The 72,089-nt window shown below is 34.8% G+C and overlaps 4 protein-coding genes across 7 annotated transcripts; 3 read left to right on the top strand and 1 right to left on the bottom strand.

Annotated features, from left to right (window-relative positions):
- Positions 1–575: 575 nt before the first annotated feature.
- On the top strand, positions 576–7,962 carry LOC113073666 (tRNA (adenine(58)-N(1))-methyltransferase non-catalytic subunit TRM6-like). Its single transcript, XM_026246492.1, has 11 exons — positions 576–847; positions 1,326–1,456; positions 1,543–1,652; positions 3,075–3,166; positions 3,253–3,336; positions 4,130–4,254; positions 4,531–4,856; positions 5,717–5,802; positions 6,094–6,196; positions 6,450–6,536; positions 7,233–7,962. Exons 1-11 carry the CDS (start codon positions 738–740, stop codon positions 7,395–7,397), a joined length of 1,419 nt encoding a protein of 472 aa, XP_026102277.1. The 5' UTR covers positions 576–737; the 3' UTR covers positions 7,398–7,962.
- A 148-nt stretch (positions 7,963–8,110) lies between these two features.
- Positions 8,111–11,979, bottom strand: LOC113073665 (trichohyalin-like). 2 transcript variants are annotated; one of them, XM_026246489.1, is made up of 5 exons: positions 11,802–11,979; positions 11,536–11,582; positions 11,351–11,444; positions 9,256–10,949; positions 8,111–8,276 (listed from the first exon to the last, which is right to left on the bottom strand). In XM_026246489.1, exons 1-5 carry the CDS (start codon positions 11,845–11,847, stop codon positions 8,223–8,225), a joined length of 1,935 nt encoding a protein of 644 aa, XP_026102274.1. In that variant the 5' UTR covers positions 11,848–11,979; the 3' UTR covers positions 8,111–8,222. The 2 variants fall into 2 exon arrangements, with proteins under 2 accessions (XP_026102274.1, XP_026102275.1); XM_026246490.1 differs by having other exon boundaries at positions 9,256–10,937.
- Positions 11,980–24,779: 12,800 nt separating this feature from the next.
- Positions 24,780–48,627, top strand: LOC113073668 (glycerophosphocholine phosphodiesterase GPCPD1-like). Its single transcript, XM_026246493.1, has 21 exons — positions 24,780–24,995; positions 25,616–25,703; positions 27,282–27,372; positions 27,467–27,551; positions 28,803–28,878; positions 30,453–30,494; positions 33,868–33,991; positions 34,296–34,521; positions 34,667–34,871; positions 35,373–35,380; positions 35,634–35,764; positions 36,334–36,388; positions 36,484–36,576; positions 36,814–36,891; positions 36,985–37,024; positions 37,505–37,563; positions 37,739–37,804; positions 37,896–38,032; positions 38,899–39,034; positions 39,171–39,331; positions 47,749–48,627. Exons 2-21 carry the CDS (start codon positions 25,655–25,657, stop codon positions 47,930–47,932), a joined length of 2,046 nt encoding a protein of 681 aa, XP_026102278.1. The 5' UTR covers positions 24,780–24,995; positions 25,616–25,654; the 3' UTR covers positions 47,933–48,627.
- Positions 48,628–49,402: 775 nt separating this feature from the next.
- LOC113073663 (beta-soluble NSF attachment protein) lies at positions 49,403–57,821 on the top strand. Of its 3 annotated transcripts, none has more exons than XM_026246487.1 (11): positions 49,403–49,611; positions 52,109–52,188; positions 52,442–52,558; positions 53,341–53,387; positions 53,756–53,833; positions 54,639–54,694; positions 54,846–54,930; positions 55,023–55,127; positions 55,217–55,285; positions 55,954–56,004; positions 56,578–57,821. In XM_026246487.1, exons 2-11 carry the CDS (start codon positions 52,140–52,142, stop codon positions 56,677–56,679), a joined length of 759 nt encoding a protein of 252 aa, XP_026102272.1. In that variant the 5' UTR covers positions 49,403–49,611; positions 52,109–52,139; the 3' UTR covers positions 56,680–57,821. The 3 variants fall into 3 exon arrangements, with proteins under 3 accessions (XP_026102272.1, XP_026102271.1, XP_026102273.1); XM_026246486.1 differs by lacking the exon at positions 49,403–49,611 and adding an exon at positions 50,687–50,903; XM_026246488.1 differs by lacking the exons at positions 49,403–49,611; positions 53,341–53,387 and having other exon boundaries at positions 52,139–52,188.
- The last annotated feature ends 14,268 nt before the right edge of the window (positions 57,822–72,089 follow it).

Here is a 72,089-nt window from a genome sequence, read left to right as displayed (position 1 = left end):
AATGTCTACTCAGTTTTTATTAATTTATTTAATAAAATGACTTTTTGTTGTTGTCTATTTATTGAGGTACTTAAATGAAAATAAGAAGTAAGGAAAAGTACTTCTTCATGATTTTAGTTTTAGTTAAAACTGTAGTCACACGTGCCTGAATATGATTTTTTTAAAATAATAAATCAGACATAAATGTAACCTTTATTTTTGAATAATAGGACCGAATGGGATATAACTGTATTATACATAAATAATATACGTGTAATATACCACTTTTACGTTGGAAGTACTCATATTTTAGTAACGATTGCCATAATAGGTCATATCATATTTTTTTTTACTCATATAAATGAAGTACAGTGGCAGTACCGACATTACATCACGTGATAATTTCCAGATAAACATGGTTATGTTTTTTTGTTGATATAAACTTAATGTGAAGTTCATTCATTCCAATAAATAAGAGATTAAACACATGTTAATTTTAACTGACTAAAATCGACATGATCTGTCATGTACTAGTCTTCCTGACTGACTGGTGCTCCGCAAATAAAATCAGCGCTCGATTAACTGGCCTTTCGCAACAGGAAGTGATAGAACACACGTGGGGAAAGAAACATCTCTTATGTGAAATTACTGATCCATTTGCAGTCATAGACATTACCACTTTTGCGTTGTGTTAGTTAAAGTGTGAACTAGTTTCTAAATATCCTCCGGTCGATATTTATCCAAGTCGATCGCAGTAAATGGCAGAGTGTGAAAATGACAGTGATGTAGAGAGCAGAATCAGTTACAGAGACTATGTTGTCCTGAAGAGAGGGGATGTCTTCAAATCAGTGCAGGTCGAAAATAAAAAGTGAGTCAAACAAATAAAACTGGAATTAAATCTGATTTTATGAGTTTAATTTAGAGGAGTTGGGGTTTTGTATACAATGGGATCTACAAGCTCTGTTCTGGGATGCAAAAGCTGATTTAGATTTGTACATGAAAGGTTTATGACTTTAAAAAAAATACTAATATGTAAATCAAACAAGAAACAAGCAATATTTCTGTATCTGCAAAAAGAGAACAAATATTAAGACTTAATGTCAATTTTAATACTAAACTTTTCACTCAAATTGTTCTGAAAGAAATATTGTTTTCAGTAGTCTTGCCCAGTGTATATTTTAAAGGCAAACACTGTAAAACAACTATTAATGTACTGAGTGATTAGTAGTAATATCTGTTAAATGTGATAATTCATAGAACAAATTCTAATATTCACATTTGACTCCTGTTAAGTGCTTGTGCTCGCCTCATTTGCTTTGGTTTGACTCGTGTATTTTGTCTTTCAGGAAAGTGGTCTTTGAGAAGCAGTGGTTCTTCTTGGACAATGCGGTCGGGCAGCTGTTCGGGACCAGGTTTGAAATCGAAGCCGGAGGTTCACTCAAACTCAAAGCAGCTAAACACTCCGGAGACTCCTTGGGTAATGATGCTGTGGATTTATGTTGTTATCTGTGTATAAGTTTATTTTCTTTCTGCTGAGACGATCTAATGTTTCTACTGTCACAGATTCTAAGGAAGCAGGCCAGGATAACAGACATATTGTGGATGATGGCAGTTCTCAGAAACTGACTAGAGATGATATTGAAACTCTGAAAGAGCAAGGGCTGAAGGGTCAGGTATGTACCTGAGGAAAGTTTTCTAGGGATGCATGTTAACCAAAACCATTCTAGAGCTAGATTTTCTATTTTCTAGTCCCTAGTCTCGTATTCTATGGGTTCTATATATATATATATATATATATATATGTATATATATATATATATATATATATATATATATATATATATATATATATATATATATATATATATATATATATATATATAGGTATGTGTGTATATATATATATATATAGGTATGTGTGTATATATATATATATATAGGTATGTGTGTATATATATATATATAGGTATGTGTGTATATATATATATATAGGTATGTGTGTATATATATATATATATAGGTATGTGTATATATATATATATATATAGGTATGTGTATATATATATATATATAGGTATGTGTATAGATAGATAGATAGATAGATAGATAGATAGATAGATAGATAGAGTTTTCTTGTGGAATTGTAGAAATATTTTATTTCTTATTGTCTTTACTTATTTACAGTGTTTGAAATAACGGCGTTTAAAAGAACGGCGTTAGGTAACTATGTTATTTTTTTAGTAACGGGGTAATCTAACTAATTACTTTTCCCGTCGTTACAACACCGTTGACGTTACTGAAAGTTAAATGCGGTGCGTTACTATGCATTGATTTAATAAACTAAACAATCCGAACGCACCCCAGGCTCACACATCGAGTGTGGAGGTGGGTTAATAACGAGATAAGCGATTACGATTGGCTAAGGCAGATCATGTGTTTCATGGTAGCCAATCAGAGCCAGTGTTTTTACACACATGCCGGCACACGCGGAAACACACACACACACACACACAACAGCTACACAGAGATTCGCAGCAGAGATGGCGAGTCAGGAACAATCCGATGAAAAGTTGGCATTTTCAAGGTGAAGATATAAGCACTACTTCAAATTCCTTGTGGTCATAGGCAAGAACGTGCATGTAATGTGTACATGCAATGTGTGACACGCATCTACAAAGCTAGTGGCCAAAAACACCCTTTCTTACAAAGATAATACTTGAAGAGCAGGATAAAACTCTTGCTGTCTGTTGACGTGCAATAAATATTGAAAGTTATGTACGAACACCTGTCTGTTCTACTCATTTTAACTGACTTGTGAAAACTGCAAAAAAATAAATACAAATTCTCTGACATATAGCAACTTTTTTTTTTCTTCTTTTTTTTACAGTAACGCAAATAGTTACTTTCCCTGGTAACGAGTTACTTTTATTATAGAGTAATTCAGTTACTAACTCAGTTACTTTTTGGAACAAGTAGTGAGTAACTATAACTAATTACTTTTTTAACAGCAGGCTGGGAAAGTTGTGCTGTTATTCATGAAGGTGTTTATGTGTTCGTATGAGGTTACAAATAGTGTCCTTTCATGTGTGTTAAAGGAGATTGTTCAGCAGCTCATAGACAACAGTACAACATTCAAGGGCAAAACTGAATTTGCTCAAGAGAAATACATCAAGAAGAAAAAGAAAAAGTGAGTTTAAACCATTGTTATTATTTATTTGAGCAATAACATGGAAAATATAAATCTTATGAAGTACATTGCTTTTATGTGTACAGGTACGAGAGTGAAATATCAATCCTGAAACCCTCCACTCGACTCCTTGCCATGATGTACCACGGCAGAGAACCAGGGAAAATATGGCATGTGAACTTAAAGAAATACTTCAGTCATTTACATTACATAATTGATGCGTTAAATTAAATAATATATATTTTAGTACAGGTTTTATTTGGCATCCAAACCCCTTTGAAAAATTTACTGGAAGAATTAGGTTGATATTTTGCCAAGTTATAAACATATTTGCATTGTCACCTTTCTCCAGTGTTTTTTATTATTATTATTATTTTTTAAGTATTATTTATATGCAGTATAAATAGTGTGTGTGTATATATATATATATATATATATATATATATATATATATATATATATATATATATAAAATATAAATAGTATGTATTAATAATTTGCATATTTTTTTTCAGTTTCCATTCTGTTTATTTAATTTGTATGTGCTTTTGACATTTTTAGTTTATTATTATTATTATTATTAATTTATTAGTTTGTTTTATATAAATGAATATTTTTAGCTATCAGTTTTTATATATATCAGTTTTTCAATTTTTATTTCTATTTTATCATTTTATTATTTTATATTTAATTTAAGTTAGCATTAACAACAATGTGATTCTCTGATGTTGGTTAATGGTCAAATCACATGCACAAAAAACACTATATATATATATATATATATATATATATATATATATATATATATATATATATATATATATATATATATATATATATATATATATATATATATATATTAATTTTTTTTTTTTTTTTACATTAATGTGATTTCCCAGTTTTCGAAAACCTGTACATTTGAAAGCATTTATACTCTATTGTCAATATTTGTGTCTATTTTAGTCACCTACGGTATGACACATTGGCTCAGATTTTGACTCTGGGTAACATCCACGCTGGCAGTAAAATCCTTGTTTTTGAGACCTGCGCTGGACTTGTGTTGGGCTCGGTGATGGAGCGAATGGGAGGTAATCACACTTTACTTCAATGGATCGTTCACCCCATAATGAAAATTGTGTCATATTTAACCACCCTCAAGTTGCTCCAAACCTGTATGAGTTTCTGTCTTCTGTTGAACATAAAAAACTGTTTTGAAGAATATGGGTAACCAAACAGTTGGTGACTTCCATAATATGACAAAAAATAGTAGGGACCATCAACTGTTTAGTTACCCTTATTTATAAAATCTTGTATTAGGCAGCCACCCTTACACTGCTGAAGATCCAGATGTTTCTGTTTCTCAGGTTTTGGCTCAGTGATTCAGATGTATCCCGGTGGAGGCCCAACGAGAGCCGGCATGGAGAGCTTTGGCTTTCCGTCGCACTTCCATGAGACGCTGCATGAGTTCCCGTTATGCAAAGTTAACGCTCTGCTGGCGGGAACCCTGGATCTGTCAGAGAAGGACGCCGAGTCTGAGGTCAGTGGCAGCGGGAACGGTCAATCTGAGTCCACTCAGGAAACCTCAGCTGTGTCTGAGGAGAAGAACTCAGAACCTCAGAGCATGGAGGTCAGCATCGACCCGCAAGAGGAAATGAGGAGAGAGGAGAGAGAAAGACTGCGAGAAAAGAAGGTAAGATTTTTCTCATTATTAATAGAATAATAGAATAGAATCTTGGAAACTTTTTCCATGCCTTCATCATTTACCTGCTTTTGCTTTATTGTCGTCTAAGACCAAACCTTTTTAAAAATCCATTTTAAAATAATAAATATAATTGAAATAGTTCTAAATATTAGATAGAACTTTTTTAATATAATTATATGATAATTAAAAAAAAGCTATATATATAATGAAAGACTTAAACTTTCCATTGTAAAATATGAATTTGATTTAAATACATTTAATAATAATTATTACTTTCAAAAGTTGCTGATTTAAACAAAAAGCAAAAATAAACACAAACTATTTAAAAATGTATTACATTTGTTCCAAGACCAAAATGTCCCTTTTAAAATAACAGTATAATTTAAATCATTTTAAATATATGTCATAATTTAAACAAATCTAAATAAACACAATAAAATAAATGTCAAAATGCATTGTATTTGATCCAAGCCCAGACCTTTCCATTTTAAAATATTAACGTGATTTAAATTAATTAAAATATAAATATTTTAATAATTTTAACAAACAACTGAATAAACAAACGAAGAAAAAAAAGTATTTTTTTTATTCTGTACCCAAATTACAACTGTTTCTCTGTTGTGGTGTAATTTTTTTCAATGATTTATCAATTTGCCGTTTTGATAGTTTTCAAAATTCTACATCGTTACCAAGGAGACAAAAGATTAAAAGAAGAGCACCTAGAGGTGAAATGTGTGAGCGTTTGTGCGATGCATTCTCAATGGGAAACTAGTCATGGTGGGAAAAGTGTCTTTTAAGAGTTTTTCTTAAATGTCACACACATTTAATTGATCTTTCTAACCTTACAGGCTCAAGAGAAAAAGGTGAAGATGGAGGAGAAGAGGAAGAAGTTAGCTTCAGCTGCAGCTCTATTAGAGGGCAGAAATGCAGATGGGTATGTTTTGTGTTGTAAAAGAAATAATAAATGCGCTTTCTTTTATAAAGCAACAAGATTATTTTGAACTGTATTGTCCAACCCTAAATGCATTTAAAACTTGTAAACATTTTAAATCTCTTACTAGTCCATAACATGATTTCAATATGATTTCAAAAGAGGGAAATGTGATGTATGGTGATATTGATGAGTCCAGTCCTGTCATTGATTTTTAAGCTGTTTTGTAAGCAGTCCTCCAGTGATTCACCTAGTTAATATGGGCAAGCTGACTGAAAGGTTTGTTTGTTTCAGGTTGGTGATAGCTAGTCGCTTCCACCCCTGTCCTGTGTTAATGTGTCTGCTGAAGTTCATCGCTCCATCACGACCGTTCGTAGTCTACTGCCAGTACAGAGAGGTAAAACGGATTGGTTTGGAAAGTGCTGTTATAGAGGCGGTTCTTCCAAACTTGTTATTTAGCAAAATGTGGAAATGTCTGGTATTTTGCATGTATTTTGCCACTTTTTGTCAAATTCCCAGAAGGCCTAAAAAGTACATTACCATAAAAGCAGAGTGTACCATTGCTTTAAAAAGATTTGTATATTCAGTTTGAGTCAAGTGTTTTAATAAGGTCTTTCTGCAATATTTACTGTCTGATCTCTTTTGGACAGCCACTGATTGAGTGTTACACAAAACTCAGGGAACAAGGAGGAGCAATCAGTCTCAGGTTAACAGATTCCTGGCTCAGGCATTACCAGGTAATTCTTTACTTCATCCTATACACACAGAGTTGTTTTTGCTCTAATCCCAGACTTTTTATTATTAATCTTTTTATTTACACTACACACTGTGCAAAATCTTGAGGTCAGTACTTTTTTTTTTTTTTTAAGAAAGGAATGAATACTTTTATTCTTCAAGGATGCATCAAATTGATGATTAAATGCTGTTTTTTGTTTTTTTAACTTTATATTAATCCTGAAAAAAATGCATGACCATTTCTGCTAAAATATTAGGCAGCACAACCTTTTTAAACATTGATATATCATTAATAATAAATGTCACTTGAGCAGCAAATCAGCATATTAGAATGATTTCTAAAGGCTTATGTGACACTGAAGACTGGAGTAATGATGCTGGAAATTCAGCTTTGTATCACCGGAATAAATTTTTGACATTTTGATATTTATTAAAATAATTTTTAATACATTTAAAAAAAATTGCTGTGTTTTGATCAAATAAATGCAGCCTTGGTAAACATAAATAATAATAAAAATTTGCATTGGCATGGTTGTATATGTGTAAACCTTTTTTTGTTGCATTTCCAGCAAAAACAGATACATTTCGATGTAATTACTGTTATATTAGATGAGTCATGCTGTGAATTAAGATTTTGATCTTACCACCCACCCCTAAAAGGCTTTGACTTGGTATTCACTTCTGTGTCATTGTTTCAGGTGCTGCCCAATCGGACTCATCCAGTGCTGCTCATGAGTGGAGGTGGAGGGTATCTCCTGTCAGGAACCACGGTCGCTGCAGATGCTGCCAAAGCTAGGAATCAGCACAAATCAGAGGAGCCTGTTGCCAAGAGGCTGAAACTGGATGAGATTAGTTCTGCCTAGGCAATTAGTTTAGTTTAACTTAAGTGAGGAAAAAAAACCAAATCAGCGTTGGACTCACACATTCAGCCAGTGCTTTATTCTCTTTATGAGTTGCACAGCTTTATTATTCAAAGTCTGTTATCTACTGTGTTTTTTTTATTTTAATAGATTTGCATTTAAGAGCTAAATAAATGTTCTCATCCTTATTTATTTTTATTTTTTTTTAGCAAGATGTGGAGGAAGGAAATATGCTGCTTTTTCGGCATCCTCTGCACTTGGCGAATAACCAAGTTTTGCTTACAAAATGCATCATTGCACAAGTAGACTGTGTATATATATATCTGTTTTTAATCATTTTCAAAAGGTTTCCCGCATTAAAACACAAATAATAAATGCATTAATCGGCTTTGGTCCCATAATTACACATTTTATTAAACACAAACAATCATGTAAGCAGAGGCTCTGTTGAAGGCCATAAAGAACAACAGAAATGTTTCAACACTGTGTTTTTTTTCACAGTTGTAAAGTAGCATGCTCTAAAATGCAGACAAATTTGCAGTCAATAGTACATGATCATTTTGTTTTTTTCATGTTATTTTAGAATGTAATAAAGAGAAAAATGATGCACATAACATCATCAAGCTTTTTTTTCTTCCTTTTATAGACTGTCTTGCTTCTAAGACTCTCACGTTAAACATTGATATACACAATAACAAAAGTCTAATGCAGTTGTAATAGGGTACAACATATAGTAATGCATTCATCTAAAGCAGCCCAAGTAAGCACACATGGCAAATCAAATCAGGCAGCGTAAGAAGATGATGTTTCAGCGGATCCTAGGAATGATTAAGTTGCCTCCTTCTGTTGATCCACAGAGGCCAGTTTCTCAAGTTCTTTTAACTGAAAGAAAAGAACAAGAATTAAGTGATTCTTAAAAACAATTGCCTTAATCAGTCCCCAGAGTTGTTTTGTGCTGTTTTTGCCATTGTTGCAGTCTGGCATAAATTGGGTTGTTTCTTTATGATTGATAGAAATTTGGTTGCTCTAGTCAATTAAATATCCTGTTTCCACATTCCCAGTTGGAAAGTCATAGAGAAGTACCTTTAGTTATTCAGTATCCCTGTCATGAAGAGGAATGATGCTCTTAGCCTATCCCTCTACACCCTTAAGTAAATGCAATATTACTTTGTAGTTTGCATGTATATCAGATAACTCTGATGTCCTTGTAATAGCACAACATTTGGCTTAAGTAGTCATCTGAGAGTTGATAGGAGGTTGTTAACGCTTTTTGGTGCAGCTAGAGTTTAATGGTCTGAAGAACTGAAAGGAGAATTACAGTCTACCCACGTCCACTCAGTCAACTTATCCATGTTGTAGTCTAGCAAGCAGAGATACAGAAAAGTTCCCTGAAGCGGAAAAAATATGGCCTTGTTTTTCAAGAACTCCATGAAGCAAATCTTGACTGTGTTAATGTTGTTTGTTGCTTCCAATACATCCCTGTCTAGTAATAATCGACTTTGGTTAGCGAATGCTTTCTTTATTCAAATTTGTAATTTAACATGTAGACTTTAGGGCTCAGTGGGGCCATTTGTTAAATTGGGATTGTGAAACCTAGTGCAATTGACAGCGTATTTCCAACCTCCTACAACACATCCACCTGTGATTTTTAAACAATCCTCAGGTGTATTTCCATTCCCAAAAATTCCCTAACAGTGCTGATTATGAATATCTCTTATCTGACACACCCGTTCAGGACCTGGTGTCTCTACAAACAAGTTTATGAGTTGAATTAGAATAAGGAGACCCCAAAAATATGTGTGTTGTCAGACAAAATGTTCAAAAACTGTGTGTACGGTCAATAGGACACATCGGACCATACCTCATCTGGTGTAATTAGCTTCTGTTGGGGGACACCCTCTTCCTCCTGAGTAAGTATGCCTCTTTTGTACCGGAGAGTCTCGGCGAGGTCCTCTAGTTTATGGTAGGGGTGCTGGTCAGTGCTCTCACCCACATTATGGCCTCTTTTGTACCAGGCTGGATGATAGTATTCTCTGTTAATCCATGGGGAACGCTTCTCATAGACGTCACCTTTGTTAAGGAGACGTTCCTGTAACTCATTCTTCTTTTTTGTTAGGTACCTCAATGCAGCATCTCTGTCCTGCTTCTCCTCTGCTGAACTCTGGTGTCCTTTCTTCAGCTCATCTTCTTCCTCTTGGGTGGTTAATGGATGCCTCTTTTCATTAAGCTCGTGGGCAATTTCCTGTTTTTCCTCTTTAGGTGAATGGTGCTTGAAGGCGGCATCTGTTGAGTCATGGAGACTCTGAGTCTTCTCTGAGATGGGTTCATTTTCGTCCTCAGACTCTATGGAGTCGCCACGCTTGTGATGAAGCTTCTTGTGATGATATCTGTGTGTGGGCTTCCAGATCCTTTTGTCCATTTCCTCACTCTCCTCTGAGTCCTCATTCCTTTTTTCCAGGGGTCTTTCCTCATAATCCTCTTCAGATGAGTCCCGTTTGTGGTGTTTCTTATGGTGGTATCTATGGGTGGGTTTCCAGTATCGCTTTGCGATATCCTCATCTACCTCTTCTGATTCTTCAGATCTCTTTTCCTGGGAGTTTAAGTCCTCATTAAGTTGCTCATTCTGCAGGTGTTTATTTGGCTTGATGTGCCCCTCATCCCATTGACTCCTTTTTTGGCTGTAGCTTGGGAAGTCTTCTTGACTTCTATCATAGTCTGGTTCTTCAAAATCCTCATTCTCATTGCGTTTGTGGTGCTTTTTCTTGTGGTGGTATCTATGTGATGGCTTCCAGGTCCGCTTCTCTCTTTCCTCACTCTCCTCATCCTCTTCTTCTCCATCCCCATGGTTTCTTTTGTGGGTGTAAATTGGGAAATCTTCTTGGCTTCTATCATAGTCCGGCTCTTCACGTTTTTCTCTGCTGGTCAGAAGATGACTCCTTTTATATTCATATACAGGAAATTCCTCTTGGCTGCGCTCCTCATCAGGATTATCCCGTTTGTAGAGGACGGAAAAATATCTTTTTTGGGGAAATTCTTCTTGGCTTCTCTCATCATCAGGATCTTCTCTTTTATGCTTGTTGCCTCTTTTATAGAAACTTGGGAACTCTTCCTGACTTCGTTCATCATCCAGTTCATCACGTTTTTCTTTGATTCTTCTTTTCATAAAACTTGGAAACTCTTCCTGGCTTCGTTCATCATCCAGTTCATCACGTTTTTCTTCCATTCTTCTTTTCATAAAACTTGGAAACTCTTCCTGGCTACGTTCATTCTCCATTTCCTCACGGCTGTCTTTGATTCTTCTTTTAACAAAACTTGGGATCTCTTTCTGGCTACGTTCATTCTCCATTTCCTCACGGCTGTTTTTGATTCTTCTTTTAACAAAACTTGGGAACTCTTCCTGGCTGCGTTCGTCATCCAGCTCCTCCCGTTTGTCAGCTTTGAGAAGATCCTCTATGAGTTTCTCCTCCTTGACTGTAGACTCTCCTCTTAGTTTTTTAAGCTCCTCTTGAGCTGGTTTTAGAGTGTCTTCCTCCTTTTTCACAACTAAGGAATGACCTTATCCAAGATTCATGGAGAGATAAAAAAAATGGACACAAAACACTCATGCAAATGATTCGTAGTCATAACTCATTTTCACTCCATTGCTTATACATGGCATGAATACATCCAATTATTATTCCACAGTCTTAGAGTGAAACCACTGACCCATAACAGTCTCATCCACCTCGCACAATGTATTGAGGTTAGAAACTGCATGTGACGATAATATTGTCTGACTGTTCTCACGTTATATGTCCAAAGGATAAATTTAATGAATTTAGACGTAAGATCAAACAGAGTTATGCTAAAAATAACCTCGATACAAATTCTCCATTTGAGTTCATTTACTTATAAATCAAATGTTCTCCTCAATAACACAATAAAGTAACACAGTGGGAAAGTGCAAAGTAACATACCTGATGTAAGGATGTTTTTGCATTCTGGATCCAGCGGAGTATCATCACTCTTATACAGCGCCTTTGAAAGGATGTGAACTAAACACTGGGTAAGCTGAAATTAAAATATATACTTTAACCAAAAGGAGTACAACAATAAATGGATTGGTTATTTTTCTCTTATAGACATAGAAGCTACAGCATACCAGGTCCTCTCTTTGGCTCTGCTGTTCAACTGGTTTGGACCCTCCATCTGGGATAGTAAAAGCCTTGAATTATATTTGTGCAAATCGCAATGCAAAAGCTTATTCATCTCGATATCACCAATTATCCGTACGTTTTACTCGTGCAAAGGCCGCTTAAAGAAAATTTCCATCGTGATGTAGCCCTACTATTTGTTCCGCAGCAAACTGTCTTGTCGCTGACCGTGGTGCTGAAATCATTTATTCAATTAGTATTTGTGTACACTTACCTGCAGCGAAGAAAGCAACGAAGCAGACTAAAGCTGCAAACTTCATGATGCACACAGATGTTTTCGACTCTTGATGTTATCCGAAACTGATTTTGCCTGTACAGTCTCAAACAGCAGAGAGGACCTCCGATTCGCGTGCTGCAGAAAGGAGCGCGCGCTGCGTCTGTTTTGAGCTCGCGGTGGGACACGCAGGGTCTGAGCTCGTGAGTTGCTTACGTCACGACTAAAGTGAATCCTTAATGAGACCCCAGCACCCCCGCTTTAATGATTAAAAAAATCACTCTAGCCTAGGCATGGCATTGAAAAGTAGGCTGTCATGTTTATTTACATTTTTCTATTTATATTCAGCTGTGTCATCTAGCCCAGGAGTTTGTGTTGAATTACATAAAATCGACCTTTCAGTAATTGGTGATATTTCAGGACATTGATCTTGTGTATTTAGTTACAAGAAAAAAAGATACGTTTACGCATTTAGCAGACGCTTTTATCCAAAGCGACTTACAGGGCATTTAGGCTATACATTTGTGTGCTCGGGGATTGAACCCATGACCTTTTGCGCTGTTAACGCAATGCTCTACCACTAAACCATCGCCTTAATAATGACATTAAATCCCTTTGAGATCCTGCAGCGCAATATTATTAATTTAATTAATTGTTCGTCGTATATCTAAATAATGATAGCCTAATTGTAAATTATCGTACATAATAAGAAACAATCTCCTTAGAAATCGAACAGAATGTTATGCAACTCTCGACGCCCACTTTATTTATAGACGGGCGGATCTAGAAAAATATTGATGGGGTGGCGGGAAGGGGGCAGGAATTTTTGAGGGGTGGCAACATATGGAAGACGTATATATACTGAATTTAGTCACAGTTATCACAGTTTGATGATAAATATATGTGCACACTACAAAAGGACACAGGCTCTCATTTACAAACTTAATCTCATGCAATCAATGTCTTGCATTTGAAACAGTTATAACAAACATTACAAACGTATAAGGAATAAGTGACCATACTCCATAAGCACCACCACACTCACTAATGCATGCAGTATGCATCAACATGTAATTAAGAGCATTATAAAAGGTTCAGTGTTATCAATATGTCAATTTATCATAAGTAACACAAGATTTTAACAGCCAATGACATTTCCAGCTGGGGAGACTCAACTGATTTTCTACTGTTTAGTGTTAATCATCATCTAACTCAACCAGTCAAGAGCTACATTTAGCCTTAGATGTTATATGAATATGGTCTCTGACTCTGACTCTGAAGCATAGCTGACAATAATAATAAATAAATAAACATTATAGGCACAAAAACAAATGTGTTTTTGAAAAATATGGTGTTATTGTTTTGGCAAGCTTAAATTAAAACTTCTATGAAAACTTATTTGATATTCCTTTAAAATAATGTTTTAGTATATCTTTTTTTTAAAGTACATTTTACTAAGCAATTTCTTACATAATTTCTTTGAGTTAGACCAAACTTTTATTTTGGTGGATTGTAACCACAGTTTCTGCGTTTTTTAATTAACTATTATTATTAGCTAATAGGAAGTATAGCATACTCTACTGTGCAATAGTACTATATTTCTGTTTGAATTTCTTCAAGTTATACCGAAATTTTATTTTGACAGGTTGTCGTAAAGACATTGCCGTTTCTGTCAGTCTGTGTATACGATACAAATGAATGACGATAGTTTTATCAAATGAAATGGTGAAATCCTCTCATAGCGCACTGACGTACACATGTGTAGCATACATCATGCATCAATATAGTGAAGAGCTGAAAACACCACGCGTGCTTCTGTGTGTATGTGTGTGTGTGTGTGTGTTTGTAGAGAACATTCCCAGAGACGTGTATAACAACACCTTAAGGGTTCCCATAAGCAGGATTTATTGTTGTGCCCCCTTCCTCAAATATGATGATGGAAAAAAAAAACTACTATAGGGGTGAAAAAATAACTTTAATCAAATAAAAAACTAAATGAATAAATTGTATAATTTACAAATCACAATTGTAGCTCTTGACATTTACCTGTGGCTATAACTTTATTATGACTCTAATTTATTTTATAGATATGCACGTTTTTTTTGTTGAAGAAATTCTAAATCCTGTGTCATCTATAGCAAAAAGGTGGCCAAAAATGAAAGATTAAGTGAATATTTGAATTAAATGTTTGGTCAGTAGCCTAAACAAGGATTTGATTGTCCTGTAAGTGTAACAGCAATCACATGAAATTTGTAATAACATGTAAATAGCTTATTTTGTATTTGCCTACATTATGTATTTTAACAGTGTTATTATTAACCAATCATTATTGCCTCATAATTTTTTTATATAATGCATTTTAAGCCATTTTAAAGGATAATGATGGCTTAGGTCTGTTTTTATAGCAACAACAACAACAAACAAAAAAATATTACAGTATATTAATATTTTGTAAATTATTAGAGTTTGGGGATCGCAAATCATTTGAATCAGTTCGGGAGTTCGGAGCGGGTTCGCGAATCATTTGAGTCAGTTTGGGGATTGCAAAAGATTTGAATCAGTTCGGGAGTTCGGAGCGGGTTCGCGAATCATTTGAGTCAGTTTGGGGATCGCGAATCATTTGAATCAGTTCGGGAGTTCGTAACGGGATCGCGAATCATTTGAGTCAGTTATGGGGATCGCGAATCATTTGAGTCAATTTGGGAGTTCGTAGCGGGACCGCGAATCATTTGAGTCAGTTTTTGGGATCGCGAATCATTTGAGTCAATTTGGGAGTTCGGAGCGGGATCGCGAATCATTTGAATCATTTCGAGAGTTCGGAGCGGCTTCGCGGATCATTTGAATCAATTCGAGAGTTTGGAGCAGGTTCGCGAATCATTTGAGTCAGTTCTGGAGTATGGAGCGGGATCGCGAATCTTTTGAATCAGTTCGGGAGTTCGTAGCGGTTTCGCGGATCATTTGAGTCGGTTCGGAAGTTCAAAGCGGGTTCGCGAATCATTTGAGTCAGTTTGGGGATCGCAAATCATTTGAATCCGTTCGGGAGTTCGTAGCGGGTTCGCGAATCATTTGAGTCAGTTTGGGGATCGCAAATCATTTGAATCAGTTTGGGAGTTCCGAGCGGGATCACGAATCACGAAAGATTCGCTCGTAAATTTTCAAATTGGCCATAACCTTTAATTCGTTGCTCCCAACTGGGGTGGCAGCAGGGGTGGCAAGGCTTTCTTTTAATGTGTCATCTGTCACCCTATGCCACCCCGGTAGATCCGCCCCTGTTTATAGATGGTGTGTGTCATGAGGGAATTGTGAAAATACAAACTCATTTTTGGTTTCAGTAGAAGGATTGCTCCTGGGATGCTGTGGTTGCTTTGGTAACGGGACCGTCACGGGGCAGTCGAAGTTTTGAAATGTTAAAAAGAAGCTTTAATTTATCATCCACACAAGCAGAACAAGGAAAGGGCCACATTTTAGTCTGTCAAACCCCGACAGGGAATCTAGTGGCGATGTTTTCTGGCTCACGCACGAGAAGTAAAGGTAATTTGGCATTAAATGTTCATGTGAGAAAATTCAATTAAGTAACTGACAGTAGGTAAAATATATTGTTACCCTCAAAAATGCACATTTTAGTCTTCTAACTCCTCCAAAAGTGATGTTTCATTCTATCTGACAAAATGTCTAATTTGTTTCAGAGTAATATTTTTGTAACCCATAAGGGTTACAGGGTGCAAAAAAATGTCATATCATCACTTTAGTCTGTTTACATATTCACGTTTAAAGTGCGTCTTTCGTTTTCTAAATGTTTCTTTAAGATGTTTGGTGTTGACTTAGAGTTTAGTCATTAGTTACATTTATTACAGTACAGCTGTTATTATTAAGTGTCAGAACTTGTCCACTTGTCAGAAGTGACTCAGATAATGACTGCTTGTATGATATATACATACATACATATATATATATATATATATATATACATAATTTCAGTTTAATGTTTAAACTAAACATTTTCTTAAGAATCAAAAACTCAAAAGTGTTTCTAATAAAACTCAACTAGTTGCTTGGCATTGCATTTGACAAATTAGATATCTGTCTGAGCTATGATACTATCAGGCGGACTCTGAGAAGCACTGATAAATGTATTTTAATTAAAGACAGCATAATGAGTCTCATGAATAAATAAGTGATACTTACATAGCCAATGGATTTCAACATGCACTATTGTTTTATGTTAGAAACCGGAACACGAAGCAAGTAATGTCTGTAGCATCCCAGTATTTATCGTATTTATTGTCACCTCTCTCCCTCCCTGGGGAAATCCGAATCTCTGGCACGCATAGAAAATAAAAAACACAACATATCCATCATGCTTGTGAAGCTCGAATGCAATCAATTATACAGGCATCTTTCCTCTACAGCCGAAATCCCTGCTCATAATTTATTCAGACAAAAAAGCATGAAGCTTTTGGAGTCATATGTAGACACGATAAACAGGGAGGATAAGATGCAGGGTGCAAAGTGAAGGATACCTAGTGCATACCAGCAGATTTACTAATTGAGTTGAGCTCAGATGGGTCCCCCGAATATTGTCAGGTTTGTTTGGATTTAATCAAAGACATTTGCATGCAGGAACAAAAGACAGTGGCAGGCAGAAGATTCTTGGCTTCAAACTTCTCCATTTTTTTATTTCTTTTTTACATCCTTTGCATCATAAAACAAGCTATATTGCTGAATTAATATTCAATATTGTCTGTGGTCTGAGGCTGGGTGGTAGTCTATTGTGTGACAGCTCCCTCATGAAACTCCAATGCGCTTTGACAGCATATACACCACATATATGTCAGACATTATATGTCACATCCTTTAAAACAATATGGCACAGGAGAAGCTCCTGTTTTGTCCTAAATAAATACAAATTATGAAAATATTGTACATACACTCAAATGCTATATGTGCATTACTTTTTGTATGTAGTTTTGTGTATTTTTGCGACTTCAGAATTAACTGTAGTAATTACAGCGTTCAGCTGTAGATGTGCATTTGTTGCTGCCATAAATTAAATTAAAATTAAATTTATGCATTTAGCAGACGCTTTTATTCAAAGCAACTTACAGTGCATTCAGGCTATCAATTTTTACATATCATGTGTTCCCGGGGAATCGAACCCCCAACCTTGCGCTTGCTTGCTTGCTTGATTGCTTGCTCTACCAGTTGAGCTACAGGAGCAGATATAATACATGTAAAAGATAGCATTCTCTATTTGTTTGTTTTAACTCATTTAATATTTAAGAACAGAACAGCTAACTGCCACAGGTAAGAGTTATTCATTGATTTACAATATCAAATAGTAGCCTATATTTTATATGCCAACATGGCACCCTCAGGCTTTATTTATATTTGAGACACAAATCATTTTCTTCTTGTGGGTGTCTGGTCTACATCAGATGGATATCCAACAAACAAAACAGGGAGAAATTATGTAAAAGGAGCCGTGAGCACAATAGGTCTTTGAGCAGGTTTAGAGAGTCCAGGTGTTTTTACAGGGTAAATGGTGCAACAACAAAAAAGACCTGTGTGCAGTCTGTTATAGTACAAGCACTGCTGCAGGTGTGCAGAGAAAGCACTGCTCTTTTGTGCATTAACTGATGAGAAGCTGCTGAAACCTGCTCTGTGATCATCTGGGACTGAATCAACTCTTTTATCCCATAACACACAAATATAGCATCCTTTTTAACATGGATCAGGACCTCATCAGATATCCCTGCCAGAACAAACCCTGATGTATTTTATTACATCAGCGTAACAGCAATCAATTACTATACATTTAAGAGGTGATTTTGACTTTTCTTACTGTACAAGGTTACTATAATTTTCAGTGTTTTTAAAGAAGTGTGCTGTATGCTAATGCTTACCTAGGCTGGCTTTTATTTAGCACGAATAAAGTAAAACAATAATATACATTATAAGTAATATTATTGCAATTTAAAATACTTGCTTTCTACTTGAAAGTATTTTAACGTGATCAAAGCTGAATTTTCGGCATTATTACTCCAGTCTTCAGTGTCGTGTGATCCTTCAGAAATCATAATAATAGTATGTCGATTTGCTGCTCAAGAAATTATGGGAACCAAGACACGGGTTCTGTGACAAATAGAAAGTTCAAAAGAACACCATTAATTTGAAAATTGTATTTATTATTAAAAAAATAATAATTTAAAGTAGTATTTCAATTGATCATGCAGGCAAGTGTGTTTATTAATAAATGTACCACAGCATCTGATCTGAGAAATACATACAGTAAGCAGATATACAGTGGCAAAGTGAGACAGACAGGTGCCGAAAGACTGCAAACATCTGCACTTTTCCGGCCTTGAGTCCTGTTCTCATTATCAAAGCCCCTGGGAGGAATATGTGTGAGAGCTGAAGCATTCAGACAGACTAGATAATGCTGACTACAATAGAGAAACTGAAGTAGACAGTAGAACTGCTTGGTAGAAAAGTTATTTTCCCTTGAACTCGCTTTAAATTTTATCCAAGATGCAGGCAGCAGTTTTTTTCACTGCAAACTTACTTTGGTGCAGTACATGAGCATCCAGAGAGAAATAGTGTGTGAAGGTTTAATTAAATACACATTTTGACACTTGACACGTGGGAACAAAAGTGGCAACATTACAATAAAGAGGGTTTTTCATTAAGAAGGAACTTCTTATCTCAGAAAAAAATATTTTTTTTAGATAGTTTTGGATCAGTCATATACAGTGGGGGAAATAAATGCTGCCAAAACAAGTAAATTATACATATAGAAACAACATTTGTATGCTATAATGTATCTAAATTGTACTGTCAGAATATCCAGAAATCTTTAAAAAGTTATAGTATCTTTTACTTTTTCAGCAGAGATGACTAAGTGCCAATCCGTCACTAAAACTGAATCTTTGATATTTTTATTCAGGTATTAGATTATTATGCACAGCAGACAGGATTTTATCAGCAAACTGACAATGCAATAATAGTGCAGTAAAGTACTTTATGCAGTAAAATGCTAAATATCTTTGCTCAACTTCTTTCAGTTGATTTTCTATATTTTTAATATTCATGTAATCAACAAATACATACAGTATGTGAATAACATTTTTCTGTGTCAATTGTAATTTTAGTAATATTGCTGTGTTCTGTCATTTTTATATTTTTTAATTTTTCAGTTTTAATTATTTAAGTACATCAAGTTTCTAAATGAAGATGTGAAATGTTGCCTGGACAACTAGCTGAAGTAGATTGAGTGTTTTTATGCCAGATTTTATTTTAGAAGTATTTTAATTTGGTCACACTAGAAATCTGCAAACATGCAGCAACAGAAACAGTTGCAATCCATTCTGCAGAACCATGCGAAAATAACTCTGTATTTTAAAAACATTTCATAATCTCGGCCTCCAGTCTTTCAGATAATCTGATTGATTCAGGACTCGAGGGAGAGGGTGATGAAATGAAAGATGCTGATAAGAAATAGCAGCCAATTAAGTGACTTAATCCCATCCTTCCAAAAGTTTCTACGTCAAAAATGACCTACTGATCCTCTTTCATTCATCAATTACCCTCCGAGGTCACGCTTGTCAGCTGATCGCAGCCCCAGTGCCCTATCTGAAATCAATCAGACATCACTGATTACCTCTGCTGTCCAGATCCAGATGAGAACCCGCAGTGGCAGATGTGTTGAACTGAGATCTGACATTTGAACACTGTGCACCAGACTGATGCCTTGTGTCTCCAGGTTACAGACGTGATCTCCCATTTGGATAATATGATCTGAGTGTGTTATAAACATCAGCCTGGTGTTCCAGCATGACCTCCGGCATTCGATGCGGTGTGAAACTAAATGAAGAGAAAAGTGTATGTAAGACTGCACCGTTCTTGACTTATGGGCAAAGATCCTTCAAAGATGAACGTTAAAGAAGTTGACCCAATGCTGCCCTTTAGCTATTTGTACATCGTCTCTGGTAGAAAAAAAAGGACAAGAATTCAGACTGACAACAGTAATGTGAATGACTGCTTTCATCAGGTGAACATCATAGCTTTGCAAGTTTACTAAAACTAATACAACTCTTTAGTACATTGCCATTTTTAAAACAATATACACAACTGTTCAAATGCATTAAATTGAAAGACATTTACACAATTATTTAATGTTACAAAATAAAATAAAAAGCGTCAAAGTGACAAAAGTGGGCACATTACAATATAGAGAGATTTTCATTAAGAAGAAACTCCTTATCTCAGGAAAAGATGCAGTTAAGGATCAGCAGAGGGGAAAATGAATGCTGAAAATGTATATATATGTATATATGCCACTATATTAAATACCAAGATCTAAAAAGTACTGTCAGAATATCCAGAAATCTTTAAAAAGTCTTTATAGGTCAGTATCTTGGAGTTTTTCTTTTTCAGCAGAGATGACTAAGGGCCAATCCATCAATAAAATTGAATCTTTGGTATTTTTATTCAGGTGATAATTGTGCATGAACAGACAGGATGCTATCAGCAAATGCAATTGCAATATGCAATTTATCTGCCATAATAAGTGTATTTATGCTTTAAAATGCTAAATATCTTTGCTCAACTCTCTCATTTTCATGAAGACATCTAAAGCCCGATATTCAATTATAACATAGCGCCGCCTGCTGGCGACAGTATATGTCACCCTTTACTTGAACATACCAAGTTCAATGTGCACTAAGCTTCTCATGTTTGGTAAGAGTCTTGGCCTGAAGACATCTACATGCCAATATTCAGTAATAGTCATAGTGCTACCAGCTGGCAGCAGGAAGTTTGGCACATTTAAATGACTGTGACATAGGCCTATTGATCCTACATTGACCACTTTAAATGCATATTGCTCACCGTTCGCTGTTTTCCTAAAGCCACCGGGTGGTGGTGAGCCCGAGTGTGAGGACCCTTACATAGCTGCTTCCAGCTTTAATTATATACATTTTCCATATTTCTGAAAGTCTGTTATTTCATAGATGTTACAGTAAATTATTATTATTATTATTATAAAGTTACAAAGTTGCTGTATAACTGCAATAACCCAGGAAAGAAACTTTGATAAAGTTGGCCGTTCAACTAGTGTCTTGAAAGTTTGCTCTGTTTCAAGTTGAAACAGAGCAAAATTAAGACTGAAACAAGCCCTCTGGCTTGTCCTTGTTATTCAATTACATGAATAGCAGTCTAATTCTAATTCAGTGAACAGTCTACATCAGTTAGTCTTAAAAATGCCAATGGGAGCATTCAGAGTGAATCACACCACTTGTTCATGTAAATGAATGTGAACTGCATTTAATCAGATCTCTGATTTTCTGATTTCGATAGCTTTTTGCATTGTGGATATTCTTTGTGTGTGGGACATACAACAAAAAGTGCAAGGGATGAACAAAGCATGTTTCTGTTGTTTGTGGTTTTCTGTGTGTGTATGGACTTACAGTTGGGTTTATTTATTCACATGCATAATTTGAAGCCTCCACTGCTTGCCCCTCTCAAAATAATTGAAATGCGAAGGTCACATATAAAGGCTTGTCATCAATGTCTAGTGTCTGATGTGCAAATGAATCAAACCACATGCAGCCCCGAAGTGCAAATGGCCTCTGTGTGATGTCAGATCCATTATAATGGCATCTGATCTACTTTAAAACACTTATGCTGTTCACACTGGCAGCGTTTCTCTTTATTAATGATGGTGTCATTATGCATGGCAGGCCATCTGCTGGTACAATACAAACTGAGTTTGATTGAGGGTTAGAAAGTAATTAATTTTACTTTATTTTTAACATAAATAGCAAGAAACACACACACACACACATACACATATATGTAGGCCTATATATATATATATATATATATATATATATATATATATATATATATATATATATATATATATATATACGTTTATATTTTTTTATCATATCATAAAAGTCTATTATACCCTTTGATATTGTTGATTTTATCTAATACAAGTTGGAGATGATCAAACTTGGAGAATTGCTTTAGAAGCGAGATGCTTTATTGGTTCATTTGTGGAGAGCTGGAATATAAAATGTCACAACATCCGAAAGACTTTTACTTGTGTCAGCTTCTACTTCTACTTTTTCAATATCTTTCTAAATCTGATGGTTCGCAAAATGAGGATCTATGCATTTCTCTGCAAATATACAAAAGAGCAAATGAGCTTTATTAGAATTGCTTAAAATGGTTGTTGTTCCTGTTACGTGCAACACTCTCAACATTACAGACCTTGGTGAAGAAACCACAAAAGAGACAACTTTTTAAAACTGATAGTCTGCTTACTCTGCTACCTACAGGATAGGACTTATTGGGCTGAGATGTGGCAGATCAAACACCTTTTTTTCTGAAATATTCAGGTGGTTTTCAGCTCTTCCTACAGGGACGGCTCAAGTGAATTCTGATGCCCTGAATTAATGATCACAGTATCTGCTCAAACTGCTATGAAACTCCACTGAACTCTGAATACATTAGAGGTACTTTGGTTTAAAGACTACAAACCACGATTTTTCATCTGCACACTCACCATCTCTAGGAAAAAGATGAATGAATGTTGCAAACAGAAATGGACAGGCTACACTGAAGCATGTGAATTGAGTGGCATATACCCATCGCTCCACTAGGTGGCGCTGTTCCTTCTACAATCTCAAATCTTATTAAAAAATTATTTTGGTTTTTTCTTTATATCAGGACTACAACCACCTCTTAGAATTGTGTAAATACAGACAGAAGCTTATGTTTACCAAGACTGCAAATATTTAATGTAAAAATACAGTATAATATTGTTTAATATTATTACAATTTAAAATTACTGTTGAATTTTTAAATATATTTTAAAATGTAATTTATCCCTGTGATGAAAAGCTGAATTTTCAGCATCATTACTGCAGTCTGAAGTGTCACTCTAAATCAACTGCTTGTTGAATAAAAGTATTAATTTATTTAAAATAAAATCTTACTGAAAGGTATAGTGTATATAGTATGAAACAAAGTATTTCTATTTCTTGAAAAATATTTAGCTTCTTGTAATTGAATAGCTAATTTACTTAAATAAGAGACAGATCTTGCACTGTTTAAAGTAGAAAACTATAAAATAGAATAAAACATTAATGTGTAAAAGTAATTACATAAATGGATAAAAATCAAATTAGATTTTTAAAAACAAACTAACAACAAAATTCAAATTATATTAGTTATAGGCCTAGTTCTGATTTAAAGAGAAATATTTAATAATAGTTTTTGATTCCTCAATATTACTTTTTGAATAGAGGCAAAAAAAAAATATATGCACTTCTGTTAAAGTTTCTGTGTATTAAACGTTTTTTAACAATTTTTGTATTAACAATGTCTCCATTATCGTTTCATCTGAACTTTCTAAACATTTCAATTACACACACGCATGCTATTCTCTAAAAGTTTCTTTGTATTAAAAGGCTTATTCAGACAGAAAAAAACCCTCAATCACATTTCCCAGCATATTTCCAAAAGAAGTATTGAAACGTTGAAAAGAAGAACTCAGCGTTCTTTATCACACAAAGAGGTTGTCCAGAGTTCTCACTTCTTCTCCTTTCTTGAAAAATACAAGTTCGAAAATAACCAAGAAAACATCATTTGTACTAATCGCATTCTGAATAGCTTCATTATAATTCTTTTCTTTTGTATGCATTTTGGGGTGAATTGACACTGTACTAATTCAACATTTAAAGATGTTCTAGGCACACACTTTGTTCATTATCTGTCTATTATCTCATACACAGGGCAAATAGTGGGAGGGTGAAAACATGGTATAAGAGAGAAAGAGACTGACTCATTAAATATTTATAATCCTGCGGTCTCATCCATTCCATTGTGCTTACCCTGCATTCACCATTTTGAGAGCAATAGCCCTCTTTTCAAAAGACCAATTGTATTTTATCTCTCAATGGCTCATGCATGAAACAGGAAGAGCTACCGGGGACAGCAAACATCCATCATAAAGAAATCAAGGACACAGCAAAAGTAATTTATGACTGAAGATATGGTTTATCTTTTGCATTGCATGAATTCATGACATGATGTTCTGAACTTTCATTTCTATTACTCTGTTTTCACATAAACTTTTTCTTAAACATGCATGTGTCTGACTGACCTCTGTTATGCAACTCAGAGTTCCAGACTGTGTTCTTTCCTTAGGCACGTCATTATGCAACCAGCTCTGTTGAAAGAGGGGCGACTGGGAAAGTCTCATTTTACAAGTTACAAGGTTCATCTGACCTATCTATCCTTTTCAATTTCACACACACACACACACACACACACACACACACACACACACACACACACACACACACACACACACACACACACACACGCACACACACACACCCTCACTATTACATTTTAATTTGAAAATATAACTTGCCCTGTTTCTTTGAGTAAAATAACTTTATCTGGTTAATTTATTGATTGGTTCACCAGCTATAAAATGAATTATTCTCAATATATATATATCATTATTTCCCTATATATTGTATGGTGATCACTGAACCCTTCCAGAGAGCTATAGAAGTATCAGTGTTTTCAAGTTTAATGATCATACGCCCAAATGGATGGCAGTTAATTTATTTTCCTGCAAGGATTACTCTCAACATAAAAATACTATAGCAGAAACACTGTATTATAAAGCAATTAATATACTTATCAAGAAGAGCCTACCATCGTTAAAATCGCCGATGTCATTTAATGTCATGAATTGAGTTCAGCTAAAACGGGAAAAATATATAAAAAATGGCTGTTTATTAATTTATTTAATATTAATCTCTTTATTACCATAGACTGTAAACTCCACTCAACGCGTACGTCAAGGAAGAAGCCTCGCCCATCGAACGTCAATCATTTCTTCCACCAATCACATGCTTGCCAACGCTATTTTAAATATTTTATTATTATTATTTATTTTATTTTTTTCAACCAGCACATGGATACACATAACTGATATACGTAATAACTGTAAGCCTAATACCTTGACAAATTTCTTTTAAGAAATAGTTCACTGTTAACAGTGCCGCATCACCGGGCTCCCAGAGATCCGCGTGCGTGTAAACATGGGCACGTCAGCGAGGGATTAACGTTTCCCAGTACTGGAGAATGGATATTTGTTTTTAAACTCAGGTAATTGTCATGTTATCATGCTTTAAATTACTGTATCGACTGAATTAGACACTGAATGTACGCTAAACATTTCGGTTTACGCTACCCATGTGCACGTTTTCGCTCCGCCAAAAAAAAAGTAATAAAAAATAGGCTGCGTCTCAAAACCTAGTGAGGTCCCTGTCTAGGAAGCGTTTTTAAAAAAGTAACGATGTTTTGTATGTAACATTAGGCAGTTTAACGTGCTATGCTTGAGCTACACTCTCGGATACCGGGTGTTGTTGTTGACAGTAACCGGCTGCAGCCGGTTCAGACCGTGTTGATTTTTGCTTCCTCCACTCAAACAGTTGAGCTTCATCAAACGTGGTGAAAGCTTCTGTTCAGCTCTCAAGATCGTGTTTAGATTCAAGGATCTGCCATAACATCATTTCACTCTCTAATATTGCACCCAGCAGTATTAGAAAATATGTGTGTTGATGTTTAGGGCGTGTTCAAATACATTTATAATGTAACGGATTCTAAAAGTGCACAGCAGTTCTACAGTCAGGCAAGTATCAGACCACAAATCAGCTGATGCTGTTAACTTGGCTTAGATTTGTTTTGCATCGGGGATCAGATGTGTTTCTTTCCCTCTGTGCTAGGTCACTTCGTTCTCTTCTCCATCTGCCTGAGTGTCAGTCATGGACAGCACTAAAGTCACTCTGACAGTCAGAGGGACCACAGCAGTCGGTAAGAGGAATTATGAAATATTAACATTGTGTGTAACTAATAATAAGTCATTAACAAATATTGTATTATCAGTGACACTTTAGAATAATGTTAATGCTAGATAACATGATCTAAGCAAGAACAAACCTTCTACAACATTTATTATTCTTAGTTGGTGTTAATTTCAACATTTACTAATGCATTATTCAAATAAAAAGTTGTGCTTGTTAACATTAGTTAATGCATTCAATGTGAATAAGCATGAACTAACAATGAAAAACTTCAGTTTCATTAACTAACATTAACAAAGATGAATAAATACAGTCATATATTGTTCATTGTTTTTTCATTTTAATTAATAAATTAAATAACGTTAATTAATGGACCATTATTCTAAAGTGTTACCGTATTATCAATCAGAAGTTCAATGGTGAAATATGTATTCATATCTTTTGACATAAGGTTATCTCTTAGCCACTTAATACTAATTGTGTAATTTTAAAAGTTCTTATTAATAAAAAACAATGAACACAGTATAATTAAAATAATGTAAATGTGACATTTTGGAATTGTTGCAGTGTGTTAGGGAATATCTGACCAAAATGCTATATATATTTCTGGATGATATAATTTAAAGAAGTTGCTACATTGATGCTTTATTCGTAAAACTGAGAACATCCCGTTGAACTTGAGTAAAATAATGACAATTTCAGATTTCTTAGTCACTTGGTTTGTATGCTGTTTAAAACTTGGTCAACTCAGTTTTACCGTGTTTTATGGTTATAGTTATTAAAGTCGATTGTTTGATGTGATTTAAATCGTTATATAATGCAATGTAATAATGTAATTATGATATAAATTCAAGTTATTCTGTTATAAATTACATTTTATTATTTTAGCAGACATGCTTATCCACAGAGTAATAGGTTTTTATAAAGTGTTGTTATAAAGCATTTATAAAATGTTAACAATTGAAATGTAATATTTGGTTGAATAAAGTAACGTTTAGTTAGTAATAAGTGTTTCTAAGCAAATGTTAACTTCAAGATAGATCATTAATCATTTTTGCATTTTTAACAAATGCCGACATTTATCAAAGTAATTTTATTTCTTTATGAATTATTATTATTATACTTATTCAGAATCAGAAATATATTAATGGACATTTTAAAAAACATTAATCCTCGAATAACTTAATTTTTTAAAACATATATTAAATTGAATTATTAAATTATTACCTTTTGGTATTATTATTGATTTAAATGTATATTTTTGTATTTCGGTTGTTAAGATCAAATTGTTAAATTATGTTAAACAATGTATTGAAATTATATTGTAAGCATAATACTGCTGATTTTGCTATAGATGTGGCATTTAATTGAAATAAATACAATTATTTAATAATGATCTAAATAATGTTATTAAAGAAACGTATTACAAAGAATACAACCTGTGTCTGTTTATCTTATGGCAAATGTTGACATATGATACTTAAAGTGTTGAAAAGAATGTAATATTTCTTCTGTATCACCTGGAGACACATTCGTTTGCTTAGCACAAAGGAGAGAAATGAACTACCATATTTTGTTTTTTTATCAGGTGAGGTGATTGCAGTGGTTGGCAGCTGTGAAACCCTGGGCAGCTGGTGTCATCAAAGAGCCGTGACCCTACATCCAGCAGAGGAGGATGGGTACAAGTGCAATGCCATTTTATGTTTGCCTTCCAGCACAAACTTAGTTACCCATGACCAACATATTTGTCTTATGTGTCTGGTCTCACCCCAGCACCCTGTGGAGAGCAAGCATTCAGGTTCCTAAAGGGGGTGAAACCAAATATCGCTATTTCAAGGGATTCATTTTGGAATCTAAGGTGAGATTTTCTTTTCCTCGTAAACAAGTAGAAGTAGATGTGATTCCTGGAAGGTTCACACACATTAAGGACTAATGATGGATTGATTACCCAACACCTTTAAAGGGCAGTCTCGTATATTTATTTTTAGATGTTGTTGTTTATAATTCTGTTCATAACTGGTTCATTTGTAGTCCATTCACATAGAACAGATTCAGAAACATGAGACGTTGAATGAGGAAAAAGCAGTAGGAGCTGTTTTTATTTTTTCGAAGTTGAACTTCTTGAACCTGAGCACTGTGTTTTTAGAACGCAGTGTCATTCGAGACGCCCAAAGAGACATGATCAGAGTCAGTCAGACATGTCGTTCTAGCTTGTGTTTAGACATGTTTATATAGAAAAACAATGGAAAAAGCTGCACATTGAGATCTAAAAATCTGTTCTGTGTGAACGGCCTCTTAAAGGCATATCAGAATTTATGCAGTATCTATTGTTTGTGATATACTTTTGTGATTTTCTTGAATATGTCCAGCTGTTTTATTATACATGCATGACTAGATTTTCTTTAGCGAGTTCTTTCACATGTGGGATGTGTGGGTTATGTCTTTTTCAAACATTCCTCTAGGGCTTTCTTTTAATCATCTTTATTTTTTAGGGTACAAGGAATTAACTGTAATATTCTTTAAGTTGCTGAAATCCTTCTGTGTGAGTGTGTTTGTGTGGGATTTCCAGGTCATTCTTCTCACAGAAGTTAATCTCATTTTAGCTGAACACCACTCAGTTCTGGGTAGTTTTTGTTTTTCGTGAAGAATGACATTTTCTGGAACAGGTTTCCTGCAAGCCCTTTCCTAACATGCTGTGTATTTCATAACTTTAGCTGTTATCTCACGGCCAGAAATATTCTTTTAGAATTTATAGTGGAAATATTTCACCAAGAATTAAGGTATTCATGATTAGGGAAGTATTAGCAGAAATGTAATCTCATTTTAAGGGGGTAAGTACAAGGATTTAAAAAGTTTATTTATTTATTTATTTATTTTTTTACATATAAATAACCTGGAGATCTCTAGTTAAACACTTTGAAAAATGCCAATGTGTTTCTTCTGACTAATCAGTCCACTTTTCAGATGTCAACCAACTGGCTGGCTGGCAGAAAGTGGTGACTATATCTCATATTCTTTTTTCGGGAGTGAGACTTTGGTTCGAATGGCCAAAGTGGGCTTTGTTTTTCCTAAATCTGTCCATAATCTTAACCCCCATTTGGAATTACAGAATGCAGGTGGGCCATGTCAAGTCATAGTCAGTAGATGGGAGACCCATCAGCTGCCACGCTCATTGAGTCCCTCAGGTATCTGATCCCAGAATAGTCCATACATTTGAGTGTATCATGCAACCCGTAGACCCCTTCCTTCATTCTGATTACATTCAGATCAGTTTGTCACGTTTAACTCTAGGTGTATGTTATCAATACATGCTGTCTTCAGCTTTTTAAAGACAACATGAAACATTCCCAACACATTTCAAGTTTGAAATATATATGATGTTTTTCAACATTAATGAAACTAGTGGAAAGTAATGTTATGTGGACTTGATTTGACCTCTCAGAACGCTGGATCTTAGAATGGACATGATTGTTGTTGGTTAATATTATTTTCCCCTGCCCGCATTATTTTCTTGAGAAAATGCATCATGCACATTAAGACCAGCAACATTTATTTTTCAAAGTAAATAACCCTATTTACTATATAAATAACTACATAAAGTCTTATTGTGCATGCATTATTGATGCATGTTCTAAAGAAATGGTAAATTTAGATTTCATGTTGTCTTTAATGTTGATTTTAGTGTCATTTGTCACGGACAAATGTAATGTCAGTAAAAGCCACTTAAGGGAATCTAATGGAACTTAATTATTAGAAACCATAACATTTAGTAGGCTATTACTCCTCATAGACAAACAGAACAAAGCAGTTTTCACTGGTGCATTCTTGGTTTGACAAGCAATGCTTTTTTTTTTTTTTTTTTTTGCCATCCCCTAACTTAGCCACTTTAAAATTTTGAGTTCAGTTATTTTAAAAAAGTTTTTTGTTTTTAAATAATTGCATTCATTTTTAATTGTTGATTTTTTACATTAGAAACTACATTTCTTTTTTTATTTTAAATCACATTATTTGCATGCACGTTGCACAACACATGTTTTTTGAATAATTCTATTAATAATTTTGAGTTAATCTTTATATTTAAACCATGTAAAGAACACATGCATTAAATACTCCTTTATTTACAAGCACAACACCATTTTTTTCTTTTGAAGGTTTTTTTTTTTTTTTGTTAAATAACTGCTAATATTATCTTGAGTTGATTTTAAATGCACACTTGCATTTAACACTTCTTTATTTACATATACAACCCACCCTTAACACATGCATTAAGCACACTATGCAAAATAATATATTTTAAGGGCATCTATACTTTTTTATTTTAGTTTTTGCTAGACAGGGTCCATCATTTTAATCAGTTAACTGTTTGCTCCAGATGTGTTATGTTCTATGTTCCTTACAAGTTTCTCAGCATTTTTTTGTGTTTGTGTTGCCACAAAAAATTTTGCTTGCATGGTAACACTTGCTGAATTATGCATTCTGATTATTGTTTATTAACTTTTGGCAACCAAGTAATAATCCCTTTTAAATTATCTCTAGTGTTACTCTTAAATTATATAATATACAGGCTACAAACGTGAAGAGCACCAGCCAGTACAGAGCAAACTGAACACATATTTTATCCGTATAATTTGTTTGTTTAAGAAACAAACCAGAAAATGCACTGGAAAATGTGTTTGCTCTGTACTTGTACCTCTTAACTTCTGTAGATGTGTAGCAGGAGTGGTTGACCTTCCTTATTAAATTTGGTAATATCTTGCAGAACCAGAGCTTGTGATCGACGATGGACATTTTGGAATCCATAGTAAGTTTAATGAACTCTAGTTTTAATGCAAAACAAAACAATATCATGTCATCTTACTTTAATATGCAAATGGGTCATTCTCATGAAACAGTTGAAATGCCATGTCACTAGTGATTTTAGATATTAAACATGCAATTTAGTAATATATAAAAACACCATAATAAAGACAATACTGTTCTCTACCTTGCACAAAGAGTAATTTCAACATAGGAATTAATTATTTTTACATTTTATTGCATTTTCTGCTGAAATTCTCATTACCGCAATGCGTCCAGCTGTATCTTAACTTATGTTATGTTGTAATTTAAACTAATTACAATTAAAAATATTCTGAAAAAAGTAAATGGATATTCTTCTATAATTTTTCACATGACAGAAAAATGACAGACTGAATATTCATGTATAATAATAATGATACAATAGTGGAGATATAAAGTGTCCATGACTAATGTTCTCATCCTCCGCAATATTTTTTGAGGGTCATTTACACACACAATTTTTTTTAAATATAAATCTTGATTTTAAATTAAGCAACACATGAGGCAGAACCTTCGAAATACCAACAAGGGTAGGCAGATATCTTCATATTGTTCCAGTTAAAAGTGTAAAATTCTCTTGTCAGAACGTGTACACGACAAATTGATTATCATCACCGAAACGGGTAGTTTTCCACATTTAGAAAAATATTAGATTACAGATTTTCTATGAAAATATACTTCATTAATGACTGATTTTATACACAGAGTAAAAAATTAGGTAAATCATCATGGCTTCTCTGTTGTTAGCAAAACATGCTAAGACACCTCATCCTCCGCAACACCATTTTCACTCACCGCAACAATTTAAGGCCAGTTGCGGTAGAGAGAACCTCTTTTTCGGTAATGAGAATGTAATCATACAGACTATTGTTAAATGTATATAATGAGTTATTAAATTAAATATTATTTAATAACAAAACAAAAAAGCTTAAGCAAAAGCTAGGGTGACCAATTTCAGAGAAAACGTTTATACCAACCCACCAAATCCCAGGAAGGAGAGAGACAATATGGGTTAGAGGTTACAGCAGGAGTAGTTATCAAAAATTGTTGGGAAGCCTACACAAATGTTGGTGCATCTATCATTATGAAGACTTTCTATAAGTGTAATGATTTTTATACTGAGCAACAGAACTTGTGTGTGTGTGTGTGTGTGTTCACTGCTGTGTGTGTGCACTTTGGATGGGTTAAATGTAGAGCTCAAATTCTGAGTATGGGTCACCATACTTGGGTGTATGTCATATTAAAATAATTTCTAAAGGATCATTTGACACTGAAACCAGGAGTAATGGTGCTGAAAATTCAGCTTTGTCACCACAGAAATAAAATTCTGGTTTAAAGTATATTAAAAAGATAATCACTTTATCATAATATTACTGTTTTTACTGTAGTTCTGATCAAATAAATGCAGCCTTGATGAGCAGAAGAGGCTTTAAAAAAACTTTTTTATTTTTTATTATTGATGCTAAACTTTTGAATGGCAGTGTATTTAAATATGAAAAAATGCAGCAGTTTGAAATTCTAATTCAAAAACAATTATTATAGAATGGTTAGGGTTAAATTGAATGAGAACATCTTTAAGGAAAAAAGAAAAATATATTGTGAATCATCTTTTTAGGAATGAGCGATTTTGGAAAAACTTTAGGTTCACACTTGGGTATACTCTTTACCAGAACCAACTCTTTCAGTAGAAAGAAAAAATCCACTTGAGTTATCAAAGACTACATTCCCACTGTCAATGACTATTAATAAATAGTTATTACATAATTATATGATTATTACATAAAATAAAATAAGAAACATTATTTTGTAATAATGTATTGTGAATAATTTTTAATAATAAAACTAAAATTACAAAACTAATATTAGTCTTCTTTGTTTTCTAACATTACACTATTAAGTATTTATTTTTGTGGAAAACCACAGGGTGCCCTTTAAACTGCTTCTCATAAAACCTATTCATAAAGCAGCTGTGACAGAATTTTACTAAGGAATGGGGAGAAATCTTAAGCTAAGAAAAAGAGTGAGGATGACCTTTTTGGTATGGATGATGTCAGCATGATTACTAACTACACCCACAGTGATTGGCTGATAAGGGATGGGTCTCTGTCAGTTATTTTATAATAGAAATATTGTAGAATGAGATATTATGTTGCCATAATCAAATAAAGATTTCAAAATAAAAATGTTGCAATATTCAAATAAAGTTTGAACTAGAGTGTCACTAATTAAACAAGCATATGTTCAGCTAATTGTCAGCTTCTACATGTCTGCATCTTATAAATAATTGTTATATGTATAAGCAGCCTTTTAATTAACAGACTAGAATTATTATGGCTGATATGACAGTAAGATTTAGTACAAAGGTAAAAGAAATCCAAACTGGATTGCTGTGGAAACAGCCATTTTAGGATTGTTTAGGATTTGGTCTTTGTGATTTAGGTGTCCTCTTGACTACCACTACCTTTTCACAGATTTAAGAGCTGATTTTTACATAAAAACACTTTATGAAGTACTTGAAGAAGAGTCAAAGAGTCCTAAAGATGTGGAGTTAGGAGCAACATTTAGTTTCACTTAAAATATTTTGTGAAAATGGCCCCTGGTGTTTATACCCTATGTTATCTAGTTATGAAGCACTGCAAAATAATTTATGCCAATATTATCTAATTTATTTTCTACATTTAATATTATTTGTTTGACTAAACCACATACTTAATATGCCTATTATCATTACCGAAATCATGAACCTCATTTTCGTAACCTATGTATCATTACCGCAACATGTGTTATTTTAAGATTTATTTGAGAAATTGAAAAATAGTAGTCTGCTTTTAAATGTATGTGCAGAATCTATACATTGTGTTCTTTCAGGTTTGCAACATCATTTTGAAAATATTTCAGTTTTTACTGAAAAAATAAATAAAAAATTGGCTACAAAATGCAGAAGGTGTTGCGGTAATGAGAGAAATAATTCAAAATCACATAAAAATGTTATTATAAAAATATATTTTATTCCAGAGTTTCAAGTAACTGTGCATGACTGTTATAAAAACATTTTTAAAAATGTGAAAATGTATTATTTTTCCCTACATCACTGAACTTTTCAGAGTGTTACGGTAATGAGATTTTTAAGGACATGTTTTGGAAAATATGTTCAAAAAGTTGTTAAATTGTCAGTAAAACTTTTTTAAATGTATGGTCACTGACACTTCAGACCCGGCTCTGAATGCTTAAAAAGAAAATTTGTTGATACAAACATTTTTTTAAACGTCATATATGAAAGCTTTGAAACTACGATTTCGTGAGAATCACCCAAATACATTTTGTTTGATCTGCAGGTGGGATTGAGTGTGTGGACTCTGGTTGGTTGACGTGCCAGACAGAAATTCGTCTCAGGCTTCATTACTCTGTGAAACCTCCAGTATCTATTACTAAGAAAAAGTTTAAGAAATCACGCTTCAGGTAATATCCTCCACAGAATACATATTTAACTTTTAGAAAACTTATCTCAAGGTCAGTCACTCACATTTAATTAGAAAAGTTAATTAGAAATTAGTTCTGTAATATAAATAATTACTTGTCAAATTGATCTGTTAATTAATGGTAGGGATGAAAAATATTGCAAGCAGTTTAGTAGAGCTTATTTTTCCAATTCAAGCACTATATTTTCTTCTAGCCCACAAACTAAACTAAACATTTGTCTTTTCAAATTCACATTAAACTGTTTTGATGCATATATAATTAATCTAATCAATGGCTGCTTTAGATTGAAGCTGACTCTGGATGGTTTTGAGGAGGACGAAGAGGAAAGCCCTTCACCACGGCATAAGATATCGACTACGCTGGAGATCAGTATGATCAGTGACAGCGGATATAAGTCTCGTCATTCCCAGCCAGAATGTGGATACGCCCTTGAACCCTCGCAGTGGATTGAATACATTATTCACACCATGGACCCCGACAACCTAGAGCTCACCTTTGAGTTCTTTGAGGTACAGAAATCTTTGGTATTGTTTTGACCACAACTGCATCACAAAGCATTTTGATGATGGAGTTTGTATGTTTATTTTTTTACATTCATTTTGCATGAATCCTGTTGTTTATTTACGGCTGTTGTGTCACACCGTTGTTGTTTAGGAGGACCTGAGTGAGGCCGTGGTTCAGGGTGATGTCCATCCAGGCCACGTGGGCATCGCATGCCTCTTGTCATCTACTTTTGTGGAGAGCGGTAATGATCAGGGTGTGGTCACACTACCCATCATGAGCCGAAATGCCAGACAGACAATTGGAAAAGTTAGAGGTATAAGCAGTACCAAAATGCACTGCTATTCAAATTTAATTTGTACACCATAAAACTAATGCACATTCCTGCTGCCCATGATGGTATCTGTTCTTCCACTGCATGCACACAAAATTTGCTTCTGTAAACACATTACAGACTATGTAAATTAAAGGTAAAGTTTCTCATGTTGGCAAGATCCACTCTGCTTGAATTGTTGCTAAGTAGCTAGATAATGCGATTATGATATCATTCTTTTATTGATGTGCTAATTTCATTAATTGTATGCTACATTTACACTAGTGTGTTTTCATTTTAAACTAGCGTTTATCGTTTATATTTTTCAACTGTTGAAAACGGTAGTATAAATGTCAGCGACATAGCAAAAGTAAAACTTTTTAAATTGTAAGTGCAATAGTGTACACGTAGCATTAAAGGGATACTCCACCTCAAAATGAAAATTTTGTCATTAATCACTAACCTCCATGTCATTCCAAACCCGTAAAAGCTTTGTTCCTCTTCGGAAAACAATTTAAGATATTTTGGATTGTTACTGTCCCATAGACTGCCAAGTGAGTTATGCTGTCAAAGTCCAGAAAAGTATGATAGACGTCGTCAGAATAGTTCATCTGCCAGTAAAAAGCCTCACGGTTTTCATCCGAAATATGTGTTCCAAGTTTTTACGGTTAGGAACGACATGGGGGTAAGTGATTAATGACAAAATGTTCATTTTGGGATGGGGTAACCCATTAAGGGTTGACTTCACTAAAGTAAAAAATTAAGTATCGTCTTATGTAAATGCTTTTATTCTTGATGTGATTTCAGTGGATTAACTTGGTGACACGTCCTATCCAAGGCTTCCAGTGTGACATGAGGCAGTCTTTTACCAAATACTGGAAGAAAAGGAGCGCTTTGGATGTTGGACACAGAGGAGCAGGAAGCACTCTTGCTCCCAAGTGAGTCTGTCCGCTTTGATTTAGTGTCTTTCCTTATGGGTAGGCCCACAATGCATCTGTGTAAGATTTTTACAGAGGGGGAAAATTATGTCTGTCACTTTTTACTAAACTTTTTACTAAAATTAAAAATGGTATTTCAGGACCATTAAAATTTTATGCTTTATTGTGATGATAATAATGTCACAATGTAAAAAAAGATTAACGGTCTTACGAATTAATATTTTTTTTATTCAATTACAATTTTCAATTACAAATAGAGACAATTACTATTTCACAATAGTAAAATCCATTCAGATCCCCTGACTATTTGAACTGAATAAGTAAAAAAAAAAAAAAATCACATATTCATCAGTCCTTTTTTATTTTTTACGTTTTAATAAATGTTGCTTTTCAGTCATCTAAGGTTTATATTGACTCTCTAATTTTTGCATAGCCTGTATAAAAGTAAAGTAGGACAACACAACAAGCACGCCTGAGGGTTGCTGCATGAACAGAGTTTGAGAGAGAAGTGCATGTTTAACAGAAATAAATATGTTGCTGAAATAAAATATGATTCTCTTTTATTCCAGACATCACAAGATCAGGGAAAACACAATTGCCTCATTTCTAAGTGCGGCCAACCATGTGAGTGTAAATGAAGAATGCAACTCATCCAAAATACATTAAGTTTTGTTATATGAAATATGAGGCTAAGGCATATCCGTTTTTTTTCCCCACAGGGAGCTGCTTATGTAGAGTTTGATGTTCATCTCTCTAAAGATTTAGTTCCAATTGTGTACCACGATCTCACCTGCTGCATTTCTATTAAAAAGGTAGCATTCACATTTGGTTTCTATTACTTGACCGTGAAAAGTCACTATTTGAACTCTAATTTTAACAACTCTTTTTGTGTTCTTCAGTGTACCTTTTGTTTTCACTCCGACTGAAGACTTCCCACTTAAACCTTTCTAATTCAGATTTGAACAGTCATAAACTCTGATTAAAACTGCAAAACAAAAGGAAGAAGAATAATCTCCTTTGTGCTTTACATTTCTTGTGTCCTTTTATAGAAAACTGACAAGAACTCAATGGTATTGTTTGAAGTTCCTGTCAAGGATCTTACGTTTGATCAACTTCAGCTTTTAAAAGTAAGACTCAAATTCTTTTACTGTTATTGATCAATGAAATGCAATTATCTCCAGTCTGATATTGATGAGTGCGCATGTGTTTGTCTTTCTCAGCTCGTCCACACAACTGCCTTGGAAGTTCATGACCACAAAGGTAGAACTTGATTGATTTATATCACAAAAGTACAATACAAATGCAGATCATTATATATCTACTTGTCGAACTAGTTGATGGCCTTAATGAAAGATTACTGTGCATTGTTTTGTCTGTTAAGGTGTTGATAAAGAACAGTGTACCTATAGAGAGCAATAGTCAGGTTTAGCGATAAGAATGAAATCTTTCAAGACACACTAGTCATTAGCTTTGAGGTTGTTAAACAATGTTTTATGCCTATTTCACTTAACATTAGTTCATTTAGGATGTGCATTAAATACATTCAATGACAAAAAAGAAAACGGTTATTTAATGCATAATGGGGTAGTTCAAATACTGTTTTGCTGTAAATGAGTGTTATTTTATCTCAGATCTGGTCGGTATGGTTTAAGGCTTAAAACACAAGCCTCTGTTGAGCTGTAAATAAAGAGTTAACTGTTGAATAGATAAAGATTGTTTGTGTGGTGTTGATTTGTCTAGAATTGCAGGATGAAGAAGAGTTTATAGATGAGCACCAGCCTTTCCCTTCCCTTTCACAGGTATGACATCTTTAGCTCTTCATATAAAACTTTGACCTCATGAATCTTTTTTTTTTTTTTTTTTTTTTTTAAGTTACTTAAAAAAATTTTTTTTTGTAGTTTAAGTAACTTTTTCATAGATGTTTGCTTATATTGCCCACCTCTACTGCTTATCTCATTCGATATCATGTTCCAGATATTCCAGGCTGTTCCAGATCACGTGGGATTCAACATTGAGCTGAAGTGGATTTCTCAGTTCAAGGTTTGTATTGCCTAAAGTGATGTGTGCGTTGGTTTGATCTCAGTGTTACTGGAAAGAAAAGCACCCTTGTTGTGTTTGTTTCTCTAAACAGGATGGCTCCTGGGATGCTAAACTCTCCACCTACTTTAACATGAACCAGTTCTTGGACATTATCCTCACCTGTGTACTACAGAACGCTGGCAAAAGGAGAATAGTCTTCTCATGTTTTGATCCAGATGTTTGCACAATGTAAGAGGCCTTGTTCACATGCATATTCTATAAATGCACTGATGTTTAAGGTTATATATATTTTTACTATAGCAGACAATTTAAGCACAGTTTAAACCAACAATATGTTTTTTCAAATGTATAATAAGTCCAGGGACATTTATCAAATAAATAGTTCACTTAGAAATGAAAATTGGCTGAAATTGTACTTACCCTCAGACCATCCAAGATGTAGAAGAGTTTGTGAAATGTAGCATTGCATCATTTGCTCAGCAATGGATCATCTGCAGTGAATGGGTGAGAGTCCTAACAGCTGATAAAAACATCACAATAACCCAGAAGTAATCCATACCACTCCAGTCCTTCAATGAATGTCATAAAGCAAAAAGCTGTGTGCTTGTGACAAGCATCAAGATTCATCATCAAGATGTTTTTAACTTCAAACTGTTGCTTCAAACTAAAATACAAGTCCATAATCTACAATATTTCTTTCTCCGGTGTAAAAGTTATCTGTTAAAAGTTATCTGTATTGAAGTTAAAATGCCTTAATGACGGGATTTGTTTCTTACAAACACAGCTTTTCTCTTCACAAGTCATTAACTGATGGTCTGGAGTGGAATATTGTGGATTATTGTGATCTTTTTATCAGATGTTTGGACTCTCATTCTGACGGCACCCATTCACTGTAGAGGATCCACTGGTGAGCAAATAGATGTAATGATAAATGTTTCCAAATCTGTTTTGATTAGACTATCAATGCATCTTGGATGGCTAGAAGGTAAGTTTTTAGCCGATTTCCTTTTTTGGGGGAACTATTTCTTTAAGGAAGTAAAAAGTCAACCTTGATGTTGTTTTTAAGTTTAAATAAGTGTTGTTGTCTTCTTCAGGGTGAGGCAAAAACAGAACAAATACCCCATCCTTTTCTTGACCCAAGGAGTGACAGACCTATACCCTGAATTCATGGACATCCGCTGTAAGACCACGAAGATCGCCATGAGCTTTGCTCAGAGTGAGAACATACTGGTAAGAGAAAGTGTGTGGGGTGACAGCACAGCTGTTGATACTTCAGAGACAGAGACAGCCAGTTTGGCAGTATCAAACTGTGCCATGTTAAATTTCATGACAAAGACTAAAAAAGGACTTTTGTTTGTGTTCACAGGGAATCAGTGCACACACTGATGAGCTCTTGAGAAACATGGAATTCATCAGAGAGGCTCAGTCTAAAGGTTTGGTGGTCTTCTGTTGGGGCGACTATAACAATGACCATGAGAACAGGATGAAGTTGAGGGAACAGGGCATCGATGGCCTCATATACGACAGGTGGGCTATAATTTGTCTTTCTGTACAGTTCCTCCAACAGCAGTCTTTAGTAGGGCTGAGAATATTGATTAAATGTTTACTTGCACAACATACTGACAATATATTGTTGAACTTTTCACATGTGAAAACCAAATCAGCTAGCCATAAAGGAACAGTAGCAATATCAGTCTAAGAAAAGGGGGTGAAAAATGCTCGTTTGTGTTTTTGGCGTAAGAAACAAAAACTATAAGAACACATTGCATAAGCCCACAAGAGGTGATGTCATGCATAATTAGACTGCCATGTTGACTCTTTCAACATCATCAATGATCGTGCACTTTTTCAATTAGTTACAATCAGGCATAACCTATGGCTGTGTAATATGTATATGGAAAATATTTAGCTGTAAAATGTATCCAGTAAAACCAGTTCTGAGGTCTTTCAAGCACTGACAGATGTTGACATAACATGCTGTGTTTGCTGGTCTTTTTTTTTTTGCAGTTTCTGACAGTTCAGCTAATATTTGTTCTGTATTTTTGTTCCTTCCCTGCTGTAGTAAAACCCTCAAGACCTGCTTAGAGAAACTCTGTTGCTGTTTGTTGAAATTTAAAGGAACAATTCCCCCAAAAATGAAAATTCTGTCAACATGTACTTACCACTGCTCATTCCGAACCTGTAGGATTTTATTGTTTTGTTTAGTTTTAGTTTTTCATTTATTTTGTGATAATTATTTTCTTAGCAATTTTGAATTAATTTCTAAATCAATATTTTTCATATATATATATATATATATATATATATATATATATATATATATATATACACACACACACACACACACACACACACACACACACACACACACACACACACACACAAACACAGACACACACAATACTTAAATATGTACTTTCAATACATGTATACAGTAGTTATATATAGGGATGTAACGATTCACCGCGATACGGTACATCCGGTGGCGGTGGCCAGGACACGCAATTCTTCTGTTGTTTTTGTTTGTTTGTTCTGTTTTTTTGTCATTCTTCTTCTATAAGTTTTACCAGGGACGAACTCCTTAACGTTAGGCATCACATCCCAGACAATTTTTTTCCGGGTTTTGATTATGTCAGACGTTTTGTTGGACATTCTAGTCGGAAGTACAACTGTGTTGTTCGTACAGACGCAGAAGAGGACAATGCAACAAAACGGATGAATTTCTTCTTCTCACCCGCATCAATAAGGACTTTCTGAACTCTGCTGCACTGTGCTTCACTGAATCCTGGCTGAGTGAAGCCATTCCAGACAACACGCTTCATCTGCTGGCTATCAGCTGTTCAGAGCAGATCACATCGCGGAGTTAACGGGGAAAACGAGAGCTGGTGGATTGTGTTTCTACATCAATGAATGTTGGTGTTCAGACATAACAATGCTGAAAAAGGTATGCTATCCTAACTTAGAGGACCTCATCATAACCTGTAAACCTTTCTACTCACCGCGGGAGTTTTCCTCTTTCATTCTCATGAATGTGTACGTGCCTTCGGACGTGTGCGTGAGCGCCGCGATGCAACAGCTGGCAGAACAAATAACTGAAATGGAGCAAAGGTTCCCAGACTCAATTTTAATAATTCTTGTACATTTTAACAAATCAAATCTCTCCCGTGAACTGCCAAATACAAGCAGCACATTATTATCCCACCAGGGACAGTAATATATTGGATCAATGTTACACAGCAATAAAGGATGCATATCACTCTGTCCCACGAGCAACTTTTGGGCTCTCTGATCACTGTTTGGTTCATCTTATACCGACTTACAGGCAGAAATTGGAATTGAATTGAACTGATTGTAGTGTTTTTGAAGCTGCAGCCACCGATCTTTACGAGCTCACAGAGACTGTAACTTCATATATCAGTTTCTGTGAAGATATTTGCATTCATACCAGGACATTCTTATCATTTAATAATAATAAACCGTGGTTTACTGGGAAACTCAAACAACTTTGTCACGCCAAAGAGGATGCTTACAGAAGTGGGGATAAAATATTGTATATCCAGGCCAGGAACAGACTAATAAAGGAGATCCGAGTGGGTAAAAGAAACTACTCAGAAAAGCTGAGAAAAGAGCTGTCAGCAAACAAACCAGCGTCAGTATGGACTGGTCTGAGCAACATCACCATGTACAAAACACCTCCCCCACAGTCTGGAGAATGGACAACTGGCTCACGATCTGAATGTCTTTACTGCAGATCTGAAAAGGATAGTCTATCACCCCCATCCACTCTGACCTGCATTTCGCACATTCACTTACCACCCCTGCAACCCTCCTCCATCCTTCCCGCACAATTCAACCTCTGCTTAATGTTTGTGTAGAGGACGTGAATCGGCACTTCAGGAAGCAGAAATCTAGAAAAGCTTCAGGATTTCCTGACAGACAGGCAGCAGCTAGTGAGATTGGGCAAACTCACATCCATTACTATCACCATCAGCGCCGGCACCCCCCAGCGATGTGTTCTCTCCCCACTGCTCTTCTCTCTCCACACAAATGACACTTCAAATGCCCCCTCTGTCAAACTCCTGAAGTTCGCAGATGACAGTGGGACCCTCACATAGACTCAAGAGGTTGTACTTCCTTCGCCAGCTGAGGAAATTCAACCTACCACAGGAGCTGCTGAAACAGTTCTACTCTGCCATCTAGGCAGTCATGTGTTAATCCATAACTGTCTGGTTTGGTTCAGATACCAAATCAGACATCAAGAGACTACAACAGACAGTCAGGACTGCTGAAAGGATCATTGGAGCCCCTCTGCCCAGGTTCCAAGATCTCCAGAGTGAGGAAAAGAGCCCCAAATCACCTTAGACCCATCACACCCAGCCCGCTCTCTTTTGCAACTGTTGCCTTCTGGTCAGCGCTACAGAGCACTGACCACCAGAACAGCCAGGCACAAAAACAGTTTTTTCCCACAGGCTTTATTCAACCTGAACAAGGTTGAATAAACAATGTCCATCACAGCTAACATAGTTATCTGACATAAATAACATATCTGCACACTAATAACATATCTGTACATTTTTCTAAACAATTATCTTTTTTCTCCCCTATACTTCTATTTCTGTATGTATAGTACATTATATCTTTTTTAAATATTCCTTTTTTTTCTTTTTTTTTAAAATAAATATTAGTGTTATATTAAATCCTCGACTGTGTTATTCCTATTTATGTTTGCACTATGTTGTACTTTCTTCTACACTGGAAGCTCCTGTCATCAAGTCAAATTCCTTGTGTGTGTGAACATACTTGGTAATAAAGCTCTTCTGATTCTGATTCTGATCTGGATGAAAATAGGTACAAATATGTGATGATTCAAATCACTTGAGATGTTAAACGAATCGTGATACATTTGGGGATGGGAGTTTATATGAATGTATCTTTGAGGGCAACTGACTGTGTTAATAAATCTTTAGATTATGTTTTCTTTTCATCTCGTCTCTATATAATTCTTATTAATGTCCCCATGAAATCAAAATGAGAGTTTTTGAGTGTTAGTATCAATATGTTAGTCTTAAGGTTATATGTTAGGGAGTGTGCTTCAAAACAGTGACAAAATTCACATTTTGAAGATATAAGCATTCAAAGCTTGCAGTTCATCTATTCTGCCGAAACGACTCATCGAATGGTTAGACGTCGCATCGCACTTCATTTTCTCATCATAGCTTCTGACCAATCAAATGCTCTCTAGAATCTGAAGTGCCCGCCTCCTGCACTATAACTATAGACACTGAAGCACCTGCTGAGATCAGTCACTTGTTCACAGTGTAGTATGTCCTGTACAGTGAATGCCTCGTAGTGCACAATGTAGGTGATAGGGAATGATTCAGACAGTGTACCGTATTTTCCGTACTATAAGTCGCACTTTTTTCATAGTTTGGCTGGTACTGCGACTTATAGTCAGGTGCGACTTATTTATTAAAATTAATTTGACATGAACTGAGAGAAATTAACACAAGAGACAACATTACCATCTACAGCCGCGAGAGGTCGCTTTATGCTGCATAGTGCTCCTGTAGCCTACCATTGAGCAGTATAGAGCGCCCTCTCGTGGCTGTAGACGGTAATGTTTTCTCTTGATTCTTGGTTCTAAATAAATGCGACTTATAGCCCAGTGCGACTTATATGTTTTTTTCCTCATCATGACGTATTTTTGGACTGATGCGACTTATACTCAGGTGCGACTTATAGTCCGAAAAATACGGTAAATATGCTTTACATTGGTGCAAATGAGGTCTGGCTTCACGTTGTTTCAGGCGAACTGTAGCAGCGCACACCCAGACTTTTCTTGACTATAACCCAGAGACGTGATCGAAAACAGAGCGGATCATTTACACGAGTCAGCTTTTATTAAAAACTTTTACAACTACACAACCTCAGCATGTTTATGATCACGATTTAGTTCTACTAAAAGTTTCATATTGCATCTAGGGGGTAATCTAGACTGTGGCTGTCAAATGCGGCTTTACCAAGCTCAATGTCTCTTGGCTGAGGACAGCACACATAATCAAAATGCCAATGGCTATTTTAAAAAGGGAGCAGGGATGCTCAGTATGTCCTGTCCTCTCTTCCTGTTTCAGTTGAAATTAAGTCACCACATAGAATAATGCTCTGTGTTTTAAGGCACTTTAGGGGACCTTTAAAGCAGCGTTCATAAAAAGGCCCTGATATACTTCAAACAAAAGGGGGGAAACAAACTGATATGACATAATTTCGAACAAAATTTGGCAGAAACAAAGTTTGTTTTGAGTTCGTTTTGGCAGTTTGAAACACCTGACCAAAGCAAACTTTCTGGAGTTCGTTTTGGCTCCTAAATATCTTTATCTGAGATTCCAATGGTCCATGGTGGTTATGCAATCGGTAGCTGTGTTCTGAAACTCCACTTTCTTTGACATGCAAATTTTTCGGTTCGTTTCTCATTCAACGGAGGTCAGGCAAGAGAGAACAATATCTCCGGCCTAGTCACTAGCAACAAGAATACACTGGAGTGTCGAATAGCTGAGCTGGCACAAATACATCCGCACCTGTACAATTGCTCGCGGAGAGACTTTAAAGATTCAGAGAAAGCATTTAATTGCAGCGGAGCTTGCAAAGAAATTGCAGCGGAGCTTGGTGTCAACAACCAGGAGTTATGCAAAAAGCGACGTAGAGAACCATCCGAGACAAGATTTCCAAAGCCATGAAAAGAATGAAAGGAAAGAGATTAGCAAGTACCAAATACATGTTTCAAATAAAAATTACTCCATAGTGCAGTTGCTGTTGTTTTTCTAAGCAAATTTAAAGAGTATACAATAGATTAAATGCCAAACAAACATACAATAAAAAAAACTTTTTTTATCATAAGTAAATCATGACACCACATAAAATATAAAAAGGTGTAACAATTTATCCAGTTTGATTAAATAAATGAACACTAATAAAATAAAGTAACAAACTGACTCCAATATATAATTTTCCACATCATGCAAAAAATGTTGGTATTCTGACCATTGGGGCCAATCGTACACCTAGATTGCTTGTTTAGAGCATATGCACAAGCATCAGAAAACATTAATCTACACCCCACTTCTAGCAGCACGGAGATGTCGGAATGTTCGAAAACAGTATACCAGTGCTCAGCCTTTTTGAACATCTTTTTGCCCCCAAATGAAGAACGAAAATTAACTTTGTTTGAAGTAAAGCGGATCCTTTTAGGCGCAGCGCTGCTTTGTTTACAGTGGTAACCAAGGAAACGCTGTATCTGCTGTTCCATAAGTGCCACCTGCTGTCAGAGAGCATCTCATTCAGCGCTTCTGCTCTTTGTTCTGTGCAGATGTTTCACGTAGTGAAGTTTCACAAAACTAAAATCAGAGCAGTCTGGTTTTGTTTTAAAATGTCAAATTAGAATTAGCTTGATTAGATTAAGGGGTTTGTTTAAAAAAATTATTTCACTGAGAAATCTGCAGCATTTTCTCCCAGCAATAATAAAAAGACACCTTTTCATTTATAATTAGTCTTAAATCTAATTTTGTTTAGAAAAAATTGGAAATTGGTATCGATAATTTAATCGTTAGTTAAGTGAATCGTTAGTTAAGTGAATCGTTACATCCCTAATTATATACAATAATAAGGTATTACTACCAGACAGTATGAAAAAGTGTTAGATTTTAACCTTTGATTAGTTTCGTGTTATTTTTCCTTGTTAACCAAATATTTCTATGCATTATTGACTCTATTGACTTTTAGTCCCTTTTTTAATATATATATTTCTCACACCTTTTCATGGTAATGTGCCTCTTTTTTCAGAATACATGAATGCTTGGTGCCAAAGCCTAATGCTTCGACTTCCTCTGATGCCCGTAATGTCACCTGTTTTCCAGTTGTTTGTTTGTTTTGTTTTTTTATTGGCATTTGGCTGCTTCCTCACTTATCATTCTCACCGACTAGCACCAAGAGAACCGTATTGTTTAACAGCAATGATGTGAGGCAGTAAAACTGTGGAAATTAGTTTTTCATTCAAATGATTCAGCACTGGGTTGAGGTTCAGCTGCCTTTTACATCATTCTGAGCATTTGAGACTTCCTCTTTATATGGGTGGCCTAGATTTCCTCCCAGAGCCCATATCACACAAATTACAGTGCAGATGTGCATTTGTTTTATTTCCACTGTGAATTTTTCCATACTACCCACGTTAACAGTGCTTGAATCAACCTCAGTGGACCTCAATGACTTCAACATTGAAGGATAAATAAATGAATGAATAAACGGATGGCTTCTGCTCTCAAACCAGCATGATTGAGGATCTTGATAAAGGCATGGCAGAAAAAAGCTGCATTTATCTCCTTAGAAATGATCTCACCTTAAAAGTATTTGCTGTGCCAGTAAACCCTACTTAAACACAACTAGATCAGATTATTGTCTGTTATTGTAATATTATGCAAATGTGTTAGAATAATTAGAGTAGATTATAAATCCCAAACATTTAGAATGGATGACTCCTTTTTCATGAATAAATGATGTTTTATTCCTTGGGGTAACCTATGGAATATATTTTTAATAGCTGAGTGCTTACTGAACATGTTTTGGCATGTCATTTGTAATGGATAATGAAGAACATAAATACAAATGTTCCAAGCGCCAACAGAAAGCCCATCAGTATGCATAATGCTCTTAATCACACATATATCATCTGACACCATGATGGTAGAAACATTGTGGTAGAAGACTTGTTGATGTCAACTTTGACTTTCCTCGTCACACATATTTAGGTGCTGCACACATATAAATTAATAAAGTGGTTCCAGTTTCCACGGATATCTTTTAAATGCTATCATGTTTTCTGAATTTATTACACTGGTGACTAAACTTTGAATGAATATCTTGTTCTTGTGAATCTAAATAAGATCCCTGAGCCTCTTTCAGCTGTGAGAAGTCCCAAGCAGAGGTTGGATTTGTTTATTCTGAAAGAGAATGCGGCTTGTTTTTAATTTATTGACCTTTGTGAGAGTAGACATCATAAAGTCAACATGAAATTCTAAATATATGTTTTTTAAGTGTTCATACCTGATCTTAATATAAACAATTTCTATTCCAAAGAAGGAATAATAATGCATAATCTTAGAGGAATATTTCACTCAAAAATTATAATTCTGTCATTATTTACTCACCTCCATTTGTTTCTTTCTTGTGCTAAACACAAAGAAGACTTTTGAAGAATGTTGTTTTCAAAACAGATGATGGTACCCATTGACTTTTCCATACTTCTTCTGTATTATATCTGCTTTTGTGTTCAGCGGAAAGAAACCTTTTGTTTGGAGTTTTTAAAAGAATCTTATTTAAAAGAATCCAGTCCGGAAACAATTGTAATTTGGAATAAAAATTGTATATACCTTTTCATTCAGACTGCAGAAGTACAATAGGTTGCGACAGCTGTTCATGTTAACTTTAATTTGATATGGATGAAAATGAGGCTATGGGGGTACAATCACAGTCTGTTTAATCTGTCCCACTGTCCTAAAGTGTCATAATTACCATGTTTTCTGGAGATGTTATTTTGCCCAACAAAGATTTTTAATTTTGTTCGTTTCACAGACTATACTTGTAATGCTCAAAGCTTCGTTTTCATTTGTCATATTAAATATTCTGTCTACTCCAAGGTCTGTAGTAGAAATGAAAAGCATGATATGGCACAAATATGGAGATGCTTATCATAAAACACTGAAAACTACAGTAAAATCCACTCACATTTTGTTTTTGCCTTTGGTCAAAACCTTGGTATGATCCCCTCCCCTTCACCCCGGATGGCTACTTTTATTATTTATTATTTGTACTTCTTGTTAGATGTCACTCCTTTCCTTTCCCTCAGATTGACCCAGAGCTTAAACAAATGTTTTGCGACGTTTCTTTGTCCACAGAATTTGTGATGACAAACTCGAGCAGCCAAACATCTTCAAAGTAGAGGAACAGGGTGGAAGTCTAAAGGAGGTCATTCAGACGTGTGCCTGCTCCTCCTACAGCATTCCCTGCTCCTCCAGTCCATGTGCAGGAAAATCCCAGGAGTCCAACGGGGAGTGCGATTCCGGCCTCAGTTCCTCTTGAGACGCACACAGCCTGTCCACTTTCACTCGATGTCTGTAATCTTTCAACAAAGCACCAGAACTAAGCCACAAATGCACTCCGTCATTAAAGCCAAACTTAAGCCTGAGATATTTTATAATCGAGTATAACCTTGTAAAGAATGATATTGGGGACAATTACACAATGCTAACTTCCACAAAGGCAGCGTTTTTGCTTAATTAAGCCAATTTGCTGTATATGGTGATGCAAAAGAAATGGTGTATAGAATCTATAATTTTTTTTGTTGTAATTTTTTAATATTCTGTTGAGGAACACCTGATTATTTTCTCTTCAAGTATTTATCGATTTCTTTATCAAAGTAAGTATTTAATATTAATACAGCGTAGTATTTCAATTTCTCGAACAACAAAAATGCAGGATTATTATAAAAGCTAACAATAGCTATTGCATTTGAGTTGCTAAAAGTGAGGCCTGCTTCTTTAAAAAAAAAATCTCGGTTGTAAAAAAGACACTTGAAAATGTTTCTCGCCTGTATATTATTATATTTTCACTACTATACTGTATCTATCCACAAATTCATTCTTAAATGAAACTAATGGTTTCAGCAGAACAAAATTGAATCATCTTTTTATTCAGATGTGAAGTTGGCATGAGCTCTTTACTGTAAATGGGATATATATTTGAATGAATGTGCCTCATTAAACCTGTATATGCTACTGAGTGTCAGTGTGATCTTGTCTCTCAGCAAGTATTTATTCTGCTTGTCCTCACTACAGCACATGCAGTTAAATCATGCATGTTTGCTGTTCAGTGCCACACTGGTCTCTAGCTTGCTGTATGAATTCACTCTCAGACAACATAAACCAGAACAACACTCTGAGAGCCAGAATATTCATATTTATTTACAATGAAAGTTGGGTCTTTGCTTTTATTCTGGGTGATCCCAAAATTACCAAATGCTTGGGCACAACAAATACAATGCATTATGGATAGAAAGTAGTACATAGGATAGGAATGAAAGTGCACACTTCAAATTCAGGTTTTATAATGGCTGCTATGTCTTATAGTGCACTATAGGAAAAGGGTTCCAGTTTGCACCAATATATTGTTCACTCTCCATGAATAAATTGTGATTTTTTTTTAAAGAAAAATATATAATTTAATGTGAATTTTTGATAGCCCAATCTTAATTTAGTATGCAAATATTGCTGTGCTATGGTGCTTTTTGGTTGGATTTTGAATGTTAAATATGAAATATAAAAATAACAATACAAATTATAATGATAATATATGTAAAAAAAATATATATTTAGTATTGAATAATATAAATTAAAAAAGCTATTTTCCAGGCATAAATAATAATATTTAATTAATAAAAAATGAATAAAACATACACAAAGTAAACATTTACAAAAAAGGGTTGGATGTAATTTTTACATTAAATAGATGGAGCTGACTTAATTGTGGGTGAAAACAACTAGGAAGATGAAAAATAAAACGGAAGTAAGAATTCAAATGCTGTTAATCTTTGATACAGGGTGATTGTAAATGTTAGAGTATGCTGACTTCATAGATGTGACATTTCAGTGTTTGATGTTGAAATGCTCTTTTATCTGACACAGGTGAGGTGGCCTTTGGTGTGACGTCATTCTGCAGCTGTGTCCTGTCCATTCATATTTAACATTCTTTGCTGGCCGCAGGTGAGCATTTCCTCTTTGTTCTCTTACATTATACATAAAAGCATCAATGGAAAATCACCAGCAAAACTCCATTTTACTCTGAAGGCCGTGTCTGAAATCATAGTGAGCTGCCCACATTCTTAAGCTACTTATAATGGCCAGAGATGCTGGCAAGTTTTAATACAAGTTACCAATAATTATTTTCCACATATTGCTGCAAACAAGAGTGCAGAGGAAAGAAAACAAACCACGCTTTCCTGAAATGAGACTTATATAAACAAAGGAAGGAAAGGTGTGATGCTTTTATTGTACTTTGTTGATGATTTGAGTGTGTGTGTGTTCACTGCTCTGAGTGTGTGCATTTCGGATGGGTTAAATGCAGAGCACAAATTCTGAGTATGGGTCACCATACTTGGCTGAATGTCACTTCACTTTACAACTTTAAGATATTTACTATGTTATGTTATATATCACACTATGTCACACTCACATTTGTGTTTATAGATTGGTTATTCTTATTCAGTAACTTTTTCTTTGGGAGTATTTTACCTTGCATATTCACTGTTAATGTCAAATAATTCTGCGTTTGATGAAAGACCCAAGCAAACTAATATTGAGCTACTTTCAGTGTTTAAGCCCTTAAACTTGTAGTGAACTAGTCTTGCAATCTACAGTACCATCTAGTGCTCAGTATGGAATGTGATTATTTCGTCATAATATTCTGCAGTGGCATGGCAGGAGCTTGTTGCCGATTAATCAACATCGTGTTGAAAGCAAATTATATATGAACCAACCTATAATGAACCAACATTAAGCCTACAATATTTATCTTCACATACTCTAACTAAACTAAACCACACATCTAATCAAGGGGGGGGGGGGTAAATAATATAAAATTGAGGATAAAAAATTACAAAATAAATCTAGGCATAATTTCTTACAATATAACATTTGCAATATTACGTAACGCGCATTGATGTGTGTGTATATGGGAGTTGTAGTTTATTTGTGTTCGATTCTTTTTACCGGCCGTTCATTTAAGCTTGGTTGCAAAACAACAAGTCCCATAATGCTTTGCTCTAGCGTCCTGAACGCCTACGCTTAATAAACGCAATGACAGTAATCCCCCGCTGTCATAGTGACAGATCGCGAGAGAAACGAGCAGATACATGAAAATAGGTTTTAGTGTTTATCTGTTAATTTAACAAGGAAATAATGGACAATTCCGGGAAAGAAAAGGAGGCAATTCAACTTATGGCTGAAGCCGATAAGAAAGTGAAGTCTTCCGGCTCTTTTTTAGGAGGAATGTTTGGGTAAGATTAAATACACGCTTCTTCCTTCCTTTTTATCCGATCAGTCCGCTAGTCTGTTAAGATATACTGTCAATATGATCATGTTGCCAAGGTTTAGCTTTATGTAAATCAGTTAAAACTGAGTTTTTAGTTCATAAAAACGAAAAATAAATGTGAATGTTATTGTACAAGGGCCCAAGCTGTGACAGGCCGCTTTGCGAATCAACCGATGGAAAAAAGGCTTGTTCATTATAATGCATAGTTGATCTTTTTAAATAACGATTTTTGTATGTTCATAATGAATTAATTAAATAATAATAACTGATGCGATTTTATGATTTGGCCACCAAGTAAAGTGTTATTGCGTTGATGGCGTATTAGTGGCACAATGGCTTGTTTTTATGTCACTATAATAATATTAAAAAAGGGAACACATGTACAATGCTACAACCTTGTTTATTAGATATAGATTTTATTTGTTACTTCTTTTTTATATTTACATATGCACTTGAATTTTTAGTCTGTTGCACATTATATAATAGTTATCTAAAATTAATATGAAACAAATATATGGTACTATTTTAATATTAATATTATTCGTATTACATTAGAAAATCTATGTGTACTTATTTTAAATATACTGATTAATAAAACTAAATATTAAAATAATTTAGAATTTTTAAATGTAACATTTTTCAAATATACATTTAAAAGTATAACTTTATTTTAATAATTATAATTTATGGATTTAAACTTTACAACAATGTCTGATTAAAGCCATTCTTCAGTTTAATTTCCATTTTTTTTTTTTTTGAAGAGCTCTGTGTCGACAGTAACAGTGAGATGCTTTATTGACAGCCCAAACATATTGAGCACTTATTCAGTCTTATTTATAGTAAACAAGCTCTGACCTAGTATGATGTGAAACAGATTTATTTCAAATAGGTTTAATTAATATGATATGAGGCACTTGAAAACTGACCCGATTGAATATTCCCACCAGGACACAAGTTTTCTAGGCCTTTCTGTTTATCTGTCCAGCTATAATTTTCTGACTTAACCCAATAATATATATACAATCAAATTTGTCTTGGTACATCAATATTAACCAATATTAATAAAGTGTTTACCTTCTAGTTTGTAGATTTGTTAGGGCAAACGTTATAGTTTTCATTGAGGTATTAAATTGCAAAAAATGCATAACTGAATCTTCTCACATCTTTCAGAGGAAATAACAAAGTGGAAGAGGCATGTGAGATGTACGCCAGAGCGGCCAACATGTTCAAAATGGCCAAAAACTGGAGTGGTATGTGCTTTTTAGTGGTGCAGACATGACAAGCTTCTGTAAATCTTTAATAAGCAGAATTGTATTATATAATGCTTAAAAGGTCATTATGTAATAGACCATGTATAACTGCTAAAATATACATATTTCTGAATGAAAATAATCTCATTAAGGAAGTTATCCTAATGTCATCTTGAATAATTCTACAGCTTGGTTTGTAATTGACAGGATATATTATGATGTTTATTATATATTCATATTCTGCTGTATCCAGCTGCAGGCAATGCTTTCTGTCAGGCGGCCAGACTTCACATGCAGCTTCAGAATAAACACGATTCAGCCACCAGCTACATCGATGCGGGAAATGCTTTCAAGAAGGCAGATCCACAAGGTGAGGTTCACAGATAACTTCCAGCTTCATGACAGTCGGTTGATTTATTCAGTATTAGCAGATGTTGATACATGTCAAGATGAATATTTAATATATGACTGTTGCTGATCCATCATATATGACCCTGGAGCTCAAAACCAGTCTTAAATCACTGGGGTAGACTTTTAGCAATATCCCAAAAATCATTGTATGGGTCAAAATGATAGTTTTCTCTCTTATGCCAAAAATTCATTTGAATATTAAGTAAAGATCATGTTCCTTGAAGATATTTTGTTCATTTCCTACCGCACGTTTTGTCCTCATTTTCCTACATTTTGTTTAATATTTAATTTTAATTCCAGTTTTCACATCATAACAATCATATTATATAAATGCGTTCTAATTTTCATCTTTCCCTTTTTATTTAAATTAAGGAAACAAATATATTCATCTTTCACTTTTTATTTAAATTAATGAAACAATGCAGAACACTGGCCCTCCAGGACCCATTGCCGCATTGCAATTTATATTAGGAGGTAGAAATTATGCCACAATCCACTCACAAATGTGTTGCAAAAATCATAGAAAGTGTGCATTTGAATATACAGTGTATTAAAAATGTAAGTAGGTATTTACACGCGTTTACATGGGCTGTATGTATATATATTATAGAGTAGATTCAAGAGTAAATCACTACACATATAGACAATAGGATTCAGATATATTGTGTTATTTCCATATGGTTGATCATAAGTCTGACTGTCTAACTCTTCCTCCTCCTTCTCTTTAATGCTTGCGATTAGAGGCTATCAAGTGCTTAAACGCAGCCATTGATATTTACACAGACATGGTAAGATGTTTTTGTAGCAGTCAAAATCATAGTTGATATAATGTTCATCCAGGCTGTTCCATTGCTGTACTATGTCATTTTGGGTATTTTTAAACAGCATTTCCAGTTTTAGCTGTCTAGCAATCCACCAACTGTCCCAGCAGAAACTCACATAGAGCAGTTTAACATTTTATGACAGGCATCCCTCCCCTTTTCAAAATCTGGGAGAAATTTCTTAAACATCCCAAGATGAAGCCTAGAATCTGTATCCAAAGCACATATGGAATCAACAAAGCATGTAGATGTTCAGATAGAAAAGTTTGATGGATACTGAATGAGATATTCAACTGACAGTCAGGTTTATAAAGTCTCCTCCGTTCTGTCTTCAGGGAAGATTCACCATTGCAGCCAAGCATCATATCACAATCGCTGAGGTGTATGAATCAGAGCTGGTGGACATTGAGAAGGTACAAAAATGATATTTAGTGTAAACTGAAGGTGCATCTTACACTGAGAATGCAGAGTGCTGTGAGACAGCTATCATTTGTAGGGCGTTGTATTTTAAGTAGTACAATTATAAAACACAAAAACAGCTGGATTGATGCTTCTAATTAAACAGATATTCATAATTCGGGTTTGAAAATGTTTATCTCAAAATACATTTTAACCAGATTGCTGTCTAGCCACTAGAAAGGCTATAAATCAGCACATTATAAATCTGCACATTTACATGCGCTATGTTTAATACACCAAAAGTGTTTAAGGTTATATATGAAATGTGGTTCTTTTCTCTGTGACAGATCATAGACAGTTAAACAAAACCCAGTTGAGAAAATAATATAATTATAATGTACCGGTATTATTTATTTCCAAATAAGGTCACATTTTAAATGAGGTTCTTTTCCCAGAGACTTTATAAATGGTCAAGAGAAGAAGAAAAAAACATAAAGAGAAAATAATATTTTTCATTCAAAATAATGTCTAATATTATGTAATAATAATACGCAAAAAATATTTTGAGAAATATTTGAATGTATTTTTTTAATTATTATTAATGGATCATTAATCTTTCATAGTAATAATAATAATAAAATCATTTATTATAAAATCATTGAAATATTATTAATAAAAAATACCAATGTAAACAGCTTTTATAAAGGTTTCTGGAGTTGTCTTTTGATAGTTAGCAGCTATATAGCTATTTGTTATGAATGTAAACACTCAATGTCTGTTACCTTTAAGATTGAGATTTCTGTTTTTGATTCTCCAAAGGCGATTGCACATTATGAACAAGCTGCTGACTATTACAAAGGAGAGGAATCAAACAGGTAAGGCTGCTTAGTAGAAGCCAGATAATAAAGGTCTTGTTTTTCCTCCCACGTTTAACCACTTTGTTTCTAAGGAGAGGTTTCTAAGATTAATTGAGGTATTTTGAATGGTCCTTTAAGCTTTGATATGATCTGTTTGCTTAATTTACAGCTCTGCAAACAAGTGTCTGCTGAAGGTGGCTTCATACAGCGCTCAGTTAGAGCAGTACCCGAAAGCAATAGAGATTTATGAGCAGGTAAGCCATCTGTCGGTCTCCTGCAGATTCTTGCCACATTACTCGCTCACCAGCAGTTGCTAAATCACTCGGGAATTCCTGTCTGTAAACAGGTTGGAACCAGTACCATGGACAATCCCCTACTGAAATACAGCGCCAAAGAATACTTCTTCAAAGCTTCCTTGTGCCACTTCATCGTGGACGAGCTCAACGCAAAGGTCAGCTCTCCATCTCCATCAGATCAGAATACATGAGTATATATGGAGAACTGCTGCAGATAATGTGTGGGATTTCCTTTCTGTTGTAGCTCGCTGTTGGAAAGTATGAAGAGATGTTTCCAGCCTTCTCAGATTCAAGAGAATGCAAGCTTCTGAAGGTTTGTTATAATACAGTTTACAACAGATAAAAACACATTTTATAATCAAACCATATCTGACAGGACTGCTATGTTTTCCTCTCCGGAAGTGATTTTCTTATAGCATCTTTATAAGGGTACATTTTATAAAGGTGGCATGCATGTATTTACACAACAGTTGAATAATGTTATGACTGTGATTATTGTAATTTTCAATAGCATACATGAAGTATTTAAAATTAAAAGGAACTTATTACAGGCTAGGGCTGCAATATTATTATCTTTTTACGCCATAATCTTTTTTTTTTACTCATCAAATCAAGAATTCACATTGGTTTTCTTAGTAGTGGTAAACTGTTATTCTTATCTGAAATAAACTGTATACAGAAAGTGGGCAAAGAATGTTCCCCATCACTGATGCAGTTTGCATTGTTGCAAAAACAATGTGTAAAATGAATTTTAATTTTAAACATGACAGTCGTAATAGGGCATTTATGTTCATTTTGATGGCATTTTTTAACCATTGTTAATTTCCAAACTCAGAAACCTCCTAGCAATTGCATAATGTCATGATGAAAACCACTCTGAAATTTTCGCAATATCCAGGCAATCCCTCGCATTGAGTTTTGCACCACTTTCAGAAATGAATATTCATTGTTGTATGCTTATAAGAGGTTTTGTCCTTACAGAAACTTCTAGAGGCACATGAGGAGCAAAATGCAGAGGCTTTCACAGAAGCGGTATGACTTTCAGCTTCTTCTTCTTCTTAAAAAAAAATTGATATCATTGTTCCATTTTATTTTTAAAGAGTAAATGAAATATATTTTTCTAATGTTAAAATACTTAATACTTCAACCGCTGGCATGAGTCTGGAGTGGGTCATGTCGAAAAGTATTTACGAGTTAAACACACATGTAGAAGAGGGAAACTGAACTTTCTTTATATCCCAGGTTGAGGGTGTATCTGTTGGAAAATATGGCATTTTTTTCATTTACTGTAAAACTAAGATGTACAAAATTTTATAGTATTCTAAAATCACAATAAAATCTAAAACAGTTAAATTTATAGTACCTTATTAACTTGATAAAAACACTACACAAAAACATAGCTGATGTGCATTTCTTTATCTTTGAGTTTTGCTGAATAGTTTTGTTGGTATATTGACATCTTTCTTTGATAAGTAACTTGAACTCATAAATACAAACTTCCCAGGAGGAGTTGAATGCACCATATCTACTTCTTTGCAGTTTGTTTTTGTTGATGTTAACATCACAGATATCTCGTACTGTCTTCATTCTTTCACCGTCTTTTAGGTGAAGGAGTTTGACACCATCTCACGCTTGGACCAGTGGCACACCACCATGCTTCTGCGGATCAAGAAGACCATTCAGGGGGACGAGGGCGACCTAAAATGATCTGTACGGTGGGGCGATCACCCACTGCATGGCACCCTCCTTCTCCTCTTCCAGTTTTCATCAGTTTTGTGCAATGGCCAAGTCCAGGTTTCCCAAAACAGTATGTTAAAATGTATTGCTACAGCATTTCTAGAGAATATACTTATAAGCCTGTACTGATACATTGATATCCAGTTTTATAATATAGCACATATCAAAATATAGCTCCGGTTTCTCTGTTGCATTACGAGGGTATTTTTGGACATAACAGAGTGAACCGGTTCAGGAGAGGGAAATTCAAGAATACAGTTTGAGATAGTCCTCGAGTTCTTTTGCAAACGTTACTGAATTGCATCGTGCTAGCGCTGCATGAATTGTACAGATAGAATTATTCAGTCAGTGCAGCAGCATTGTGTATTATTATTATTATTATTATTATTATTATTATTATTATTATTATTATTATTATTATTATTTTGTAGTCTGCTCACACTAGTTGGCACGCAGGCCTCGAAATGCTTTTGTGCACATTTAATAACATCAGATGTTCATGCAGAATGATAATTTCAGTTTCCCACAATGCACCATTTTGAATTGGTATTTAAGTGATTGCAAAAATGTCTTGTCATATCCAAATTTTAAATAATTTCTTATTTATTATATTATTTAAAAATGTTACTTCTGGGTTGTTTTCTTAAATGTATATTTATTTATTTCGTTAAATTGTTATTTGAACTATTAGTCACATAATATTATTAATTTTATAATATTATTAGTCTGAAATATTATAAATATTATTAGTCTAATAATATTGTGTTAAAAAAAGTAATTGAACTAAATTTTACACTGTCTATCATCTCCATTGGCACTGAAATTGATGTGTTTGTAAAATCCTTGTATAACTCTTATTAATATTCTCAAAGTGTGTGTCGTGTTGTGAATGCATAGCTCATGTACACTCTCCACTCCTGTGGTCTTTAGCAGCGTATGTCATTCTGTGTTCAATGTGTTGTGACGTCTGTATTTTACCAGATTCTAGAGTTTTTAAGAAGCCATGAAGACGTACAGTACCAAACAATGAGCTTTCCCACAGAGCCACCGATGTCTTCGCTGAATGTCTGTGAGAATGTACAGAAATAAAAACAAGTACTGAAATGGCTACACGATTTAGGCAAGTGAAAGTCTGCTATATTACCTGGTTAGTGGTGTTCTCTATGCCAAGTATCACTGTAATTACATTTTGGTGTGTAACTCCTGCACTGTTTGTGCTGCAGACTTTGACAATAACTCAAATAACGGTGTTTAAGAAAACATAAATATAAGAAGTATGTGTAAATATATTCAATTTAATTTTGTATGTATGTAGAATATTTACAAAATAAATTTGCTGCCCAAATCAAATTTGATTGAGTACCGGTACCCACAATATATATATTTTTCCCATTCAAACGTCTTTTATTTGCATAATTCTTTATACGAGTTCATTTAACTACTTTGGTGCAAAAACTGACCAGAGAAAGGAAAGAAAATAAAAGGAGAGGCTAACGCAGTTAGCATCATTAGCTTTGCTTTAGATGAGCGATGAACTACACGTGAATAGGTCATATGTCTAATTTCCATCTGTGACAAGTGACATGCGGTGAAAGGAGGGTTTGCACAGCACGATGGATATTTCTTATCGTAAGGTCAGTAAAACGAAAGCCCTACACAAACCAAATCTACAGGCACAACCTGCCTATGGGCACAACAAGAGTATTTCCGATAGATGCCTTTCATTAGAGCCGAGGGCATCATGGGAAATTCATCTGTTAAAAATAAAAACAATAAAAACATTAATTCCTGAAAGTATTTTGGTGTATTTTTAATTCACACATTCTGTGTAAAAACAACAACGATAATGATACATATATTTTTAATTAATGGAAATAAATGCAAAACTCTACAAGTATGGTAACATTAGGATTTTTTAACAGTGTTAAAATTCTGTTTTGTATTGTTGGGTGAGATTTCTCTGACCCAACTTATATATAAACATGCCTGAATAAAGCAATATTTTATTTTATTTTTTCAAATGAAAGCTGTATCACAACAGAGTTGTGTTATATTTAAAGATTGGATATCAATTCTACATAACTTGCATAGTTTTTTTCTCAGACTTCTAAAGACATGGCAGTGGTGGAAAAATATTGCTCACCCTTTAGACACAGCTTCCCACTTTGTTCCTGTGGCTTGTGACCTTAAAATACTAAAGGGCAACTGAGTTCATGGGTAACCCACGCTTACTATTTTTACCTGTGAATGTATACAAGGAGGTCTGCAGATACAATCTGCACTCATTTTGGGGGAGAAAAGACCAGTCAGCAGTTCTTTTTTTCATTTCTCAGAGCGTAGTGCAGGTGCGTAGAGATTTGTGCAGCCTCCTAGTACAATCTGAAACACCAGCCTTGAGACTCATGTTCACAGATGGACAGAGATAAATATAGATGAAGCCCAACAAGCTTAGTTTTTGGTTTTATTACAAAGCTGCTGGCAGTAAATCTCTGCAGTAAATGAATGGGTTCAGAACTGAATCTCATAAAACTGCATCGCACATGAAGCCACGGTTTAAACACATCTTCAGATGATATGTAAAGCCTCTAGCTATTTAATATTAAAAATACAGTTAGGAATACTATTATTCATTATATTTCTGCAGTATGTAAACTATGTGCAATACATCTGTAATTACCAAATTACCAAAATGATTCATTATACAACAGAAGACATTATATTTTAGTGAATTTCTCTGAGACCATATATGCCACAGTTTGAAGTCTGGACGAAGCACATTCAGGGCTTTTTAGAGTAATCAAATGTTTGGAGGTTCGTATATAAACACTCCCTCTCCTTGTTCTTTTCATATGCTGATCAAATTTAGCACTCTTAGTGAATAGAAATATGATCAAGTTTTGTAATTATGATTAAATCAGACTCATTTTCAGATTGTTTGTTGTAAATAAACTTCTCAGAAAAAATGGTATGTGGTTTCAAATCAGAATATTACTTTTTAGTATGAAACGGCATAATTTCCATTCGTGTTGTGTAGAGGACACCAGAACAAACATTCTGTCCATTAGATGGCGCTGTTGCACACAGATTAACTGAAAGCAGGCGAGTGGAACTGGACCAGGTTGCTATGCACCAGTAACATTTATTCCTGTGCATTCATTTGATCTGGACAGGATATGTCAACCTGACTGGATATTTCTGGAGTTTCCACTGCCAAGATGTTTTCCCCTCAACGCAGCACGAGTTTCATGCACACAGCGAGGGTTCATAAAAATGATCCGTTTCTGTTATTAATGATCTGTTGAGAGAAAAATTTACTGTTTAATAATTAATTCAAGTCATGTTCCTTTATGCAAATCAGATACAAGTTTAAATGTTTTCACCGCCGCGGGGGTTGGGGGGGTTGCGTGTCTACCAAGCGCTCTTTATTGACATAGGAAATCCATATGCCTCGCATTTCCCTTAATGAGTTCTGCAAGTGCGCGGCTCCTTCCGGTGACTCATGCTGCACTTGTGTGGACCGGAGACTGTGGTTTTCCATTTACCTCTGGAGCTCAGCCACGGCGTCGGCACTGCTGTAACCCCAGCTACAGAAAGCCCTCCCTCTCCTCTCTCCCCCGGCCCAAAACAGAGCCACATCTGCCCCAGTGCATTAATGCTGATGTTGGTCTGAAAGTCTTGTTGAGTGTCGGAGAAAGAGCGAAAAGGAATGCTAAAGTCCTACTTTCACACTATATATATAGTGGTAACTTGCATAACAAGCACAGTTAGTGGCAATGAGTGATTTGTCTTTCTTCTTGAGGTGAAAATTGGGTTGCACTTTTATTTTACAGTAGCCTACATGTACTTAAATGTATTTTTAGTGTACTTACAGTGTATTTATATAAGGAAGTTCTGGTAATACAAGGTAACTACATGGGGTATGGTTAGGTTTAGGGATATGTTCAGGGTTAGTACCAAGTTATTATATAGTTATTGTAATTACTATAATAAGTACATAGTATGTACATGAGGAACAGTACTGTAAAATAAAGTGCTACCGAAAAATGTATCTGTTAATGTATGTTCATAGGCTATAAGGGGAACCAGGGCTATTTGTCACAATGATTATTATCTTAGTAATATAGTAGAGTATAGTAGAGTTTTTATCGTCATATATTACTTACATAGAGTCTTTTGTATTTACAAACATGTCAGTTTGGGGCAAAATGCACATATGTTTAATGTGTGGAAAATTTGTACAATTCAAAATAGCTGGGTTTTTTTATTATGTTATAAATTTATAAGTATAATATAGGTTTATTTAATATAAATATATGTCATTTATTTGCTGTTTAATTTTCATTTTTTTTTAAATAAATATTTTTAATGATATTTTATTATATAACTAATGTGTGTGTGTGTGTGTGTGTGTCTGTACGTATGTATGTGTGTGTGTGTGTGTGTATATATATATATATATATATATATATATATATATATATATATATATATATATATATATATTCATTGGTATTCTATATATTATTATATTCTGTGTATTTTTGCACTGCAGGCATGTTATATAACAAGTAATTATTTATAACAATGTACCAATAATGGTATTTTTTTTTATTACATATTGTATTCAGGATAATTGTAATATTTTGAAATGAGATATATATATATATATATATATATATATATATATATATATATATATATATATATATATATATATATATATATATATATATATATATATATATATATTATAAGTTTGGTATTATTAATATTTTTTCTTTTACAATTTTTTTAATATCTTTTTTTTCTATTATTTTCTACTTTCATATAATAATGTTTGGTAGTTTTTGTAGTCAAAATTGTAATGTTTCTTCACAGAAACTGGCATTCAGAAGCAAACCTGCACTGAGATATATTTACTGGAGTTGACAAGTGACAACTGTCCCATGTAAGTAGCAAATATATTACCATTATGGGTTGTGGGAACTTATTCTGTTGATATACAGGGAAAATATGAAAATATTACAGATGCTATAATAAAATGCAAATATGGTGACACATATTTCCAAATTTTGTAGTGGACAGAAACAAACCAAACAAGCCCAACTTCTGAAAATATCTTCTGTATTTATATTGGCGGTTTTAGTAGATGCCGCTAAAGTGACCAAAACAACCACTTAGTGTTTATATGCCCTGGTTATGAGCTGCAGTCATAGTTTTCCTCCTATATTGCTGGAATGGAGGAATGTTGTCCTAGACTGACCCGGAGTTGCTCTCAGATCTACCCCTTTGCTGGAAAGCATTAACATGTTGGACCATAGTGAGTTTTCAATACAAAATAACCATGTAAATCTCTGCCCCGTTTCAGATTTAACCACATTGTTAATAGTCCTCCAGTCAAATGTACTTCCAGGCCAATGTTCCTCTGTGGTTGGTAGTTCTTCCATCTCGATTCAAAATAAATGTTATCATGGACATTACTTGGCTTGAAACTCAACAGGCAGAAGCAATGGAAGCGTGTAATGATGTTGATGATGAGAGGACAGGGTTTCAACTCTTTAACTTCCTGAGTGTGTTTCTGTCCAATCGAAATGTCTGTTATGGAGCTTTTAGTTTCAATATACTAGAACAAATAAGGAGGTTTGGAAAGTTTTGAACTGTATTTTTTTTGTACTTTTTGAGTGTGTTTATGTATATGTAAAAATATTTTACAAAATGTCCCAACTTTTACTGATTTGGGGTTGTAATATATTAAATTAAAACCATTTTTTGCCAGTAGCAGCTTGCCCTGAACTGACAACTATTAGATTTTATTTTGACTGAAATGACATTAGATTAAACTAACAGTTTAAAAATATTAACAAAACTATAATAGTTTTATTTAGAATAATACTAAAATAACACTGAATAATCAACATGCCATATCTCTAATGCCTAGTTGTTGTTATTTTTTTAATATCAATTAAATTAAATTAAATTTAGCATCGAAAAAATTCAAACCAGCACTTTAGGTTACAGTGGTGTGTCTGACTTTGAAGTCATTTTAAATGTCATTAATTTTTTTTTTTTTTTTTTTTTTTTTGCAATGATTAAATTACATGCTTAAAAAGAACATCAGACAAAAAAGAACTGACCTCTGCAAGATTTGGCTTTTGTGATGCATAAATTGATTTCATTATTCCACTTAGCCCACTCTTTCAGTAAATGGATCCAAGGCTGTTTAATTTCTCTAGTCTGAGAAACAGAAATGTAGATTATCTCAGCACTGTTTAAAATGTTGTACTGTCTTGTTGAAATAAGATATTCAGATGAACGTGTGCCACTGAACTCTTGTTTCATTGACAAAGATACCCAGCTTGGAGAGATAGAGGAGTGATTTACTGCCATGACTCACTGTTTCCTGAGTTTCTCCTTCAACCGTCCTTGTGTTTTATCCAGTGTGTAACAGAATACGGCTCTTAACACACTCTCAGCCTGACTCAAGGACAACCACAGGTTGAGAATAGAGCGTTTGTGAGATGGTTGGTTATCGATTTCACTCTAAAATGGGCGAAATTAGAAAGACACGTTTGACCCAGAGTAATTATGGTTTCTGTATTTTGTGCGTGGATATTTGAATGTCACAAGACAATCAGTGTACTAGCAGTCTATGTTCTTTACTGTGACACCATATAAGAGTGTTTCCTCAGCAGTGTAAATTAATTAATCCATCGTTTTCCTTTTTCTGAAATTTTCAAAGTCTAATTTCCAATGCATCTCTAAATATGTATTATGTTATGGCATTTTAATGGCACTGACATTTTTGGAAGGGTTCATGTCATAGCTACCATTCTTGTATCCTAAATACACACAATTAAATCTTATTTTCAAATCTTTTTGCATAATTTGACAGAATTACAGCTCAACTTGAAATGGTGCACAATAAAATATTCTGATGATTTTTGATTTAGATTTTTACCTTGATGTTTTCCTCACATATACAACCAAGTACACAATCCTTTGAATACTTTATTAGTGGCAAAATACATATTGAAATGAATTTTAAATGTGTTAAATAATGAAATGTATTAGTTGTTTAATTTTTGAAAATTGTGATATCTCACCTTTTCTTTTAGATTGTCATAGATTTATTATTATTATTATTATTATTATTATTCAGGGGCGGATCTACCAGGGTGGCAAATACCACCCTAAAAGAAAGCCTTGCCACCCCTGCTGCCACCCCAGTTGGCAGCAACAAAGTAAAGGTTATAGCCAATTTACGAGCGCAAATCTTTCTGATTCGTGATCCCGCTCTGAACTCCCGAACTGATTCAAATGATTTGCGATCCCCAAACTGACTCAAATGATTCGCAAACCCGCTTTGAACTACCGAATTGACTCAAATGATTCACGAACCCTCTACGAACCCCCGAACTGATTCAAATGATTCGTGATCCCGCTCCGAACTCCCGAACTGATTCAAATGATTTGCGATCCCCAAACTGACTCAAATGATTCGCGAACCCGCTTTGAACTGCCGAATTGACTCAAATGATTCGCGAACTCTCTACGAACTCCCGAACTGATTCAAATGATTCGTGATCCCGCTCCGAACTCCCGAACTGATTCAAATGATTTGCGATCCCCAAACTGACTCAAATGATTCGCGAACCCGCTTTGAACTGCCGAATTGACTCAAATGATTCGCGAACTCTCTACGAACCCCCGAACTGATTCAAATGATTCGTGATCCCGCTCCGAACTCCCGAACTGACTCAAATGATTCGCGATCCCCATAAACGACTCAAATGATTCGCGATCCCGCTACGAACTCCCGAACTGATTCAAATGATTCGCGATCCCCAAACTGACTCAAATGATTCGCGAACCCGTTCCGGACTCTCGAATTGATTCAAATGATCCGCGAAGCCGCTCCGAACTCCCAAACTGACTCAAATGATTCGCGATCCCCATAAACGACTCAAATGATTCGCGATCCCGCTACAAACTCCGAACTGATTCAAATGATTCGCGATCCCCAAACTGACTCAAATGATTCGCGAACCCGCTTTGAACTCCCGAACTGACTCAAATGATTTGCGAACCCGCTCCGAACTCCCAAACTGATTCAAATGGTTTGCGATCCCCAAACTGACTCAAATGATTTGCAAACCCGCTTTGAACTCCCGAACTGACTCGAATGATTCGCGATCCCCATAACTGACTCAAATGATTCGCGATCCCGCTACGAACTCCCAAACTGATTCAAATTATTCGCAATCCCCAAACTGACTCAAATGATTCGCAAATCCGCTTTCAACTCCCGAACTGACTCAAATGATTCACGAACCCCCTCTGAACTCCCGAACTGATTCAAATGATTTGCAATCCCCAACCTCTAATAATTTACAAAGTATTAATATACTGTAATATTTTTTTTTTGTTGTTGTTGTTGCTATAAAAACAGACCTAAGCCATCAATAGCCTTTAAAATAGCTTAAAATGCATTATATAAAAAATAATGAGGCAATAATGATTGGTTAATAATAACACTGTTAAAATACATAATGTAGGCAAATACAAAATAAACAATTTATGTACATGTTATTACAAATGCCATGTGATTGCTGCTGTTACACTTACAGGACAATCAAATCCTGGTTTAGGCTACTGACCAAACATTTCATTCAAATATTCACTTGATAACTGTGACAAAATTCAGTACATATATGTCTGCCATATGTTGCCACCCCTCAAAAATTTCTTTACTTTTACAACTTATTTTGTGTATAGTTATCATCAGCATGGATGTGATAGTGGTGTGTTTTTGAAGTCACACAGTTCCTCTTGTGTGTTTAATCCTAAGGTAGTCACAGCAGTGAAACTGGAGTTTGGATGACCACAGACATGAAAATAACCTTCACCATAACAAGTCACACTGCGGTTGTGAATAGAGCGAGTGTTATCTCAATGAACCTGCGGCACTGGATATGTGGTCATTATCCTGAAATAGATATTGTCATCTTGTTAGCCAGACAAGTCTAATATTGTCAGTTTGATCATCCCGAGGGCTCAGGTTTGCCTGTGTCACCCTTGAATAACTCATTTCTATTTGCTTTATCATTGATTGCTTGATCTTCAGCCAATCAGGACGACTGATCACACTGTGATGCTTCACAAATGTGTGGTGATTAATGCAAATCTCCCTATCAGATAACCTTCAATTAAAACTCATTCCAGATGCAATTGCCTGAAGTCGCAGTTGAAAAACATTTGATATGTTCAGAATAATATACTATCATGCTAATCTTACTATTTCTGCAGTATATAAGTGTATTGTGCACAGTATGTGAATTATCATGTGCTTGAAATCCCTTGATGTTAAAATGTGAATTTACAAAAGAGGACATTAACAGATTATATCTATACAGTATCTCACTGCATGCCCATTTTAGATCAAATATAGGCTTTAAATTGCATTTTTAAATTAGTATGTAGGATACATGAAGTGCAGAGAATGCAAGTAGTTTGTCTATATGTAGTAAATGAATCCCTGATGGCCTACTAAATGTGCCATAAAGTGCAGTATCTAAACTAGAGCACATTGGATGCCACAATGCAATGCATTTGACCTGACCGTTTATTTCTAATGTTCTGTTACAATAATATGCCAGTGCGGAGGACACAGAAGAGCATACGCAGCACGGTGATACGGAGTGACACAGAGGAGGCCGTCGACAAAGGAATTATTGAATAAAGTTGTTATTTTTGTTTTCTTCACTTACGAAAAGTGTTCCCGTCACTTCATATAACCCAGATTGCACGTCTGATGGTAGATAGAGTATTCTGACGATGACTTTTCATACCTTTTCTTTGGACCTTGACGCTGTTATTTACTTGACAGTCTATGGGACAGTCACAAGCCTCCAGGTTTTCATCCAAAATATCTTAAATTGTGTCTGGAAGACGAACTGAGCTTTTACAGGTTTGGAATGACATGGGGGTAAGTGATTAAAGACAAAATTTTCATCATAGTGTGGCGTATCCCTTTAAGACGACACTCAATGAATTAAAGGGGGTGGGGGGGTGAAATGCTCATTTTCACTCAATATCCTGTTAATCTTGAGTACCTATAGAGTAGTACTGCATCCTTCATAACTCCAAAAAGTCTTTGGTTTTATTATATTTATAAGAGAAAGATAGTCTGTACCGATTTTTCCCAGAAAAACACGACCGACTGGAGGCGTGACGTGTGGGCGGAGCTAAAGAATCACAAGCGCCAGTAGGCATTTGCGTTGAGAGCGTTTGGAAGCTGTGCCATTACCTTGAGGAAAAAAACATCATCCGAAACAAACCATGGCTAACAGTCAGATTCAGCGTATATTTATGATCCAGAATCAGATCCCGAGGCTGAAATTGAACAAGAGCAGCAGCAGCAACGACGTCTCTATGTACTGAAACTGTATATATTTGCTTAGCGGTTTTGGAAAATGACTGAGTTCCATTTTATGTCGTCTTTTTTTTTTTAAGCTGTACATGTGGAAAGTGCAGTTTTATGCCAACATCGCATGTTGTTTACTTGATGTGCTTACGAGCCGATAGTTAAGTTAACAACACAGAGATATTTGAAGCAGTTTTACTCACCGCCTGCGGTTCCAACACACGATCGTGACCCTTTTTCGTTGGGACTGCATTATCCTTAAGAAATAAACGATGTGCAATCCGAAATGCAGGGAACAAACAAAAACACTTGCACAACTCCGTTGATGCTCTGTAAAAATAAACTCCATCCACTGGTCCCTTAATGCTTTTTTTTTTTTTTTTTTGGTAATCTGTGCAGGGTTGTCTTGCCCTGGCAACCAAAAACACACTTCTTTGGTGACATTTCGGTCTCGCTCTGATCAGTGAATGTCTCTGCTCTGCTATACGGGAGTGCGCGCTCTTCCGGGAGAAGTGCCCTTAGGATCCATATAAGGAAGTTCCGCTCCATCTAACGTCACACAGACCCATACTCGAAAAAAGCTTTCCGAAAGTTGTGACAAACCGGGAGGAGTATTTTTGGAACAAAAATACTCCTTCAAACGTACAACTTAATTTTTGAAACTTTGTCCATGTTTAGCATGGGAATCCAACTCTTCAACAGTGTAAAAAACTCAGTATGCATGAAATAGCATTTCACCCCCCCCCCCCCACTTTAAGCATGCAATGGTGCGGTCATGTGCCGGACACCAGCCATGCTTGTTAATTGGTGTTTTTCAGTGCCAGGTGATTTTATCGGCCATGTGTTTGTGTATGTTCTCTGTTTTGTCACTTTGTGTTATAATTTGAGGAGACACATTCCTGACGAATGGAGAAACCATTAAGTTTCATCTTGTCCTCCTCTTTACCTCTCTCTCTCTCTCTCTCTGTGTGTGTGTGCGTGTTCCTACATTTATGTTCGTTATGCTGTATCTTTCCATGTCCTCTCAGCTCAGTCATTATGATTACATGTTGCCCTCCTCTGTGCTTGTTGTGTATGGGACACCCTCTCTCTTACTCTATATCTGTCTAAAACACACACACAGAAAAATTCTTTCATTTTGCTTTCTTGATAGGAATTTCATACCTGGTTAGCAAAGGGAGGTGCTGGAGGCTGACCAGATGCTTTCCCACAGTGGCTATTAGACCCTGGCTATTTTAGATTAGCATACTAGCATACTACTTTTAGTATGTCTTCAGTATATAGTATGTGCAAAGTGACAACAATGCAGGTCGCAGTGTTTGCAATGTTTATATTTTTGTAATAATCGACAGTATGCAGTATGCAGTATGCATGAAGCAGTAGTGTTCTACTCTCTCCTCTTTCTTTCTGTCTGCTTCTCATTGGCTTTGTTTGGAAAAATATACTATTATAATTTTACTGTTTCTGAAGTATGTAGCATGCATACAGTGAAAAGAAAACTTTAATGCATTCAGTTTTCAGTGTTGTGAATGAACCAGTTATGTTGAGTAATATAACATTTAAAAAAAATTTGAGTAAAAAACATTTTGATGTTAGACTTCATCAGTCAATTCATTTGCAAATATGTGACTGGATTCTGAGGGTGCAAAAAAAATCTAAATACTGAGAAAATCTCATTTAAAATTGTCCAAATGATTCCTTAACAATGAATATTATCAATCAAAAATTAAGTTTTGAGGTATTTACGGTAGGAAATTTACAAAATATCATGGAACATGATCTTTACTTAATGATTTTTGGCATAAAAGTAAAATTGATAATTTTCACCCATAAAATGTTTGTTTGTTTTTTTTTTTTTTTTTTTTTTTTGATTATTGCTAAAAATACACCCCAGCGACATAAGACTGCTTGTGGTCAAGGTTCACATATATAATTGCTTTCAAACAGGTTGGTTGAACATACAGTATCCCCATTTGCCATGTTTATTTTTTGAAAAATGTTCATTACTGGGATAAAAAGTATACATTTTGCCATAAAAAATGGAATTTATGGCATTAAAAAAGTCAAAATTATGACACAAAGTTGAAATTATAAGATAAAATTCATAAATCATGAAAAGTTGAAATTATGACAAAACCATAATCATGACACAAACTGAAACTGTGACAAGGTCTAATACTATGAAGTGGAAATTATGACAAAACGTCAAAAATGACATAAATCAAAATTAAGGCATAAATCAATTATGACATGAAAAGTCTAAATAATTAATGTTACGACAATGGCATAATTATGACATTAAAATTGTTGAGATTATGACAAACACGCGAAAATATGACATTAAAATTAATAAAAAGTTTAAATTATGACCTAAAAACATAAATGTGACATTAGAAAAGTCCAATTTATGACAAAAAGTCTAAATTGACAGTCAAAATGATTACATAAGATCAAATTAAGAAATACAAATTTACGTTGCAATTATAACTGTTGTTACATCATGTGTTTCATAAAAAGACAGCATTCAGTGTATAGTACACAGTGTGTAGCAAGCAGCATGCTAGGATCCATTAGGAGCACAGTCTCTCTCTCTCTCTCTCTCTCTCTCTCTCTCTCCCTCTCTCTATCCCTCCTCTTTCTGCCCTCAAGCTCAAAAAAATACCCTGTGGTTGAGGTCTGATCTCTCCGGATATGCCCTTATATAAAACACATGCCGGGCTCTGCGTTCTCCAGAGATCGTTCTCAACCACACAATTCAGCCAGACACTCGCTCTCTCTGAAGGGGTCCAAGGCCGCAGTCAAACAGCTGCCACACGGGAAATGATTGTGTTCCCATTAGAAGGGTTTACATGGCTAAAATAAGATGCTGTGGCATGGGCAGGTTAGCCCTTTCCGCAGGCCATTGCATAACGTGGTCAGATTCTGCCTACTTGTGTAAGCTGGGTGAAACGCTCCCTCTGTAGTCCTGTGTCTGAATAGAGCTTTCATGAATGTAAACCTGTAACAAGCTTATAGAAAGACTGGTCAGTGATATTTGTTGACACAGTAACGTCCCAAGAGAATCAACAAAAAAATGTGTACATGACACAGGCAAAACACACTCTCAGAAAAAAAATCACAAAAGTTGTCTCTGGGACGCTACCTTTTGAAAAGGATTTTTTACCACTAAAGGTTGCATATTAGTACCTAAATGGCACATATTAGTACCTTTTGAAATGGTACTGCCCGAGTGATAGTGTGTGTTTTAATAATATTTGTCATACATGCATTAATAAAATACTAATGTCATTAGCAATATTATAAATCTATACTGTTTGCCTATTTTTTTATGCTTCACAATAAAAATATGGATAGTACCAGGAACAGTTAAACTATTAAATAATTTATAATTCATTTTTAATAAATAATAATACATTTTTTGAAAATGTGCTTTGATTAAAATTTGATATTAGAGAATTAACAAAAGATAGGCCATCAAGTTTTAGGTAAAATGTATATAAACATTGGTGTAGTTTAAGTAAATTAGTGCAATTATAATTTTTATATATATATATATATATATATATATATATATATATATATATATATATATATATATATATATATATATATATATATATATATATTTTTTTTTTTTATAAGGGTTTTATAAATAAGGGGGAAAGGATTTAACTGAGAAAAGAAGTCCCGGTACTATCCACTATCGAGCAATAAAATCTATTTAAACAACTAGAAACTTTTTATTTATTCACCTGAAGCAAATTTAAAATGAAAATGCCATGCTTTTAATGTTTTTTATGTAAGGATCTTTTAACCATTTTGTGTTAAAAATATGTGCCAGAAAACATAACTTATACCCATTTTACTTGAAATTACCTGTCCAGCAATTATGAAAAACATTGCGAATCTCAGCATCTTTTCACCTGTATTAGAAGTGTATTAAATCTGCACAGTTGTCAACTACACAGAAGATTCCTTTAGTCTTACACTAAACACTAAAACCTCGCAGGATTTTAGTTGATCTGTTCTACATTAAATTAATCAAATTAAGACAGAATGTCCTTTGAATTACTTTGAAGTTCTTTGAATTAGACCTGTCACCCATTTTACCTGATGTACAAATGCATAGAATAAATCACATCTGTTTTAAACTTAAACAGATTTGATAAGGAATCCATGTGTTGTGACTCTATTGGCTGCTTTTTTGTTCTATGATGTGAACTCGAGCAGAATTGAATAGGCAGCGTCTCTGATTACATCAGAAGGTCAACAGCTAAGGTTTGCCTTCTAACTTATTCATAAAGTGACACTTTTTCAAGTTCACAGTCTGGCTTGTGTACAAACCCAGACAGACTGATCATCCTGAACGTTTGTTAGTATAAAGCACAGGCTTGTATGTTTGCCAACCATTTTATTATTTTGCATTGTTGCAGAGTATATGATGTGCTGTCACTTATGACAGTTATGTACTTGAATACAAAAAAATAAAAATAAAAAATCAATTATATAAATTTCTATATAGCCAAGCCAAGAGTATGTGCAATGCAATGAAATCATTTCATGTTTTGATCTCTTATGTCTCCAAAATTTCATGCCTGCATGTTCTGCTTTAGCAGCATTTGTCTCACAGGTGACATCCAGCAGGAAATGTGGTTTTTCTCTCTGGTGTTAAAGCCAGACATGTTTGCTGCTTGTTATCCTTTTCCTCTTTTGACTGCCAAGTCATAACCGCCTGGGGTTTTAGTGGAAAGATTTAGATATCACAGATTATCCAGATTTTGAAGGATTTCCTTGATATTCCATTAACTTTGACATTGTGTTCGACTGGCAAAGTCAAAACCGTTGGCACCGGTCGCACGGATTCGGGCGTTTCATTAATCACGATTTCAAAAGGCCAGTGCGACAGTCACGATTACAGATACTGTAGAGGAATACATTAAAATTTGAATAATATCTA

This window comes from Carassius auratus, unplaced genomic scaffold, assembly GCF_003368295.1.
Source record: "Carassius auratus strain Wakin unplaced genomic scaffold, ASM336829v1 scaf_tig00012744, whole genome shotgun sequence".
NCBI lineage: Eukaryota > Metazoa > Chordata > Actinopteri > Cypriniformes > Cyprinidae > Carassius > Carassius auratus.
This window is presented reverse-complemented; position numbering and strand designations above follow the sequence as displayed.

What these genes read in the sequence shown, in the direction of transcription:
- LOC113073668 (XM_026246493.1), top strand. Translation starts at nt 25,655, where the DNA reads ATGGACAGCACTAAAGTCACTCTGACAGTCAGAGGGACCACAGCAGTC. An exon ending in CATCCAGCAGAGGAGGATGG is followed by an intron (nt 27,373 to 27,466) that starts GTACAAGTGCAA and finishes GTCTCACCCCAG; the next exon opens with CACCCTGTGGAGAGCAAGCA. An exon ending in CTCAGAGTGAGAACATACTG is followed by an intron (nt 39,035 to 39,170) that starts GTAAGAGAAAGT and finishes TTGTGTTCACAG; the next exon opens with GGAATCAGTGCACACACTGA.
- LOC113073665 (XM_026246489.1), bottom strand. Translation starts at nt 11,847, where the DNA reads ATGAAGTTTGCAGCTTTAGTCTGCTTCGTTGCTTTCTTCGCTGCAG. An exon ending in AGAGCCAAAGAGAGGACCTG is followed by an intron (nt 11,445 to 11,535) that starts GTATGCTGTAGC and finishes TTTTAATTTCAG; the next exon opens with CTTACCCAGTGTTTAGTTCA. An exon ending in CAAAAACATCCTTACATCAG is followed by an intron (nt 10,950 to 11,350) that starts GTATGTTACTTT and finishes ATCTTGGATAAG; the next exon opens with GTCATTCCTTAGTTGTGAAA.
- LOC113073663 (XM_026246486.1), top strand. Translation starts at nt 50,806, where the DNA reads ATGGACAATTCCGGGAAAGAAAAGGAGGCAATTCAACTTATGGCTGAA. An exon ending in AATGGCCAAAAACTGGAGTG is followed by an intron (nt 52,189 to 52,441) that starts GTATGTGCTTTT and finishes TGCTGTATCCAG; the next exon opens with CTGCAGGCAATGCTTTCTGT. An exon ending in AAAGGAGAGGAATCAAACAG is followed by an intron (nt 54,695 to 54,845) that starts GTAAGGCTGCTT and finishes CTTAATTTACAG; the next exon opens with CTCTGCAAACAAGTGTCTGC.
- LOC113073666 (XM_026246492.1), top strand. Translation starts at nt 738, where the DNA reads ATGGCAGAGTGTGAAAATGACAGTGATGTAGAGAGCAGAATCAGTTAC. An exon ending in AAAGACTGCGAGAAAAGAAG is followed by an intron (nt 4,857 to 5,716) that starts GTAAGATTTTTC and finishes CTAACCTTACAG; the next exon opens with GCTCAAGAGAAAAAGGTGAA. An exon ending in CCTGGCTCAGGCATTACCAG is followed by an intron (nt 6,537 to 7,232) that starts GTAATTCTTTAC and finishes TCATTGTTTCAG; the next exon opens with GTGCTGCCCAATCGGACTCA.